This window comes from Eleutherodactylus coqui, chromosome 4 (genome assembly GCF_035609145.1).
Source record: "Eleutherodactylus coqui strain aEleCoq1 chromosome 4, aEleCoq1.hap1, whole genome shotgun sequence".
In the NCBI taxonomy this organism is placed as follows: domain Eukaryota; kingdom Metazoa; phylum Chordata; class Amphibia; order Anura; family Eleutherodactylidae; genus Eleutherodactylus; species Eleutherodactylus coqui.
In genome coordinates this window covers 216730307-216802395 of record NC_089840.1, presented here as the reverse complement: position 1 = coordinate 216802395, position 72089 = coordinate 216730307, and the positions used below count along the sequence as shown (strand labels likewise).

The window sequence follows — 72089 nt, the reverse complement described above, 5'->3', positions numbered from 1 at the left end:
ACAGGCCATCTGTATACTGAATGCTAATCAGCAGGGATAGCTGCATGGGTGTGTCTGGAAGAGCTAAAATCTCTAGACATATTCAGCCCATTCTATCTCCAGTAGTCTAATTTAAATTAATAGGGGGCAGCACATATACTAGACTGCCACTACAGTCATTTGTAGGTACATAGGATCACTGTTCTTATGATCGGTGGGGGTCCAAGTGATCGGACCCCCACCAATCAGATACTTATCCCCTAGCTTAGTGATTCCTCCATGCCTCTCATGTAACTGGTCCTCAGAAGGCTCTCATTCCTAGTCCAGCTAAAGCACAATATATACTATGACATTGCAGGGCACTAGGCCTGTCATCCAGCCAACTTGCTGTTCCACACAACATACAGGGGTATATCTACATGGCACAACCAATGACTGTCTGAGTAGTTCCTCAGTAAACTTGTAGTCCATTAAAAAAAGCAACTGTACAGGATTCATAGGCAGTCCAAAGGTTGCAAATGGAGGTCACATACTTGGTCTGCAATAATATTCATGTAAAGGGTAGCCAGTCAGGGCAATGTTTTTGCTTTTACATGTTATGTTTGTTCCTGTATCCTTAAGAGTCACGGAGACCCAAGCAATGGCTGTTCCGGCCTGCAACCATGGACCAGAATTTGGAAAGTGGGCAGAGTGAGCAAGGTTGTTGAGAGAGTGAGACGTATGCGGAGCGGCTCTGCAAGGAAGGTCCGATTGCCTTACGGGCATAGCAGAAGTTGTTGCTGTACTACTACTGCATAAAGATCAGAGTTGGTCAACTCCGTAGGTTCACCCCAGTTTCCCTTAATCGTTCAGGGGGGAAGATTGTCCATTGCAGGTAGGCCAAACCCTTCCATCAGAGACTCTGAAAAAGACCTGGTACCCAAGCTATAAGTTTATGGGAATGAGACCGTAAGACTGTTCTACAAGAAAAGCCGACTTAAAAAATCTATAAATCACAAATGGTAGGTACCGTGTAACACCATGTCTACCTTCATACATGTTTCAAAAGACATTTCTTTCTTGATCACAGCTAACGAACTGCCATGGTACTTTTCCCTTAGAACTCGTTCAGACGAGTGCTGTTTTCGCGCTATTAGTCTTCTAATAGGAACCAATATGTTCCTATAGAAAAGTTCACATGAAAGAATGTTAGGCACGCTGAATCATTTCCTAAGCTCTCTGGGCAAGTAGAGGGGTAGCCCTCTTCACATCCCCTATCGTTGGGGCTGAAACTACTGGGCATCACTGCCTGCATCATCACTGGGGGTGCCTCATTAAAACTCAGGCATAATGGTGCCACCCAGGGCACTCTAACAAGGCAACCTGCACCTGAACTGTGTCTCCTCTCCCTGGCCGTGGTTCTGGCCTGAGGTTTTAGGGAGCACGTGGGCAGATACGTGCCACCGAGCAGGCTGGGCTCAGTGTAGGAAGCCGGCAGTTGTGTGTCAGTAGCATTAAAGGGGTTGTCCCGCGGCAGCAAGTGGGTCTATACACTTCTGTATGGCCATATTAATGCACTTTGTAATGTACATTGTGCATTAATTATGAGCCATACAGAAGTTATAAGAAGTTTTTCACTTACCTGCTCCATTGCTAGCGTCCTCGTTTCCATGGAGCCGACTAATTTTCGGCGTCTAATGGCCAAATTAGACGCGCTTGCGCAGTCCGGGTCTTCTTCTTTTCTCAATGGGGCCGCTCGTGCAGGATGCCGGCTCCGTGTAGCTCCGCCCCGTCACGTGCCGATTCCAGCCAATCAGGAGGCTGGAATCGGCAATGGACCGCACAGAAGCCCTGCGGTCCACCAAGGGAGAAGATCCCGGCGGCCATCTTCAGCAGGTAAGTAAGAAGTCACCGGAGCGCGGGGATTCAGGTAAGCGCTGTGCGGTGTTCTTTTTTAACCCCTGCATCGGGGTTGTCTCGCGCCGAACGGGGGGGGGTGGGGGGGGTTGAAGAAAAAAAACCCCGTTTCGGCGCGGGACAACCCCTTTAAGTTACTGACACGTTGTAGTTGGTAAGTGGCTCCAAGCCGCATAATCCTGGCCGGCTTTTCCTGGAGTGGTCAAAGTGAAGGGTGGGATGGCCACTCCCATGTACCAGGTGAGGCTAGTACCAGGCCTTATAAAGCCTGGACCTGCCGGTCCTAGGAGAGGTGTGCTGAGACCTCTGCAGCTCTGAGAGCCAGGCTGGCTGTGGGCAGCAAGCGTTTGTTTTTGCAAGTGAGTAGTTAGGGTCGGTCTATGTCTAGTAAGTGCTCAGAGGAGCAGGAGTTACTTTATGTTGGCCTGGTGGTAAGGCCTGTTTTTCTTTGTTTTGTGCTGAAATAAACCCAGGCGAAGCCTGGACTACGAACTTTATCCAGAGTGTCACTGTCTCTGACTGTCAACGCCCAGATCGCTACCTATCCTAATTCTAAGCCCTCACATATGGTGTTTGGATGCGGACAAACGGTCTTAAAGAGACATACACCTATTAATGGACGTTATGCTGCAGCAGCTGGAGAACCGTTGCTAAGGGCAACTGCCCAAGGGATTTACTGGAGAGTGCTGTAACCCCCCATGTCCTGGGTGAAAGCTGCATGGTGCAGCAAGCAGATACGGCCAAGATGGAGGACCTAATGAAACAGTTGACGCTGATGACGGCGACCCAGCAAAAGGTCCATGAGGAGGCCATGAGAGCTCAGGCCGAAACTAATGCTCTCCTGGCCGAAGCCAATCATTTAGCCTTGCAGGAGCAACAGCGGGTTAACCAGCAGCTGTAAGAGCAAGTCCTGGCGGTGGCACAAAGTGTGCAGAGGTCGTCTGGTTCACTCTCCACCACCCGTACCGCGGTACAGGCGTCCTTACAAAAGATGACGCCCACCGATGACATTGAGGCCTGTCTTTGAAAGAGTGGCAGAAAGGGAGAAGTTACCGGCGCATCAGTGGGCTGAGGTAGTAGCGCCTTTCCTGACGGTGGAACCCCAAAAGGCCTATTTTGACCTCGGTGAGCAGGATGCCAAGGACTATACTAAGCTCAAGGGTGAGATCCTGGCACGCTTGGGCGTGGACACCAATGAGCGGGCCCGACGCGTACACGCCTGGACTTTCGCTGACAACCTGCCAGTTCGCTCCCAGATGTACAACCTGTTCCACCTGGTGAGAAAGTGGCTGCAACCGGAGGAGTCGACCCCGGCAGAGATCATGCAAAAAGTGGTTCTGGACAAATTTATCCGCTCGTTGCCCCCCGCCATTCAGCGCTGGGTGGGACAAGGGGGCCCCCAGGACGTGGAACAACTTGTGAGCCTCATCGGTGTCAGAGATTGATCGCCCCTTATGCCACTTAAAGGTGAACAACTCTACTGGACTTGGGGAGCTTGGTTACGCTGGTGCACTCCAGCTTGGTCGATCCCACAACCGTCACCGGCCATCGCATGGGCATTGTGTGTGTGCATTGGGACACCAAGGAGTATCCTATTGCCCCTGTAAGACTTGAGATTCCGTGTGGACTTGCCACTCATGAGGTGGGCGTCGTAAGGTCCTTAATGCACACCGTGATCCTCGGGAGAGACTTTCCCCTATTTTGGGACTTGTGGCAAAGCCAAGGGTCGTCTACAAGTAAGGTTCATGATGATGCAAATATGTATGATGTATGTCCCGAACCATTTGACCCTGAGGGTACGGTTCCGGCAGTCGCGGTAACCCAAGAGAATGGGGATAACTTTCCCTTAACGGTACTGGCAGGTGAGATGGAGGTGCAGGACGAAGTGGTTGCCATGCCTGACTTAGAGGTCTCACGTGCCAATTTCGGAACGGAGCAGCTCCGAGACCCCACCTTAGTAAAAGCCAGGGAAAGTGTTAAAGTGATCAATGGGGAGCCTCAATTCCCAGGGGCTGAGGCAGAGTTCCCACACGTTGCAGTCAATCAAGACTTGTTGTATCAGGTTGACAAGGTCCGTGGGAGATGGTAGAACAGCTGGTGGTACCTCAGTCTTATCGTAGGATGGTCTTAGACCTGGCGCACAAGCATGTGCTAGGAGGTCATCTCGGGAGCAAAAAAACTAGGGAACGCGTCCTTCAGCGGTTTTACTGGCCCGGGGTAGATGGGGATGTAAAATGAAACTGCGAGTCATGCCAGGAGTGTCAAATAACAGCTCCTATGCCCCATTACCAGAGTCCCTTAGTGCCCCTGCCCATTATAAAGGTGCCGTCTGAGCAGATCTCTATGGACCTAGTCGGTCCCTTGGTGAGGTCTGCCCGGGGTCACCAACATGTTAGTGGTTGTAGATTATGCCACCCGCTACCCCGAAGCAGTTCCTTTGCGCAATACTTCATCAAAGGGTATTGCAAAGGAACTACTTCATATGTTCTCCCGCACGGGTATACCAAAAGAGATCCTGACGGACCAAGGAACCCCCTTTATGTCAAAGGTCATGAAGGAACTGTGTAAGCTGCTGAATATTAAGCACTTACGGACATCTGTGTACCACCCACAGACAGATGGTCTTGTTGAGAGATTCAATAAGACCCTAAAAAGCATGCTAAAAAGGGTAGTCAATAGGGATGGGAAGGATTGGGACTGTCTGCTGCCATATTTAATGTTTTCAATCCGGGAAGTCCCACAATCCTCCACTGGGTTCTCTCCCTTTGAGTTAGTTTATGGTAGACATCCACGGGGGCTCCTTGATATAGCCAAGGAGACCTTGGAGCACGAATCCACTCCATACTGGAGTGTTATTAAACACATCTCACTCATGCAACATCGAATTGTGGCGATCATGCCCATTGTTACATTTACAGCAGGCTCAAGAAGCCCAAAGCGGGGTATATAACAGGTCCGCCAAGGTGAGAAGCTTCAACCCTGGGGATCGGGTACTAGTGTTGGTGCTCACCCTAGAAAGTAAATTCCTAGTGAAATGGCAAGGGCCCTATGAAATAATCGAGAAAGTCGGAGAGGTAAACTATAAGGTGTACCAGCCGGGCAGGTGGAAGCCAGAACAGTTGTACCATGCAAATCTAATTAAGCCATGGAAGGACAGAGAAACCCTGACTGCAGTGAGCGCCCCCCATGGCGGGGTCCCAGAGGTGTGTGTATCAGGGTCCCTGTCTAAATCTCAACAGCAAGAGCCTAGGGAATTGATCCAACATAATTCGGACGTGTTCTGCGATATACCAGGGCGTACTGGCGTCATAAAACTCAACATTGTAACTGAGCCAGAGGTAAAGGTGCATTTGAAACTGTACAGGATTCCAGAAGCCCACAGACGAGCCATTTCTGAGGAGGTCAAGAAAATGCTAGACCTCGGGGTAATTGAAGAGTCGAAAAGTGAATGGTCCAGCCCGATCATGCTGATACCAAAAACTGATGGCTCTCTGCACTTCTGTAATGACTTCCAGAAGTTAAATGACGTATCAAAATTTGATGCATACCCAATGCCAAGAGTGGACGAGTTAATTGAGAGACTGGGTCATGCCAGATACTTTTCCACTCTCAACCTTACTAAAGGTTACTGGCAGGTTCCCCTTACAGAAAGGGGCGAAAGAAAAGACAGCGTTTGCCACACCCGACGGGCTGTTTCAGTACATCTGCTTACCCTTTGGTTTGCATGGAGCTCCAGCAACCTTCCAAAGATTGATGGATGTCATACTCAAACCCCATCGTCAGTATGCATCAGCGTATTTAGATGATATCATGATCTTTAGCGAGGACTGGGACAGCCATCTACCTAAGGTACAGGCAGTACTCAACTCCCTTACAAAAGTGGGGCTCACAGCAAACCCAAAGAAGTGCGCCATAGGCCTCGAAAAAGCACGATACCTGGGGTATATAATAGGCAGGGGTATTATAAAACCCCAGGTTAATAAAATTGAAGCAGTTCAGGACTGGCCACAACCCACAACTAAAAGGCAGGTGAGAGCCTTTTTAGGCATTGTAGGGTACTATTGGCGGTTCGTGCAAAACTTTGCTAGCGTAGCAGCGCCCCTAACAGACTTGACCAAGAACAATAAGTCAGTCATGGTCAAGTGGAACCCTGACACAGAAAAGGTGTTTCAGGAGTTAAAACGGGCACTCTGTAGACGTCCTGTGTTGGTCACACCCAACTTTAAAAGGGAATTTATGGTTCAAACAGATGTGTCCGATGTGGGACTGGGAGCAGTTCTGTCCCAAGAAGTAGAGGGAGAAGAACATCCCATAATTTATCTGAGCAGGAAGCTCACGCCACCCGAAAAAAATTACAGTATTATTGAGCAGGAGTGCCTAGCCATCAAGTGGGCCCTTGAATTCCTAAAATACTACCTTCTAGGTCGGCACTTCAGGCTGATCACAGACCGCTTTCTTTTAACCTGGATGTCACAGGCAAAAGAGAGAAACGCCAGAGTCACTAGGTGGTTCCTGACGCTTCAAAACTTCAGTTTCTCTGTCGAACACAGGGCAGGAAAGCTACAGGGCAATGCAGATGCCTTGTCTAGGACGCCTTGTATGGCTGCTAAAGGTGTCCGACCCCACAGGCTCGAACAGAGGGGGAGGGTATGTGAGACAGTGACGAGCAAAGTACTGGAGGGCAGATATATTTCGCCTAGGATGCTCTCCTATGAGGTTTTAGCAAGCACGTGGGCAGATACGTGCCACCGAGCAGCCTGGGCTCAGTGGAGGAAGCCGGCAGTTGTGTGTCAGTAGCATTAAGTTACTGACACGTTGTAGTTGGTAAGTGGCTCCAAGCCGCATAATCCGGGCTGGCTTTTCCTGGAGTGGTCAAAGTGAAGGGTGGGATGGCCACTCCCATGTACCAGGTGAGGCTAGTACCAGGCCTTATAAAGCCTGGACCTGCCGGTCCTTTGAGAGGTGTGCTGAGACCTCTGCAGCTCTGAGAGCCAGGCTAGCTGTGCGCAGCAAGTGTTTGTTTTTGCAAGTGAGTAGTCAGGGTCGGTCTATGTCTAGTAAGTGCTCAGACGAGCAGGAGTTACTTCATGTTGGCCTGGTGGTAAGGCCTGTTTTTCTTTGTTCTGTGCTGAAATAAACCCAGGCGAAGCCTGGACTACGAACTTTATCCAGAGTGTCACTGTCTCTGACTGTTAACGCCCAGATTGCTACCTATCCTAACACTAAGCCCTCACAATATACAGCTGGTAAAAGTTATACATCTCCCTGTATATAATTATAGAGACCTTACTGGAAGGTATAACCTGGGTATCTCCTGTATATAATTATATAAATACAGTTGATATAAGTTATACATCTCCCTGTACATAGTGATATGGAGTATGCTGGTATAACCTGGGTATCTCTTGTATATAAATGCAAACAATTAAAAAACGTATCAAAAACATGTGGGTTTTTTTTGTCAGTAGTTTATGCAGTTTCTTATAAACAAATGTGGTTTTTGAATATCGTATGCAGTTTTTAATGTGTTTTTTAATCGTGGTTCAAAAATACAACAAAAAGCATGAACGTAGCCTAAGGGGCTACAAGCAAATTTTCATGTGGTCCAGGAAATGAGCCATGTTTGGAAAGCTTGTGCCAAGAGGTTAGATTATGTATGTAAATTCATTTTGCAGCTGTATGCAGCACAATTTAGGTATGAGCACCTGTACAGGAGTGGAGGGGGGGGGGGGGCGAGGTGTACTTTTGCACCCGGGCCCCTGAGCCTTTAGTTATGCCCTTGACTTAGACTATTTCTAAAGCACAGGTGTCAAACACAAGGCCCGCAGGCCTGCTGCCTCATTTTATGTGGCCCGTGGCGTGCCGACAACGCCCACCACTGTAGCGATTACCAGCTGGGCTGCTGCAGCTCCTCACTGGTAATCACGCTGGCAACGCTGATCCCGACACACACTTTGATGTCAGTGTGCAGCCAGGATCCTCCTCCCCTGAGGTCCCTGCTCCTCAGTGCCGCAGGAGAGGACTCAGGGAAGAAGCGTGCGGGGTGCACACTCTGACGTCAGAGTGCATCTGGGCTCAGCACGAGCAGAGGGGGAGCAGCGCTGACAGCAAGGAGGGGGTAAGTATATGGGTTGGAGGGGAACTATTATTACTGAGAGGGGGTTAATATTACTGAGTGGGGTTAATATTACTCAGGGGGGTTAATAATACTGTGGAGGTTAATATTACCGAGGGGGGTTACTATTGCTATGGGGTTATTATTACTGACAGAGGTAATATTATTACTGAGGGGGGTTAATATTACCGAGGGGGGTTAATATTGCTATGGGGTTAATATTACTGACGGGGATAATACTATTACTGAGGGGGGTTAATATTAATATGGGGTTATTACTACTGAGGGGGTTATTATTATTACTCTTGGGGTTGCTATTACTACGGGGGCCACTGTGGGGGTCGTTATTACTACTGGGGCCACTGTGGGGGTCACTATTACTAATTTGGCCACTGTGGGGGTCGCTATTGCTAATTGGGCCACTGTGGGGGTCGCTATTACTAATTGGCCCACTATGGGTGTCCATATTATTACTGAGGCAACTATGAGGGTCACTATTATTACTGGAGCCACTATGAGAGTCACTATTTTTACTGGGTCTACTATGAGAATCACTATTTTTTACTGGGGCCACTTTGAGAGTCACTATTACTACTGCGACCACTATAGGGGTCACTATTAGTACTGCAACCACTATAGAGGTCACTATTAGGGCTCGTTCACACAGGCGTAATCGTATTTCGGTCACACAAATACGCTGTGTAATTGAAAATCGCTTATGCCTGCATATTTTAGCACGCAAAAAAAGAACGCAGATGGGCTCACTGAAATAGTGCGCAAATATGCAGTGAATACATAGGTTTCCCGCACAATCACTGCATATTTGTGCGTCCCATTCACTTCAATAGCCCATTGGGGTGCTTAGTATGCAACAAAATAGGTCATGCTGTGTGAAAGATACATTCATGTGAATTAACTCATTGAAATCAATGGCTTCTATTTACTGCATATTATGTGCGCAAATACGCTTGTGTGAACAGGCCATTACTATACTGACTTACAATCAGCCCTTTAAGGGCTCAGTCACACGGGCGCATTAGGGCGCTGATGCGCCCGTCTTCCTGCAGGATAAGATGGCCACACCACAGGTTCGGAGAAAGAACACATGGCCGACTCCATTGCCGGTCATGTGTTCTTTCTTCCAGCACTGCGGTGAGTCGTCCGCACCTGCAGTGTGGCCGTCTTCTTCATGCAGGACGACAAACTCATCGGCGCCTGGATGCCCCGTGTGACTGAGTCCTGAAGGTCACCATAAGCCTGATGTGGCCCTCGGTGCAAATCAGTTTGACACCCCTGTTCTAAAGTAACGGTCTGGGGTTCCACACATCGAAGGCCAAATCCCGATTGGTGGGGTGAATGGATGAAAACCAGGAATCCCCAGCTGTGGCCTCTGAATCGAGCCGTAAGTCAAATAAGTTCTAAGGCACAAAGGATCCACTTCTGCTACATAACAATTATCTACTACAATTAAAGGGCCATTCTGGCTAAAGCATATTTTTCCATCTCTGCTCCCATCACCAGATTGCTTGTCACACTCTGGTCATTTTCTATGTATATTGTAATGACTTCCATGCAGGGGTGTAACTATAGAGGATGTAGGGGATGCGGTTGCACCCGGGCCCAGGAGCCTTGGGGGACCCATGAGGCCTTTCTTCTCCATATAGGGAGCCCAGTACAATGAATAAAGCATTATAGTTGGGGGTCCCGTTCCAGGTTTTGCATTGGGGCCCAGGAACTTCAAGTTACGCCTCTGCTTCCATGCAGTGCAGGCTCCATGTTAATGTTGCTTTCTCTTTCACAGCAATACCATGATGCATCAACATAGCATTACATAATCAGATACAGCCTATACAAGCTCTCCAACACTACCATTACATCTTTAGGCCTAATTCTCACGGGCGGATTTCTGCCGCGTATGACACGGCGGAAATCCGCGGCGTTACCCCGCAACTATTAGGTTCTATTGAACCTAATAGTGCAGAGCTCGCGGTGCGGAATTCCACCGTGGAATTCCGCCCCTTGAAAGTACACGTACATGCCGCGGGCGTACGCGCGGATGGCTTCCATTGCAGTCAATGGAAGCCGTCTGTCACGGTATCTTCCGCTGTAGCACAGCAGAAGATAGCGTGAAAACGCTTCTCCGCCCACCGACGCCCGCATCATATGATGCGTCCGGTGTGTCATGCGCTGTACTGCACGGGTTGCGGGACGTTGGGCAGCAGATCCGAAGGTGAGTATGGGGTCTCTGGGGAGGGGGGCGTAATTCCGCTTGCGGAGCCCGTCACGGCCCTGGGCACTAGGCCTTATTCTATATTCAGCTAAATAAGCTACAGTCCTGAATTATACAGTGAGGAGGATGGGTGTGATCTCCTTTGTTATAACTATGTGTCAGGCACCTCTAATCATCATCAGTAACTGTGATAGGAATGTTGCATCCCCATCTCGGCAGTTTCTACTGGGGCCACTATGGGGGCTACTATTATTTCTGAGGCCACTGTGGGTGTCATTATTGCTACTGAGGCTACTGTGGGGGGACACTATTGCTTTTCAGGCTACTGTGGGGATCACTGGTACTACTGGGGCTAATGTGGGGGTCACTATTACTATTAGGGGCAATATACAGAGACAATATTATGACTGGGGCTGATATAGGGGACACTATTGCTAGTGAGGCCACTGTGGGGGTCACTATTACTACAGAGACTAGTGTGGGTTCACTATTACTACTGAGGCCATTGTGGGTGACACTATTATTACTGGGGCCACTGTGGTGGTCACTATTACTACTGAGGCCAATATAGGGGACACTATTACTACAAGGGTTGATATAGGGGGTCAATATTGCTATTGATGCCACTGTGGGAGTCACTATTACTACTGAGACCACTGTGAGAGTCACTATTGCTCCTGGGGCCACTGTGGGAGTCACTATTACTTTTGAGGTCACAGTATTGCTACTAAGCCCAGAGTAAAAATCATACATCGTGATAAGCCCTTCCCCCTGACCACACCCGTTTGTACTGCTTTGACCTTTGGAAAATCTGGTCACCTTACACTAGCTCACTTATATATACTGGAAGGAGAGCTACATAATAAACTTAAAAAATCACTGCAATGGCCCTATAACCCCTTAACTCTACTGGACATAAGTTTATGTCCTAGTGGTGGTATACTTAATGGAGCAGGACATAAATTGCGTCCTGTGGATGGCACAGGTTCAGAAGCTGAACCCACGCCATCCCGCAGCAGAAGCCAGCTATGACTGATAGCTGGCCTCCCGCTGCAATAACAGGTAATAACGGTGATCCCTATTGCTAATCCCTACATGCCACGATCTATGTACATTGTGGCAGATAAAGGGTTCACAGAGGGAGCATCACTGGGCCAAGAGGAAGCAAGATACTTGTTTCCCAGCTTGCCATTGCCTATGATCGCTATTGTAAGCAATGAGGTATTGCAGTACAGAAGTACTGCAATGCATAATCATAGTGATCCCAGCTGTCATGGTTCAATTCACGTACAAGGACATGAAAAATATCAAACAAAATTTAAAAAACTACTTTTTTTGTGCATTTTCCCGTACTTGTAAAAAAATGAAAAATGTTAAAAAAAATTCAAATATTTGGTATCATCGTATTTGTAACGAGTCACGACCTGTACAATAAATTGAACTGCACAAAAAAACTGTGATAAAAACCCTTAAAAATTTTGGCAAAATGTTTACTTTGTTCATTTTACCTCCCAAAAAAACACAAAAAACATTGAAAAAGCCAACTCGCCATGAGTTGTACCAAAATGGTACAAATAAAAACAAAAGCCCATCATTCAAAAAACAAGCCCTCAAAGAGCTTTGTCCATTGAAAAGTAAAAAAGTTATGGGACCTCGAATGCAATGATATAGAAAAATTAATAATTGTCAAAAAATGTTTTTTATTATTGTGTAGAAAAACCTAAAAAACCTTTCTCTCCTTGCTTTCTAAAAAATAAATACAATTTTTGCACCCAAAACGGTACCAACGAAAACTACAGTTCACCACTCAAAAAACAAGCGCACATACGGCCATGTTGACGGAAAAATTAGAAAGCTATGGCTTTTGAAAAGTGGAGATGAAAATACCAGAAAATCGCTGTCGTCCTTTGGGCCAAAATAGGCCCTGTCCTCAAGGGGTTAAGCAGAACGCTACCATCTTACACTATTATATTGGTACTGGAACTGCGCTGCCCACTTAGCCACGTAATCTATATTTTGGCTCTTATGTAATAAACAATGGGACTTCTGAGGAATTGTTCTTCATTTAAAAAAAATATTAAAGGGAATCTGTGGGCACCTTTTAGCCCCGTAAACTAATCTTATGGCCTCACAGTAGTTCCCCTCTGAGTCCAGGAATGTAAGTTTTAAGCTCACTTTCTCCGCCGTTCGCCAATGCATTGAGTAGTAACATTAGATTGGGAGGACTACTTAGTGAGGTGCTCAATGTACTGCAGCGGCTTGTCTGAGCGCTGACACCGAGGGAACAACAGGGAAGTATAAGGCTAATTTCACACAAACATATTTGCGGAGGCTTTTCCGCACGTGAACAATTCGCCAGTATAACGCGACCAAGCAATGCCTTTGCTTTCAATGGCGTCATTCAGACTTACCTTTTCTTCCAAGGAAAATATTTGTGCGAGCAAAGATAGGACCTGCTCTATCTTTGTAGGATGCATCTTTTATACGGGCCGTGAAAAGGTACGTCTTGCCCTGTCTTTGTCCGGATTATGCAGACCTCTATGGCAGCTGAAAAAAAGGGAGGGGGAGGAATTTAACATGCCTACAACATAGGAAAAATAAGACAACTCGCCATGATTAGGCATTTAATTTCCATTCCAAGCCTTTCTTTCCGGTCGTTGCTTGCGATGGTTCAGCGTGTCTTTTTACATATGCGCTGCAGCGCACGGTTTGAGTGGCTTTAAATACGCCAATTAAGATCAAGAGATGAGCTTTGTAATTCATTCATGTGTTAATACATTCCGTACGAGCGAACGTATTTATGCATATGTTCGTGTGAATAAGCCCTAAGGCTGGCTTCACAGGGGCCTATTTGCGCGCACAATATGCAGAGAATAGAACCTATTGATTTCAATTGCATCATTCATATTTCTGTATTTTGCGCATACATTTTGGTTGCTCAAAAAAACATGGGGTGTCTGCAAATGCATGCGCAATACACAAGGAGATGCATGAAACACTGCGTAATTCCACTGGGAAAAAAAACGTACAGATAGTCTTCTACTTGCGAACGTTCGAGTTACGAACTTTGTAAGATAAGAACTATCTGTCCTGCACAGCATAATGTAATGCTATGGCATTACATCATACTGTGCAGACACCGGACAGGCTTCTATTAGAGATGAGCGAAGACACTCATCCGAGCTTGATACTCATTAGAGTATTAGGGTGCTCGAGATGCTCGTTACTCAAGACGAACACCACGGGGTATTCAAGTCAATTTCATCTCCCTTCCCCGCATGTTTAGTGCCATTTTCTAGCCAATAAACATGCGGGGACGGCATTACCACTTCCTGCTGTGATGTACCAGCCCTCTGCCCGCCAACAGCAATGAGTGGCTGGCGGGATCAGGTGACCGCTGAGTACTTAAACTGGTCCCGCCCGCAGCTCGCCTCAGACGCATGCTGGCAGAGGTTAGGGAAAGAGCTGATGCTAATATAGGGAAAGTGTTAGAGTAGGATCCTCTCTTCAAGAACCCCAACGGTGCTTCTTAGGGCTACTCCTCATTGTGTGCATTACTGTTGGGGCCGGCGGGGAGCAGTAGCGCACCGATTTTTTTTTTAAGCATCTAGGCCATTACAGCTATACTGTAGTGTGTGTGCTGTGCATTGGGCAGAGGTCTCATCGCTAAATAGTACGCAAACATTTCCTGGACCACTGCAGATCATTTCAGCTATACCGTTCCATGTGTGCAGTGCCTTAGGCAGAGGTCTCACTCTCATCGCTAAATAGTAAGCAAATATTTCCTGTGCCACTGCAGATCATTTTAGCTATACCGTTATATATGTGTGCAGTGCCTTAGGCAGAAGTCTCATCGCTAAATAGTACGCAAATATTTCCTGGGCCACTGCAGATCATTGCAGCTATACCATTCTATGTGTGCAATGCCCTAGGCAGAGGTCTCACTCTCATCGCTAAATAGTACGCAAATATTTCATGGGGCACTGTAGATCATTGCAGCCATACCATACTATGTGTGCAGTGCCTTAGGCAGAGGTCTCATTGTCATCGCTGAATAGTATGCAAATATTTCCTGGGCCACTGCAGAACAGCATTTCACAGATACTATTCTCTGTGTTGGGTGAAGTAGCCACGGTTATTCACACTTTCCGCTGGCTGTATAGCTTTCTGACCCTTTGCAGAGCGTGTCACAATAACTTTTTCTTGGGTGTGGTGAAGTAGCCCCAGTTAGCAGCACTATCCACTGGCTGTATAGCTTTCTGCCCCTGTGAAGAGCATCTCACAATACCCTTTCCTTGGGTGCGGTGAAGTAGCCGCAGTTATTCGCACTATCCACTGGCTTTAGAGTTTTCTGCCCCTGTGCAGAGCGTCTCGCAATATGTTTTTCTTGGATGCGGTGAAGTAGCCGCAGTTAGCAACACTATCCACTGGCTGTATAGCTTTCTGCCCCTGTGCAGAGCATCTCAAAATACCCTTTCCTTGGGTGCGGGGAAGTAGCCGCAGTTAGCAGCACTATCCACTGGCTCTATAGCTTTCTACCCCTGTGCAGAGCATCTCAAAATACCCTTTCCTTGGGTGTGGTGAAGTAGCCGCAGTTCGCAGCACTATCCACTGGCTGTAAAGCTTTCTGCCCCTGTGCAGAGCATCTCACAATACTCTTTCCTTGGGTGCGGTGAAGTAGCAGCAGTTATTCGCACTATCCACTGGCTTTAGAGTTTTCTGCCCCTGTGCAGAGCGTCTCGCAATACGCTTTTCTTGGGTTCGGTGAAGTAGCCGCAGTTAGCAGCACTATCCACTGGCTGTATAGCTTTCTGCCCCTGTGCAGAGCATCTCAAAATACCCTTTCCTTGGGTGCAGGGAAGTAGCCGCAGTTAGCAGCACTATCCACTGGCTGTATAGTTTTCTGCCCCTGTGCAGAGCATCTCCCAATACCCTTTCCTTGGGTGCGGGGAAGTAGCCGCAGTTATTCGCACTATCCACTGGCTTTAGAGTTTTCTGCCCCTGTGCAGAGCGTCTCGCAATACGTTTTTCTTGGGTGCGGTGAAGTAGCCGCAGTTAGCAGCACTATCCACTGGCTGTATAGCTTTCTGCCCCTGTGCAGAGCATCTCAAAATACCCTTTCCTTGGGTGCAGGGAAGTAGCCGCAGTTAGCAGCACTATCCACTGGCTGTATAGTTTTCTGCCCCTGTGCAGAGCATCTCCCAATACCCTTTCCTTGGGTGTGGTGAAGTAGCCGCAGTTAGCAGCACTATCCACTGGCTATATAGCTTTCTGCCCCTGTGCAGAGTGTCTCACAATACCCTTTCCTTGGGTGTGGTGAAGTAGCCGCAGTTAGCAGCACTATCCACTGGCTATATAGCTTTCTGCCCCTGTGCAGAGTGTCTCACAATACCCTTTCCTTGGGTGTGGTGAAGTAGCCGCAGTTATTCGCACTATCCACTGGCTTTATAGCTTTCTGCCCCTGTGAAGAGCATCTCACAAAACCCTTTTCTTGGGGGGGGGGGGGTTGAGGTAGCCTCAGTTACCAGCACTATCCACTGGCTTTCTAGTTTTCTCCCACTCCATAGAGCCTCTCTTCTCTACAAGTCTCTGTGAGTGGTCAATGATCCCTAGGTATCAGCGCAAGATAGCGGTCTAATTTTTCCCAGTCACAGCATAGAGCCTCCGGTATCTACAAGTCTCTGTGCGCGGTGAATTAGCCCCAGTTCTCAGCGCTGTACGGTGGGGTAATTTGTGCAGCAGCAGGACAGGTTGGAAGAGGCAGTGGGGTGGCCAGGGGGAGAAGCAGGCCCAGAGCCAAGAATCCGCCAACTGTTTCCCACAGCACCCTCTCGCGGCAAGCCTCCATGCAGAAGGCTAGGTGTTCAAATGTGTGGATGTTTTTAAGTAAGAGCGCGGACGACTAACGAACAGTGGTGTGCAACCTGTTCCGTACCAAAATCAGCCGGGGAGCCACCACTACCAGCCTGACCACCACCAGCATGCGCAGGCATATGATGGCCAAAAATCCCACAAGTTGGGACGAAGGCCATTCACCGCCTCTGGGTCACACCACTGCCTCTTCCCCTATGCCACAACCTGCCACACTGATCCAATTCACCTCCCAGGATGCAGGCACGAGCGCTTCCTGGCCTGCACCCACACCCTCACCTCCACAGTCCTTCACTCCATTCAGCAATGTCTCTCAGTGCAGCGTTCAGCTGTCGCTAACACAAGCGTTGGAGTGAAAGCGGAAATACGCCGCCACCCACCCGCATGCACAAGCTTTAAAGGAGATGTCTCGAGGAAGCAGTGAATTTTTTTTTTGCCCAGTCCCCCTAATTAAGCATACATTACTAAGCCCCCCTGTAAATGACTTTTCTAGCTAGTTTCCACTTACAGTTCCAGCGTTTCAGCAACTTATAAAAATTTTCCCAAGATGGCCGCCGGCTCTTTTCCCTTCGCTTGCTGTAGCCCGACGTGCGCGCTCCCGAGACGCTACCAGCTGTGTCTCCCTGACAACCAGACGCCATGCAGCCGCCGACCGGACCCCTGGATTCAACGCGGCCGACCACGGCACACAGTCACCCACCGCCAGGCAGCAGGTAACCGGCGCAGCCCCCCCTGGCTGAGCGGCAGCCCCCCCGGCCCAGCGACAGTTCCCCCGCCCCAGCGACAGTTCCCCCGGCCCAGCGACAGCCCCCCCCGGCCCAGCAACAGCCCCCCCCGGCCCAGCGGCAGCCCCCCCCGGCCCAGCGACAGTTCCCCCAGCACAGCGACAGCCCCCCCGGCCCAGCGACAGCCCCCCCGGCACAGCGACAGTTCCCCCCGGCACAGCGACAGCCCCCCCCCCCCCCCCGGCCCAGCGACAGTTCCTTTCCCCCGGCCCAGCGACAGTTCCCCCGGCCCATCACTTACCTGGGCGGCTTCTCGGCTGGGCTGCTGGGCTTCTCGGCTGGGTGGCTCTGCACCTTCCTCTAACAGAGGATGGTACAGAATGGCCGCTCCAGCGCGCTCCCGAGCAGTGACAGCTCATCTGCGCATGCGCAGAAGAGCTGTAGCGGGGGGCACACTGAAGCGGCTCGTGCTGAAAGGAGAAGACCGGACTGCGCAAGCGCGTCTAAAAAAGCAAGCCGCCAGCGAATTTAGACGGAACCATGGAGATGAGTACGCTAGCAACGGAGCAGGTAAGTGAATAACTTCTGTATGGCTCATAATTAATGCACGATGTATATTACAAACTGCATTAATATGGCCATACAGAAGTGTATAACCCCACTTGATTTTGCGAGACAACCCCTTTAAACGTGCAGATTGCCAAATTAATTAGCCTGGAGATGCTGCTGTGCAGGCTTGTGGAAACGGAGGCTTTCAAAAACATGATGGCGGCGGCAGTCCCGCTCTACTCGGTCCCCAGTCGCCACTATTTTTCCCCGCCCCACACCAGCACGTCTCCCGCAACATTAATCGTGCCCTCACCAACGCAGTTACTGTAAAGATCCACTTAACAATGGACACGTGGACAAGTACTGGCGGGCAGAGACACAATATCTCCCTGTCGGCACATTGGTTGAATTTGGTGGAGGCTGGGACAGAGTCAGAGCATGGGACCCCTCACGTGCTACTCACACCAAGAATAGCGGGTCCTACCTTGGTGCTGGTATCTGCGGCGTATTATCCCACCTCCTCCAAAACCCCCCCCCTCCTTCTCCTCCGCCACCTCTACCTCTCAATTAAGAAGTGTGAGCACGTTGCCAGCAGTCGGTAGCGCACGGCAGCACTGCTACAAATCACATGGTCTGGGGCTCATTCAGACGAATTTAATGGATGGCTGACTACTGCCTCTGATTGGCTGAGTTCTCTGACCAATCAGAGGCAGCGCTCAGCTGTCATTCAATGAATAGCTGATCGCTCACTCTGATTGGACACAGCGCTCAGCTAATCAGAGGCTGCGCTTTCAGGAGGCAAGGACTTTTCAATCCCCGACCCCCAGATACAGATGCAGACTGATAGGGATGGGGAGAAGAGCCGAATAGCGGTTCAGGAAGGGGGGGAACATTTTTTTTTCTTTTTTCACAGCTAGGGATGATTTTCAGGGTAGGGCTTATATGTCTAGCACCCCTTCTGAACATCATCACTGCAGGGGTTGCCTTCATCCCATTGCTTTCAACGGGGTGGCAGCAGCGCTGGCCCCATTGAAAGTAATCGGATAGCAGTGACAGGATTCTTTCGTCCCAGCTGCAGCCCCCTCATCACTGAACACTGTGACAGTCCTGTCAACAATCTCCTGCTTTGTTTACAGGTTGCCATAGAGACCATCGGCTTGTCAGAAGCAAGCCGATGGTCTCTGTGGCAGGGAGAGCTAGCGCTTGGCTGTGAGAGGACAGCTAGGTACTAGCTCTTACAGCAGAGATCATAGAAAACCTCCGATCTCTGCTGTGTTAACCCTTTACATGCTGCAGTCTATGTGACTGCAGCATGTAAAGGGCTGTCACTGCATCATGTAAAGGGCTATTACCATCGGCCCCCCAGAATGTGATCAGGGGTCCTGGGACAAAAAAAAAAAAATGTAAAAAAATAAAAATAAAAAAGGTTAAAAATTATTAAAAAAATTATAAAAGCACTTGTCTCCCTTTACTTTGTAAAAAATCAAAAATACAATCACACATGTGGTATCCATGCGTCATAATGACCCAGAGAAGGAAGTTAATACATTATTTAACCCCTTAATGACATGGCCCCTTTTTTTCTTTTTTTCCTCCCCCCTGTTTAAAAAATCACAACTTGTCCCGCAAAAAACAAGCCCTTATATGGCCATGTCAATGGAAAAATGAAAAAGTTATGGCTCTTGAGACGCAGCTGCAAAATTAGTTGAAATTCAATGATTAGAGCATTTTAAAAAACCTGCCCTGGTGGGCACGACAGGGTGGTAGGAAACCCGCCACTCAAGAGGTTAATGCCCTGTAGATTAAAAGGATCATACTATGCAGCATTACACATAAAAACGATATTCTGCTAACCTTTTTATTCCTTATCTTCTCCTTGTAAAGCTGACCTAAAGATGGCGCCACCAGGGTACTTCCCATGATGCGCTGCTCTCTCTCCTCTTGAGCGTGCGCGCTCCTGACGACGCCGGTCACATGACTGAAAGACTGGCGTCATTAAGAGAGGCGCGTGCTGTGATGGGAAAAGCAATATCAAGCTGTGAGTGACGGCCTGATATCGCTCTCTCCATCCATGTGAGTCTCCTGGATGCACGGCGTTTCATGTGAAAACAGCCACGTACCCCTGCGGGGAATCCCTTTACTGCTTTCAACGGGGCCGGCAGCCGCGCGGGACATCGCCTGTCTTTTCAATGCGGCCAGCGGCAGCCCCGGGTACGGCGGGGATGAAGGAATCCTCTGCCACAGCTGTGACAGCTGTGGCAGAAGTGCAGCATGCTATCCCATTGCTTTAAATGGGATCGGCGTTGCTGCCGATCCCATTAAAAGCAGTGGTTTTTGGAAAACCCTGCAGCATGATTTTCGGGGAAGGGCTTGAAATATAAGCCCTTCCCTGAAAATCATCAATAAGTGGTAAAAATTTTTTTTTAAAAAGTACTCACCTATCCGCTGCTCACACGCGTCCTCCAGCTGGCTCCCCGACACTGCTATTGGCTGAGCGCTCAGCCAATTACAGATAGTTCTTAGCTATTCATTCATGAATAGCTAGGATAGTGCTATTCATGAATGAATAGCTAAGCACTATTTGTAATTGGCTGAGCGCTCAGCCAATAGCTAAGCACTAGCTGCTATTGGCTAATCGCTCAGCCAAGCAGCACAGCCCTTTCAGGAGGCAGGGATTTTTAAATCCCCGCCTGCTGAAAGTGCTGGATAGCAGTGTTGGGGAGCCAGCCGGAGGACGCGTGTGAGCGGCGGATAGGTGAGTACTTTTTTTTTTTTTACATTTTTTTACCACTTATTGATGATTTTCAGGGAAGGAAGGGCTTATATTTCAAGCCCTTCCCCGAAAATCATGCTGCAGGGTTTGCCAAAAACCACTGCTTTCAATTGGACCGGCAGCAGCGCCGATCCCCTTGAAAGCAATGGGATAGCATGCTGCACTTCTGCCACAGCTGTGGCAGAAGTCCACGGTATTCTCCTTATCTTTTTAATGGGGCTAGCGTAGCTGCTGCTTGCCCCATTGAAAAAACTGGCGATATCCCAGTTTCATTGCGGCTTCTTTCTTGCGCTGTGAGGCAAGCGTTTTCACTTGCTCTCGCAGCGCAAGATAGAAAATGTCACCAGTGGGTGTCCGCCCTCAATGGGAGAGCATTGCGATCACTTACCACTGCTGGTGATAGCTCTGACAGGAGATTCCTTCAACTCCCCGGCATGTCCCCTCATCACTGAACACTGTGACATCATTGTCACATCATTATCACATCATTGTCACATCATTGTCACAGTGTCCAGTGATATGGAGACATGCTGGGGAGATGAAGGAATCTCCTGCTACAGTTGTCACCAGCAGGAGCAGGAGATCGCAATGCTCTCCCATTGAAACTATTTAAAAGTGAGAGTATTCCCACAGTGGCCCACACAAACACACAGTGGCCCCCACGATGCACCTACATAGTGCCCCCACAGTGCTCCTACAAGGTGTACCCACAGTGCCACCACATGGTGCACCTAGTTAGTGCCCCCCATGGTGCACTTAGATAGTGGCCCCACAAGGTGCACCTGCACAGTGCCCCCACATGGTGCACACACAGTGCCCCTACAAGGTGCACCTTTATAGTGCCCCCACACAGTGCCCCTATATGGTGCCCCCACATGGTGCACAACACGGTGCCCCCATGCTGTTCGCACAGTGCGCCCCCACATAACATAGTGCCCCCACAGTGCGCGCCTCCCTGCACAGGCAGGATTACACTGAGAGGAGACACCTATATATAGATAAAACAGGACCCAACATTCACAATAGTCACTGCTCACCTCCTCCCATCACTGCACAGACAGGATTACACTGAGAGGAGACACCCATATGTAAAAAACACAGGAGGCACCATTCACAATAGTCACAGCTCACCTCCTGCCATCCCTGCACAGACAGGATTACACTGAGAGGTGACATCTATATATAGATAACACAGGAGCCACCATTCACAATAATCACAGCTCACCTCCTCTCCTCCCTGCACAGACAGGATTACACTGAGAGCTGACATCTAGATATAGATAACACAAGACCCACTATTCACAATAATCACAGCTCCCCTCCCTGCACAGGCAGGATTACACTAAGCGTGAACACCTATATATAGATAACACAGGACCTACCATTTACAATATTCACAGCTCACCTCCTCCCCTCCCTGCACAGGTAGGATTACACTGAGGTGCTCCCAAATAGTACCCCCATAATGCACCCCCCACATAACATAGTACCCCTATACTGCTCCCGCATAGTGCGCCCCCACATAACATGGAGCCCCATAGCGCTCCCACATAGTGTTCCCACATGGTGCTACCACAGTGCCCCCACATAACATGGCGCTCCCACATAGTGCCCCCACACGGCGTACCCACAGGGCCCCCACATGGTGAACCTACATAGTGCCCCCACAGTGCCTCTACATGGTGCACCTATATAGTGCCCGTCCATACAGTGCCGCCACATGGTGCTCCCATAGAGCCTGCCCACATATCATAGTGCTGCCATATTGCTCCCACATAGTGCTCCCACAGTGTACCCCCACAGTGCACCCCCACATAACATAGTATCCCCACAGTGCTCACCTCCCTGCACAGGCAGGATTACACTGAGAGGAGACACCTATATATAGATAACACAGCACCCAACATTCACAATAGTCACTGCTCACCTCCTCCCATCCCTGCACAGGCAGGATTACACTGGATGGGAGGCTGGCTGGGTCAGTCATTGGCAGCGCCAGTAATACTACCCCTCACAACTCTTATTGTGCTCCCACATGTTGCTACCACAGTGACTTCACCTAGTGCCTCCACATAACATAGAGCCCCCATAGTGCTCCCACATAGTGCCCCCACATGGTGCTACCAGTGCCCCCCCCCCCCACAGTGCCCCAACATGGTGATCGTGCAGTGTGCCCCCAACTAACATAGTGCCCCCACATAGCATAGTGAAACACTCCATAATAGCCACAGCAGCATCAGCGCTCCTTCCATATTAGCCTCAGCAAGATCACTGCCCCGACAATAGCAGCCGCAGCAGCATCAGTGCTTCCCCAATAGTTGCTCCAGCAGTAATAGTAACCCTCAATAATTGCCCCAGCGGTAATAGTGACCCCCAATAGTTGCTCCAGCACTAATAGTGACCCCCAGCAATTACCTCAGCACTAATAGTGCCCCCCAATAATTGCCCCAGCGGTAACAGTGCCCCCCAATAATTGCAGAAGTGATAGTGACCCCCAGTAATTAGCACTGCTGGGACAATTATTGAGGGGTCACTCACTGCTGGGGCAATTATTGGGGGTCACTATCACTGCTAGGGGAGTCACTATTTTTGCTGGGGCAACTGCCCTAGCAATAATAGTGACCCCCAATAATTGCCCCAGAAGTGATAGTGACCCCCAATAATTGCCCCAGCAGTAATAATATGGGGCTTCACTATCACTGCTGGGGCAATCATTGGGGATCACTATCACTGCTGGGACAGTTACCCCTTAATAATTGCTCCAGCAGTAATTGTGACACACAGTAATTACCCAGCAGTGATAATGACACCAAGTGATCATCACTGCTGTAGCAATTATTGGGGATTACTATCACTGCTTGGGCAATTACAAACCTGTCCCAGTACCGCACCCGAACCGAACAGTGACAGCCCGACAGCGACCACCCCGCCCTCGGCACAACAAGTTATAGCAACAGCCCCCCCTACGGCCACCAACCCGCCCCTGTGCAACAAGTAATGGTAACAGCCCTCCCTACCCACACCCCGTGCGACAAGTTAGGGTAACAGGCCCCCCTCCCCCGTGCGACAAGTTTATGTGAAAGTCCCCCCACCCCCTGTGCGACAAGTAATAGTAACAGCCCTCCCTCCCCACACCCCGTGCGACAAGTTAGGGTAACAGGCCCCCCTCCCCCGTGTGACAAGTAATAGTGACAGCCCCCCTCCCCACACTCACCCACGCCCCATGCGACAAGAAATGGTGACATCCCCCCCATGTAACAAGTAATGGTGACAGACCCCTTTCCCCCACCCAACCCCCGTGCGACGGGTAATGGTGACACCCCCACCCCCGAAACGACAAGTAATGGTGACAGCCCACCTCCCCCTACACACCCCCTGTGCAACAAGTAATTGTGACAGCCCCCCATCCCACCACCCACTTTCCCCCGTGCGACAAGTTATGGTGACAGCCCACCCCCCTGTGTGACAAGTTATGGTGACAGACCCCACACCGACACAGCCCCCGCCCCTAGTAATAATACTTACCCTCCAGCTGAGACCGGCGGACCCTCACTGCGAACTGCCGCGCGTACCCGAGACAGCAAGCGCTACTGCGCATGCGCGAAGACACAGGCACGCACTCACAGCCCAAGGAGCGCTACTGCGCATGTGCAAACAAACGGGACGCGAGTCCACAGTTCGACTAGAGGAGAAGACAGAAGAAAGAAATTTGTCGGAACCAGGGACAACAGGACCGTCAACACAAGAAGGGGGCACTCCTGTAAGTATATATCTTCTGTATGGCTCATTAACAATGCACAATGTATATTACAAAGTGCTTTGTAATTGCCATACAGAAGTGCATACATACACTTGTCTTGGCCAGACAACCCCTTTAAGGTTTTTTTTTTATTTAAATAGATTTTATTTTTGAAATATTTTTTTAAAAAATTAATAATCTTAATTTTTTTGGTCCCCATTGGTGATTTGACCTTGCAACAGTTTGGTCACTTCTACAGTAGCATATAGTATTATTAACGATGCTTTATTGAGAGCTGACTGTGACAGAGCTTAATAGACTGCAATACATGGCAGACCCAGGAACCTTCCCTTGATTCTGGGCTGCCATGTGAACCCATCTGCACCTCACAATACCTTCATGTAGAAGCTCCTCTTTTCATTTTACCCATGAACTCATAACCTTTTTACTCATTTAAATAAAGAAAATATCAATCTCGTAATTGTTCTATCTTCCTTCATTAAATAACATGAGGTATTGGTTTATATCTTGGCCAAAATACGCAAACATGTCAAGTTCCACCATTGTGTTAACTTATCCAGGTCTTAGGGCTTCTTCACATGGCCGTGTTTGTGCACGTTTTTTCATCACTGAAAACTTATTCTTCATTGTGTGGATCCAAATGAACAATAAATAATATATTGAGGAGATGCCAGGGACTGCTCAGTGTGTTTATATATGCACTGGGTATGGTCTGCCAGTAAAACAAAGTCATGTACTGACAATGCAGTGGCATGAATATATGACCTGGCAGATACTCCAACACCCCAAGTGCACCAAACGTACTAACACCACGCTATGCCAATATAAAATCAAAGTGTATGGACAAAGTAGAATGCAATACAGAGGTGTTCGTTTCCACCGCTTTTGGCCAAGATATGTAAGCTCGCAACCCACGTCAAGGGTCCTCATTACCTTGCGAGTTCCCTATCCTAAAAAAAAACAACAAAAAAAAACCAGGCAAACACACGGAAAACAAGCTCCATGCACAGCAGATGTTGCCATAGCCAAATTTCTAGGGGTTGTTTAGTTGTAAACTTTTGGTGGCCTATCATCAGTTTAGGTCATCAATAGTAGAGTGATGTGGATCCATCACACAATACCCTCACCAATTAGCTGTTTACCAGGCCAGGGTGATTGTACACTGAGCTGATTTCTGTAGGAAGCATATAGCTCCTTTCGCATTGTAGCGGCCTTGCTTTGTGGTGCAGTCCAAATTCCCTTTGAAAACTGCCCTGGGAATAGAGCTGTCTTCTTTCTGCAGAAATCAGCTGAGTGCTTGACTACATTAACCTATGTCTGTGAATACACCCTGGCAGATATGCTAGCGATGGCCTATTCTAAAGATAGGCTATCAATCATTTGCAAATGGACAACCCCTTTTAATTATGGCCCTACAAGGCAGCAGTGATAATCTCTAAGACACCATGCTGCCCACAAATACATAATAACACAGGCTGAAGAGAGACAATGTCCATCTAGTTCAGCCTGTCCCCCCCCCCCCCCCCCCCCTGTTGATCCAGAGGAAGGCAAAAAACCCCCAATGAAGCAGAAGCCAATTTAGCCCATTGGAGGAAAAAATTCCTTCCCGACTCCATAATGACAGTCAGAATAATCCCTGGATCAACAGTTTGAAAGTTGGTACAGCAGATCGATGTTATGTATGCAGCAAGACAAGATGCCCAATATTTCTAGCAGTAGAGTAAGAGTTGAAGCATGGAGAATGTCAGCTGAACTGATAAGCCAATGGGGAATGTGGAATGAGTGGTTGTTGAGAAAAGGTAGTAAATTAGATTGATGTTTTCTCAACTTCTACACATTCTCCATCGACTTATCAATTAGGCCCACATTCTCCACGGTCAATATCTTTCCCTTCTGCTCCCAACATGGGGCATCTTCTCCTGCTGTATAGAAAACATCAATGTGCTGAACCACCTTTTGTCACTTTCCACACATTCTACATTCTCCCTCGGCTTGTCATTTAAGTCCATGTTCTATATGCTCAAAATCATTCTCTACTGCTCTAAATGTGGCACATGTTGTCCTGATGCATGAATACCATCATTCTGCTGTACCACCTTATCTTGTTAATCCAGAGGAAGGCAAAAAAACCCCAATGAGGCAGAAGCCAATTTAACCCATTGGGGGGAAAAATTCCTTCCTGACTCCATAATGGCAGTCAGAATAATCCCTGGATCAACATTTTGAAAGTTGGTATAGCAGATCGATGTTATCTATGCAGGAGGACAAGATGCCCAATATTTCTAGCAGTAGAGTAAGATGTGGAGCATGGAGAATGTCAGCTGAACTGATAAGCCGATGTAGAATGTGGAATTAGTGGAAGTGGAGAAAAGGTGGTAAAATAGATTGATGTTTTCCCAACTTCTACACATTCTCCCTTCGCTTATCATTTAAGTCCACAGTCCCCATGATTAAAATCTTTCTCTACTGCTCTAAATGAGGCACATGTCCTGATGCATGAATACCATCATTCTGCTGTACCACCGTATCTTGTTAATCCAGAGGAAGGCAAAAAACCCCCAATGAGGCAGAAGCCAATTTAGCCCATTGGGGGGAAAAATTCCTTCCCGACTCCATAATGGCAGTCAGAATAATCCCTGGATCAACATTTTGAAAGCTGGTATAGCAGATTGATGTTATCTATGCAGGAGGACAAGATGCCCAATATTTCAAGCAGTAGAGTAAGATGTGGAGCATGGATCATGGCGGCTGAACTGATAAGCCAATGGGGAATGTGGAATTAGTGGAAGTGGACAAAAGGTGGTAAAATAGATTGATGTTTTTTCCACTTCTACACAATTTCCCTCGGCTTGTCGTTTAAGTCCACAGTCCCCATGATTAAAATCTTTCTCTACTGCTCTAAATGTGGCACATGTTGTCCTGATGCATAAATACCATCATTCTGCTGTACCACCTTATCTTGTTAATCCAGAGGAAGGCAAAAAACCCCCAATGAGGCAGAAGCCAATTTAGCCCATTGGGGGAAAAAATTCCTTCCTGACTCCATAATGGCAGTCAGAATAATCCCTGGATCAACATTTTGAAAGTTGGTACGGCAGATCGATGTTATCTATGCAGCAAGACAAGATGCCCAATATTTCTAGCAGTAGAGTAAGATGTGGAGCATGGAGAATGTCGGCGGAACTGATAAGCCAATGGGGAATGTGGAATGAGTGGTTGTTGAGAAAAGGTGGTAAAATAGATTGATGTTTTCTCAACTTCTCCATTCCCCTCCCTTCCAATCGCAGGCTTACTTCTTGTTCCTCCCCGCTGATACTGTGCAATGGAAGGGGCGGAGCTAAGCATAGGAGCCCATGCAGCGGCCGATGTTCTTGGACTATCTTTTGGGCCCAATGTAAAAACGCCCGGAGCTATATTGGCTTGGAAATACGCCCGTGTGATCTGATGCATTGGAACACAGGTTGTGTTAAATTGCTGTCTGTCAAGGCTCTGGACGATATTATGGTCATTTCCATATGCGGGGAGCAGCCCATGAATACATTGCGGCAGAAGGAAAGGCTTCTTCACCTCCGTCCAGAAGGGATTTCCAATTCTGAAATCACGTGGGAAACGGCACATTCATCTCCAATATTGTCTTTAACCCAAAGTCTGCCGGCCAATCCAAGGAGCAGACTTGTTGTTCCAGGTACTGAGCCAAAAACTGAAGAGGAAGATACATGGGAGTGCTGGCATAGATCTTGCCCAGTGAGACCAACTTCAGGTTCAGCAGTTGCATCCTGTCGGCAGCATCCATCTCTACGCTGTCCTTCAACTCTGTTTGTATGATTTCCTTCCATATCTGCTGCACCAAGAAAGCATTAGAAAAAGAAGCACATCTAAGGATTGCAAGCTTGCACTCTGAAAGCTGGAATGGGTCTGCAAATTTCTCATACAGAACTGTAAGGTCCATTACCTGTGAATCAAGCTGCGCCGCAGAAGTCTGTGCTGGAGGATGTTGGGAGTATTTCCTGAGTAGCACTTTCTGGATTTCAAGCTGTACTTTAGCGACATCCATTAAGTCTTCCAGCTCATGTATGAGTTCTGAATCTTCAGCACGTCCATACTGGCCATTGGTGGTTCTGGCACACAAGATGGCTCTAGATAAGTATTCAATCCTTCCTTTCAGAGAGATGTTGGGGCTCTCGTAGTCCGCTAGTTTGGCCATCACCCTGGCAGCTTTGATGGGACTTCCCTTCTTCTGGTAGTAACAGAACAATAAATTCATGTAGCGCACTTCGTTGTCCTCATGGTTGGACATGCGCACCAAATGAGACTCCAGAAAAGGTGACTTCAGCTCCAGCAGGACGTCTGTGAGATCAACCTTGATGAGCCAGTTGAATAACACAATATGGAAGAATTCATCTGCAGAGCGCGGAAGCAATTCCAGTATCTGGTGAAAAAGAAGTCCAGAGGGGTCGTGCTTTGTGGTTACTCTTCGGGGAGCAGATTTCCTTTGGTTGACCAGCTCTTGCAGTAAATCAATGATGATTTTGTAGCTGTGCATCTTGGTTTCAAATGCTTGTAAGCCCAACTCATCGCCTTCGGGCTCACCGTTCTTCAGATAGCGCAAACCAAGGCCTTGCGGATCCTTGTTTCCAGCATATGTAAGGCACAGCTGTACTACACCCTCATAAAAACACTGCTGTCTGTACTTGCCACAAACACTAGCCAAGTCAAGAAGGTGACATACTTTCTGGTACTCCTGCAGTGACGCGCGCAGCAATTGTTCTTTATCATACTTGTTGTTGACTTGAAGGGATCGTTGTATAAGTACATAAGCCTTGGACAATATGGCATCTTCACTGCTGTAAAATATCGGGCACATGTGCTGCAGGTAAGAGATCACCTCATCCGTATTTACATTGTGACGGATATGGCAGTCGATCAATGATGCGATGAGAGTCTTGGTCAGCTTCTTCCCCCGGATGACTAGATCTTTAAAGGTCATGTTTTTCAGCTGCTTCTGCAACTCCTTGCGAAGCCCAGACACTACCTGGTGAAAGTGGGGCTCACAGAACTGGTTCCACACCGCTAAGGTTTGGCAGGTCTTCTTCACCAACTGGTGAATTCCTTGAAGGGAGGTCTTCTCCGTTAGCGGGGCCTCAGTGTGACACTCGTCATGTACCTCTTGGTGATGGCAGGTGTTGGTATCACGCTTTAGGAAACTGAAGGCTTTTCCAGAACTGTTCTTCAGCTTCTGCCTTGTGCCGGTGGTCGCTCTGTTGCCACGAGGGATCGTGCTCTCATATTTAGACTTTAGATCTCTGAGGGTGCCCGTTCCAAAATTAAAATTTCTCTCCAGAAATCCTTGTAAGTCTCTGAGGTCTCGTAGAGCTGATTGCAGAAGTTCTCCGGAGATGCCACTATCCATTTTTATGAAGTCACCGTTGTCATTCTTGCATGTTCTTTCGACTATGAGGTCTTTATCCCAGATGAGGTGAATAATGCTGGTAAAATAGATGTAAATCCCATTGTGTCCTCCAGAAAAATGTTGTTGAGTTGAACCCTGGAAGCGTTTATTTGGTATCTGGCTACATGTGGGTAAGGGTGACCCAACAGATATGGTGTTATTTGCCCTGGTGTTATTGGGTGCGGGAAGTGAAGAGTTATTCTTCACCTGCGCTATTCCTCCATATCTGAAAAATACCTCAGTAGCCCAGGTAGACAGCTTCTGATCGGAGGCAGCAGTAGAACACGCAAGGTGTAAACTAGCTGCACAGGCCTGGTCCGGGTGATACACCTTAAAAAGTTGTTCAGTCTTCTGCTCATCTTCATCTTCATAAGCGTCGATGAGAGGATCCTGAAGCTGCTCCACCGGTCTGACCAGAGAGAAGATATGGCTTCCATGTGCGGAGAGCACAACAAACGTCTTGGCTGGAACCATATGTTGTTGGATGGAAGAGTCCTTGACAGACGCAATTACACAGGAATGACCCCGCAGATGTTTTACGGCATGTGTTTCCATTAATTGGTTCTGAAATGGGACGCAGTTATGGTTGATGCACCATAGTTGGTCATAGACGGCGTTTTCAGCAGCTGCCATAAGGAAAACGCCATCGCTATAAAGCACTTGATGGACGTTTGATGGCTTGTCCACGGTGGCAGAGTCTATAAATCCGGGCGGTAGGCGAATATGGACTAAATCCAATCGCCAGGGCTGAGCTGCGGGCCGCTTTGACGGGGCGGATGTAAAGTAAAGGCGGACGCCGGCGCCAGTAATAGCCACCAAGTCACAATTCACAGATTCTGAATCTTCAATGACAGCAATCTGAATGATGGGCCTGAAGAGTGACGGGTCGGCTGTCTTGGCGATCCCTACAGCAGCGGATACGATGGCGTCCTGGAATACTGACGCCTTTTTGGTTATTCCGCTGCCATCTGGACCCAAGTCATAGACCTGTAGTACGCCGCTCTCAGAGCGGGTATACAAGATGTTTCGGCTGTCATCCACAGCGATCTGAACGACGGGGTCATGGCTGCTTAGAAGCCAGGAGGCGAGCAGCACGCCGGCCGCGCTCCGCGTACAGTTAATAATCTGCCACTTGGGGCTAAGCCAGCCGGCTTCAGCCCGGTAGACCACTTCATACAAGCAGCCGGATGTACCAGACAGAAAGATGCGCCCATTGTGTGTGCCGGCGACAGATACGTAGGTATCTTCTGCAGCGGCTGAATACAAGGGCTCTTCTAGCAGCTGGATCTGCCCAGAAGGTTTGTCATGGGGATCTTCAGGCTGCAGACAGCTCACTCCTAATACAACAAGTGTGACCGGAGTGGCAATGATCAGCAGATGGGATGTCTGTGGCTGGACGACACCTTCTTGAGGTCTGACCAGTCCAGCACACACTATTGTGTCCCTGAGGCCACCAAAGCGAGTGACATTCCGGCCGGTGCGGAAGTCCCACAGGAAGAGGTCACTGCTAATGGCCAGCCAAGCCTGGCTGATCTCAGGGAACACTCCCATCATGCAATGAGTGTTCTTCATAGGGTTAAAATAATCTAACATCTCCGGGGGAAGCGGCACTGTGTGCACAGCGCTGACCACCGGGAGTGTGGGGGCGACACCGAGCAGATGAGGGGCCTGCAGAGGGTAATCAGCAGGGGAGTTACCTGACAGAGCAGGGCTGTCCCGAAGGTCCAGGGCGGATGACAAGTCCCTGTAGGCTGAGGCCTCGTGCAGCAGGCGCTGGATCCTCTTCTTGGCTGCGTCCATCGCGTCGTCCATACGGGTTGAGCGCGACTCTCAACTGTCAGTTGAGCCGTGTGCAGTCTGTTGTGACATCAGGTGCGCGCGGGAGGACACGTGACCCGCGGAGCTCGAGCGGGGTTTGACAGCTCACGTGACTCCTGTCTCTTCTTCCTGCAGAACTGCAACACAGAGTAGCCGGGAGGCATATTTGGGATTTCAGCCGCAGTTCAGTAGCAGTGAGCGATTCCAGCGACCTGATTGGTTGTTGGAGACACACCCCCTTTGGAGATGTGCACGTGTGGCCGGGTAGTTAAACAAGCAGCAGCACGGCCGTAGGAGGGTCGGCAACTAAGCCCAAGCCTAAACCCTAACCCTAAGGTTGCTTGAATTGCTGAGTTTAGGCAGAACTGGGGAAGAAAAAGTTATTATGCCCTCCGCAGGATTACATCATGGTGAGCGGCTCTGCGGAGCCTCGGAGCTCCTACTGCCGAAGGAGAGAAGCTTCACTCTGCTGCACGTCTGGTGTATGTAGTCTGCTCATATGTGTGTATATTTGCTGTATACTATGTATGTGTTAATATGCTGTATACTATGTATAGTATGTATAGTGTGTGTGTATATATGCTGTATACTATGTATGTGTGTGTATATGGCTGTATACTACTGGTATGTATAGTGTGTATATATGCTGTATACTATGTATGTGTGTGTGTATATGGCTGTATACTACTGGTATGTATAGTGTGTATATATGGCTGTATAGTCTGTATGTGTGTATATGGCTGTATACTATGTATGTGTGTGTGTATATGGCTATATACTACCGGTATGTATAGTGTGTATATATGGCTGTATACTACAGTGTGCAGTGTGTGTATATATGGTAGTATAATACACTGTGGGCATAGTGTGTATATTCTATATGTAGTACACTGTATATAGATATGCCTGTATACTATGTATAGTGCGTGTATATATGCTGTATACTATGTATAGTGTGTATATATGGCTGTATACTATGTATGTATGTATATATGGCTGTATGCTATGTGTAGTGTGTGTATATATGCTGTATGCTATGTATGTGTGTGTATATGGCTGTATGCTATGTATAGTGTGTCTATATGGCTGTATACTACCGGTATGTATAGTGTGTATATATGGCTGTATACTACAGTGTGCAGTGTGTGTATATGGTAGTATAATACACTGTGGGCATAGTGTGTATATTCTATATGTAGTACACTGTATATAGATATGCCTGTATACTACACTGTATAGTTGGTATACATTGTATATGACTATGGTCCCCTGCACACGGGCGGAAATTCCACGGCGGGATTTCTCGCAGAATTTCCGCCCGTGCCCGCCTGCATAGGATTGCTTTGCAAAACGCAATCCTATGCAGACGGCCGTGATTTGTCCGTGTGAAATCACACGCGGTAAACAAATCATGACATGTTCTATTTCTGTGCGGGTCTCACAGAGGCCCACACAGAGATGTCACCCCTGGCACGCCGCCTCCGCTCTGCGCATGTGCCCGCTGGGTGGCAGCCTGCACATCACAGAGAGGAGAAGACGCGGAAGAAGGTGAGCCGCACTGCTCACTGCCGGGGCGCGGGTCGGATCCTGCTGCGAGAATTCTCCGACCCAGCCGTCTGCAGGCGGCCTAAATAATACACCGTGTGCATGCTGTGAATGCACATTATACCTTGTGTGCATACTGTCTGTATATGATGCTCTGGATGTTGTATAACGTTTGTATATGTGTGTTCTATATAAATATTCCCAGCGCTGCAGTGAACGGACTCCAACAGACATATAAATGTGCCGGACCTACTTCACGGGGTGCCTCACACCGAGTGCACCCCTCATCTAAAGAAGCGTTGTATAATCCCCTGGGCCCGCCCCTTCCGCATGGTCCGGACCGCTCGCTGGGGATTTTTATTTAGTTTCTGCTATTGTCTATCTCTCTCCGGTTTATACTTATATATTCTAATTTCCCTCCGATGCTCTCCATGATGTGATGTCGTAAGGACCGGCGACCAGCATATCTATCACCTCAACCACCCGATTATCTGGTTCTTCCTGCCGGCCTGGATCTTTGACCCACCGGCGCTCCCCAGGGAAACCCGGTTACCGCAGGGTGAGATAAAAATATTATATTTATTAAATTGGTAAATATAAATCCCCCCCCCCCCCCCCACTCTGGGGCGCTGCCTTCTGATCTCTGTTCTGTATATATATATATGATAGAGTATATGTGTCCGACCCCATATTCCTGTGTAGAAGGCGTGTATGGCCGGTGGATGATGGTGCTGTATGTATGGTGTGAGCGCTATGCGCATACGGGTGTTGTGTGTGTGTGTATATATATATATATATATATATATATATACTGGCTGATATACTCGGCTTCGCCCCAGTTAGTTTGGTACAGAGAACAGGAACCGAGGATTATAGTATGTTCCCCACTTTGCCTGGTTCTTCACGTTACCCAGGAAACACCGCGTGGAGGTGACCGCGTGCTTCCTTGGCTAGAATTGTATAATCCAGTTGTGACCCCGTTACGTTTCCTACTTAGGATCTAAGGAACATTTGCGCCAAATGTCATGTTTGTCCTCCATGGGGAGTAAGGCCGCTCTCACACAGCCCGCTATTTACTGCGATGCTTAATCGCGGCACAGCGCCTCCATTGATTTCAGTGATGTTCTGCCGACTAGCGCTCGGACGCAGCATGTCTAACGCTGTGATTTTCAAGCGCTGTCTGCTCTATTTTCGTGCATTTTAGCACTTTTTAACGCACCTCATCACCCATAGTGGGGCGCTTCAAAAAACGCTGACAAATAGTGGAATGCCTTAGAAAAGGCCGCGCGAAATCGCAGTAAAACGCCATGATGTGCTAATGCGTGCGTGAGAGCGGCCTTAGGGAATTAGTGATGAGTCAGGCCGGCTTCACACGGGCAAGATTCTCCCACGAGTCTTGTGCCTTGCGGGATGTGAATATGATCCCCATTCTTTTGAACGGGGTCATACGCATGAGCGATTGTTTACCCACATTGCACCACAAAGCGATACAGGAAAAGAATCGCGACACGTACCGTCTTTGGGCGCGCCTTCACATCGCAGCGGCCATTGTTGTCAGTGGGGCCGGCGGCAGCATCGCTCCATGTGCTAGATGCACGCGATGCAATGAGGCGTCTCACCAATGAGAACAATGGGAGAAACTCCGTGATCAGCCGCGGCGGAGGATCGCTACTTCTCCGAAGTGATGCCAGATGTTTTTAATACAAAAGACGCCTCGCATCCGCGGTGAAATCGCACGTTGACGAGCGCAGTGTGAAGTCAGCCTCAGAGTCGGTCAGTGAGGCCTCACATTATATATAAAATGTGTGATAACTGTCGTTATCTGTATATACAGGGGGCATATGGGATGTACAGAAGTGTATATATGATGCAAGTGATGGTTATATATTTTTTGCTCGGTATATATGTGTTTTAACCCCTTAATGACACGGCCCTTGTTTTTCCATTTTCGCTTTTTCCTCTCCCCTTTTAAAAAAATCATAACTCCTTCATTTATTCATCGACGTCGCTCTATGAGGGCTTGTATTTTGCGGGCCGAGTTGTGTTTTTCAGTGGTACTATATAATGTACTATATAATGTAAGGAAAAACTTCTCAGTGGAGTGAAATGGGAAAAAAACTAAATTCCACCATCTTGGGTGTGTCTTGTTTTTACGGCGTACAGACTGCAACAAGAATGACCTGATCACTTTATTCTATGGGTCAGTACGAATACTTATAATACCAAAGTTATATAGGTTTTTTTTGGGCTGTACTCCTTTTTTTTGTTTTTCGAAGATATGTAATTTTTAAAAATTATTTCCTGCTTCCATCGTCTGACGACTATAACTTTTTCATTTTTTCGACATAGTTGTACGACATCTCATTTTGTGCGGGACGCCCCATTGTTTCCATTGCTACCATTCTGGCGTACATACGGCTTTTTGATCATTTTTTATTACATTTTTTCTTGGATATAGGGGTGACCAAAAAAGCACAATTCTGGTGTTCTTTATTTTTATGTTCTGAGATGAGCGAACCTACTCGTTTCGAGTAATTACTCAATCGAGCACCGCGATTTTCGAGTACTTCTGTACTCGGGTGAAAAGATTCGGGGGGGGGCGGCGTGGCGGAGCGGGGGTAGCAGCGGGGAACAGGGGGGAGCCCTCTCTCTCTCCCTCTCCCCCCCACTCCCCGCTGCAACCCCCCACTCACCCACGGCGCCCCCCGTATCTTTTCGCCCGAGTACGGAAGTACTCGAAAATCGCGGTACTCAGGCAAAAAAGGGGCTTGGCCGAGTAGGCTCGCTCATCTCTAGTTCTGATGATGTTCGCCATGCAGGGTAAATAATGCATTACTTTGATAGATCAGACTTTTACGGACGCTGCGATACTAAATATGTTTTTTTGTATTACTATTTAGATCCCTTTATTATAAATATGGCAAAAGGGTTTTGTTTTACTTTTATTAGCTTTTTTAATTTAATAATCAGTAAAAATGCAATTTTACCTTTTTTGTTAGTCCCCAGAGGGGACAACAACTTGTGATGCGTTGATCGCTCCTACAGTATGATCTAATGTATAGCATTACATCATACCGCGATCTGTGGTCCTGTGATGTTAAGCGGTTAACTCCTTATGGACATGGCCTATTTTGGGCTTAAGAACGCGACGATTTCTGAGGAATTTTCATTTACAGTTTTCAAGAGCCACAACTTTTAATTTTCCAGTCGACAGTCGTATAAGGTCTTATGTTTTGCGTGGTCAACTATAGTTTTTATTAATTAACTCTGCCATTGTTTTTAATTTTTTTTTTTTTTACAGCGACAATCTAAGGCCTCATGTCCACGGGGAAAATCAGGCCCGCCGCGGATTCTTCATGTAGAATCCCGCAGCGGGTCCCTCCTGCCTCGCGGACATGATGCCTAAAAATCAGAATAAACTCACCTGCTCCGGAGGATGCGGATCTTCCTTCCTTCGCGGACGGATCTTCATTCTCCGACCCGGCGGATGTGCTCGACACGCCGGCGGCGTGCCGGGCACATCTGCCGGGCCAAAGAAAGAAGATCCGGCCGCGAAGAAGGGAAGAACCGCATCGTCCGGAGCAGGTGAGTTTAATTCTGGTACGGGTCTCCTGCGGATCCGGACAGCTTCGATAGGCCTCAATAGAAGCCTGCGGGAGCCGTCCCTGCGGGAGACCCGCACGAAAATGGAGCATGTCCATTTTGTTTCCCGCACGCGGATCCGCGCCTGACGCGGGAAATGACATCCAAAGGTATTTAACTACCTGCGGGTGTGCAATGCATCCCTATGAGGCGCGGATCCGCGTGCAGGAGAAACGCTGCGGATTCTAAGCGCGTGGACATGAGGCCTAACCGTATAAATGACGCAATTCATTTTTTCTGCGGTTCGATACGTTTACAACAATGCCAAAAACATAATTTTTTTTAGGTTTTTCCACTTCATCACATTCAAAGTCACATAACGTTTTTGATTTTTTCATGGACAGAGCTTTGTCAGGGCTTGTTTTTTGCGTCACGAACTGTAGTTTTTATTTGTACCATTTCGGGGTACATATGGCTCTTTGGATTGCCTTTATTGCTCTTTTTAGGAGATATTTGCTGCGCAGGATAATTCGTGCGCTCATTACGGACACAATGATACCACATATGTGAGGTTTTTCTGAAATTAGTAATTTTTTTTCTTGCAAATAGCGGTAAGCAAGTAAAAAACCAAGGTATTTTATTTTATTTCTTTACATTATTTCTTTAGTTTATTTACACTGTTTATTTCCCTGAGGGCTTATTCAGACGTCCGTATATTGTCCTGGTTTTTACACCCGCCCAATATACGGTGTCCCTTTCTGCAGGGGGAGGAGGCGGGCCGGGGGCAGTGCACTGAGCTCCTGCCCCCTCTACGCCCTTCACCACTGTTTACAATGGGAGGGGCAGGAGGGTGGGGATGGCAGAGATAAGTTCCGCCTCATCCTGCCCCCTCCGCTTGCATATAGTGGCGAGGGGCAGAGATGGGGCGGGAGCTCAGTGCACTGCTCCTGGACCAGCCCACCTCCTCCACCTGCAGAAAGGGACACCGTATATCGGACAGGCGTGAATAAGCCCTGAAGCGGACCTGCTCCATAGCAGCAGTGATTGCTATGGTAAGGCATTGCATGACTTCTGTACAGCAATACCTTATCGCTGGTTATAGCGCTCATAATCAATGGGTGAAGCACAACAGCGCCGCTAGACTTAACATAAGATCTTTGACCCGGCCTGAGAGTCACTCAATGCATCAAACTCTAATTTCATGATTTTACGGCGGTGGTGACGATGTCACAAATCTAATGACACCAAAATCATCCACCCAAGGTCACACAAAGGGGTCAAAGTGCGGTGCAAGAAAAGCCTGCAGGCGGTTTTATATAAGATTCGTTTCTCTTCCCCACATTCAGAAAATCCGAACCGTTTTATTTTTCCGATAACGCAGCTGTCTGAGGGCTTGTTGCTTCTTGTGGGGCGAATTGTAGTTTTTTATGGTTCTCTTTAATGCACCATATAATGTATTGTGAAGCTAAATAAATCCGCTGTGGGATGTCACTATGAACACTGAGGTCGCTGTGCGCAGTCACTATTACCGCTGGGGCGATAAATAAGTGGGTTTTGGGTTTCAGTTTGGGCACTCGGTCTCTAAAAGGTTCGTCATCACTGCTATAGGGTGTCTGGGGGACGCCAGGTCTGATTCTGCTGCGATATTTCACAGGTGGAAATGGACCCGGCCATGGGCATGAGGCCATACTGTGTAATGCAGTACCATAGTATTGCATTATGCTGTATGCTGACAGTCAGTCTCTTCATGGTAGCCTTGGGAATCTTCAGGAGGCCCAGGGTGTCATGACAACCAAACCGCACCTTGCAATCTCATCGCGAGGGGGCTGTTTTGGACCACTAAATGCCGATTGGGGCATTTAAATGCCGCTGTCAGATCGATTTAAAGGATTAACAGCTGCGATCAATGTGAACGCTGATGGCGGCTGTTACAGGCGGGTGTCAGCTGTCAGAGACAGCCGCCCTGCCATGGATGGAGCGGATGAGGGGTAAAGTGGTTAGTCTTCTCCACTGCTCCAGGCTTCTTCGCTGGCTTTTGTTGACATGCTGCTGGGGTGACATTTTCATATACACACGACTGCCGTGGCCAACCCCTGACCCCAGCCGTGTGCGGCGGCAGCGCTATCCCAGCACATGAGCCAAGGGGGGGCTATAGCATATTTCCATCTGCGTGGAATTTGTGTTTTTTATGAAATAGTGAAAGGAATGTAGCCGCGATCTGCTGTCAGCGCAGTTCTGTACGTTTCTGGTCTTGTCATCTTTTGCTAGGATATAAAGGTTTTGTGGCCTGTATACATGTGAGCGCGGCGCATAGGTGCCCATGAGAAAATGTACACCACCTACCATAAGGTCTCACGTCCACGGGCGGGTCGGATTCCGTGGCAGTAGCCCGCAGTGGATTCCCACTCTGTCCGTGGCCGAGGACACTGCTTACCCGTCCGGGTCTTCTATTTTCTTCACTACGTATGTGTGCGGCAGTGCCGGCTGGCGTGCCGCCGTACATGCGCAGTGGAGGATTTTTTTCAAGTCTCCTGCTTTCCCGCGGGATCCGCTGCCCGGCGGCACAGTTAGATACGCGTGGGCCGCGGGTCAGACTGCTTCCATTGACTGCAATGGAAGTCGTCCATGAGGGATCCGCACTGAAATGGAGCATGCTGCAACTTGTTTCTAGACCGAAAGGTCCGCAAATCAAATCCACATGCTTTATTTCATTGCGGACGGCCATGTTTCCCTTTGTGTATCTTTCGGTTGGGGACATTGGGCCTCAGTGTTTGCCCTTGAGCCTTATTGATGGTCATTACAAATGCTCTGGTCATCAGATGCGCTCGAGCTGACTTGTCTATATGCACTCCTCACTCAGTAAGTAACGGCCATGTTCTGTGATTGACTTGTCCTTGTGAGGCGAATTACAGGAAGAGCAAAAAATGGATGGGAAATACAATTGTCAAAATCATTTCTTACACAGCTAGGGTAAAATAAAAGCTGTGCTGTGATTGGTTGGTATGTATTATACTACTGACGTAAAGTAAAAGCTGTGCTGTGATTGGTTGGTATGTATTATACTACTGACGTAAAGTAAAAGCTGTGCTGTGATTGGTTGGTATGTATTATACTACTGACGTAAAGTAAAAGCTGTGCTGTGATTGGTTGGTATGTATTATACTACTGACGTAAAGTAAAAGCTGTGCTGTGATTGGTTGGTATGTATTATACTACTGACGTAAAGTAAAAGCTGTGCTGTGATTGGTTGGTATATATTATACTACTGAGGTAAAATAAAAGCTGCGCTGTGATTGGTTGGTATTTCTTATACTACTGAGGTAAAATAAAAGCTGCGCTGTGATTGGTTGCTATGGGAAACCCAGATTTTCTTTAAAATCTCAATCCATGTTAATGTGGCATTCATTCAAGTTTTAGGCTGGGTTCACACAGGGCGGATTTGCCGCAGCAGATCCGCCCGCGGCCGCTAATCTCGGGATTAGCCAGCCATGTGGATGAGACTTCTCAGAAACCTCGTCCACACGGGACGGCTAATCCGCTGCAGTAAATCCGGTTGAAACCGCGGCCGCGCTCTCCCTTTATGGGAGCACCAGCCGCAACGGAAAAGCATGCCGCCGAGCTGCTTCAAAGCCGCCACAGCTTAAACCGCGGCGGTTCTCCCGGCGGAAATCTCGCGGTTTTTGCTGTGGCCAAACCGCGAGATTTCCGACGGGAATCCGCCCTGTGTGAACCCACCCTTAATCCGGGGCAACGCTGGTACCCCTGCTAGCCTAATAATCACATACGTGCGGCAACGACGTCTGCCCTCAGGTGTCTGCCCGTTTGTGGAGGCACTCCGCTCCACCGCACTTTATGGCGTTGTCTGGCCCTGACAAATGTATGTATGCACTTCTGTATGGCCATTACAAAGCACTTTGTAATATACTTTGTGCTTTGTAAATCAGCCATACAGAAGATATATACTTACCTACAGGAGTGCTCCCTATCTTCAGTCTTCTCCTCTTGTCGGGCCGTAAACACACGTCCTCGGGCCAGGGGTGCGCGCCTGTTTTTTTGCGCATGCGCAGCAGCGCCTGCCGGCTCAGGAACACGCGTCAGATTATTCGCGCATGCGCAGTCCGTACTAGAGACGGACAGGAGTGTCCACCGGTCATCAGCTGAAGGGTAAGTATTACTACTGGGAGCGGGGGCTGTCATAACTTCTCTCATGGGAGTGGGGGAGGGGGCTGCCATAACTTATTGCAGGGAGGGAGGGGAGTGGGTTGTATAACTGCCCCTGCCACCGACCTGCCCAGCGAGCCACCAACCCACCCACTATAATCCTGCCTGTGCAGGGAGGAGAGGAGGTGAGCTGTGACTATTGTGAATGGTGGTCCTGTGTTATCTATATGTAGGTGCCACCTCTCAGTGTAATCCTGTCTGTGCAGGGAGAGGAGAGGTGAGCTGTGACTATTGTGAATGGTGGTCCTGTGTTATCTATATATAGGTGTCACCTCTCAGTATAATCCTGTCTGTGCAGGGAGGAGAGGAGGTGAGCTGTGACTATTGTGAATGGTGGTCCTGTGTTATCTATATATAGGTGCCACCTCTCAGTGTAATCCTGTCTGTGCAGGGAGGAGAGGAGAGGTGAGCTGTGACTATTGTTAATGGTGGGTCCTGTGTTCTCTACAAATAGGTGTCACCTCTCACTGTAATCCTGTATGTGCAGGGAGGAGAGGAGGTGAGCTGTGAGTATTGTGAATAGTGGTCCTGTGTTATCTATACAGATGTGTCTCATCTCAGTGTAATCCTGTTTGTGCAGGGAGGAGAGCCATGACTATTTTGAATGGTTGAGGTGCGGACAACTAGTTGCTGTGTGGGTTAGGGTGCTGACAACTTGTCGACGCGGGGGTTGGGGTGCTGACAACTAGTTGCCGCAAGAGTTGGGGTGCTGACAACTTGTCGCCGCGGGGGTTCAGGTGCTGACAACTTTTCGACACAGGAGTTGGGGTGGTGACAAATAGTGGACGCAGGAGTTGGGGGGTGACAACTAGTCCCCGCGCGGGTTAAAAGCTGACAACTAGTCGCCGCAGGAGTTAGGGTGCTGACAACTAGTCGCCGCGGGGGTTGGGGTGCTGACAACTAGTTGCCTCAGGGGTTTGGGTGCTGACAACTAGTCGCCGCAGGGGTTGGGGTGCTGACAACTTGTCGCCATGGGGTTTGGGTGCTGACATCTTGTCGCCGCCGGAGTTGGGGGGCTGACAACTTGTCGACGCGGGGGTTGGGGTGCTGACAACTAGTTGCCGCGGGGGTTGGGATGCTGACAACTAGTTGCCTCGGGGGTTGGGGTGCTGACAACTAGTCGCCGTGGGGGTTTGGGTGCTGACATCTTGTTGCCGCGGGGGTTGGGGTGCTGACAACTAGTCGCCGCGGGAGTTGGGGGGCTGACAACTTGTCGACACAGGGGTTGGGGTGCTGACAACTAGTTGCCGCGGGGGTTGGGATGCTGACAACTAGTCGGTTTGGGGTGCTGACAACTTATCGCCATGGGGGTTTGGGTGCTGACATCTTGTTGCCGCGGGGGTTGGGGTGTTGACAACTAGTCGCCGCGGGAGTTGGGAGGCTGACAACTTGTCGACGCGGGGGTTGGGGTGCTGACAACTAGTTGCCGCGGGGGTTGGGATGCTGACAACTAGTCGCTGTGGGGTTTGGGGTGCTGAAAACTTATCGCCATGGGGGTTTGGGTGCTGACATCTTGTTGCCGCGGGGGTTGGGGTGCTGACAACTAGTCGCCGCGGGAGTTGGAGGGCTGACAACTAGTCGCCGCGGGGGTTGGGGTGCTGATAACTTGTCGCCGCGGGGGTTGGGATGCTGACAACTAGTTGCCTCGAGGGTTGGGGTGCTGACAACTAGTTGCCGCAGGGGTTGGGGTGCTGACAACTTGTCGCCATGGGGTTTGGGTGCTGACATCTTGTCGCCGCGGGGTTTGGGTGCTGACATCTTGTCGCCGCGGGGGTTCGGGTGCTGACAACTAGTCGCCGCGGGAGTTGGGGTGCTGACAACTTGTCGCCGCGGGGAAGAGGGGGGGCTGTCAGTGTTACTTGTCATGTGGGGGGAAAGGGGGCTGTCAGTGTACTTGTCGCGCGGGAGGACTGTCCCCGTAACTTGTCGCACGGGAGGGGGCTGTCACCATAACTTGTCGCACTGGGAGAGGCGGAGGGGTGTTCTCACCATAACTTGTCGCAGGGGGGAAGGGGCTATTGCTATAACTTGTTGCACGGTGGGAGGGGGCTGTCACCATAACTTGTCACAGTCGGGGGGGAGGTGCCTGTCAAGCGGGTATTCTCTCCCCGCCCCTCTCCATTCACTTTGCACAGCGGACGTTCAGTACTGAACGGCTGCTGTTTACACTGAACTCTCGTCGTTCAAGATTTTATCCTGTGAGTATAGACAGTCTCTCCTGACCCCGCCCCCTCTAAGTACACTGTACAGCAGGAGAACATGCTGTCCTGTGGAGGGACTTAGAGGGGGCGGGGCCTGGGCAGGAAGAGACTTAGATGAGTTCACTAGAGGTGGGCGTGGCCAGGACGGGAGCTGAGCGAGGCCAGTCATTGGGAGCTCGCACACAGAGGGGGGAGAGCGCAGGGCATTGTGGGAAGTCAGCACAACGGCGCCATCTTTGAAAGCTGCTTTGAACATCAGATATCAAAGTAAGAAACTGACCTTCTGGCTGATCTGCCTGCCTGAGCCCTGTATGCGGTGTGTGGGAAAAATCACATCTGCATGCTTATCATTGCTTTGCGGACATCCATGCATCCCTATGGACGGCTTGATTTGCGGTTCTCCAGCGCTGGTTCCACAAATCGAATCCGCCTGTGGACATTGGGCCTTACTTTAGCATGTATACTATTAGTATGGATATCCGGCAGCGGACGTGGTACTTGTGTGACAGAATATATGATGTGCTGCAGGGATATGGTGTATTATTGGGAAGCCCGTCCCGACGGCGACTGCAATCTATATACATATCTCCATGCTCAGGAGAATTACTCAGCGGCCTTAGGGCTCATGTCCACAGGTGCCCTCGCAGCGTTTTACCAGTGTTTGTGATACCGCGTACGGGCAGCGAGTGTACTGCGCATATCTGCGTATCTCACGGCCGCGGTCATGCGCAGTGTGGCTGTCTTTTTTTTAATCCCCCGCTGTGTCGTATCTGCGTTGCGTATGAATCGCCGCCCGTACATAATGTATTGTGTATGGACAGGTTTGCATACGCTGCTTATACAAACATATACGGCTCACTCTGCGTGGTACGCCGGAGAATAGAGCATGCTGCGATCTAGTTCTCGCTGGTATCTACATGCAGTGTCTATACGCTCATGTGCAAGGACTAATGAAGGTCCATTTACTCTCATTAGCTCCATTCAGCACGCTTTACGTGGCCGTGCAACGCATGTGTAATAGGCGGTGAAAGACCACCCGAGGACACGAGCCCTTAGGAATAATAGTTATAATGTAAAGGCGTCCTCTGTTCCTAATCCACAAAGTACTCGGGGTGAACCAACATGGAGGTCCCTCTGCATGCCCCCTCCGCCATATTTCTGTAGCCACGGGCGGAACTGTTCAGCAGCTTCCAGACTTTTGTTATATTCTTGGCGCATCTAATTACAATATTTCCCAGTAAGCAATATTCTAATGAAGCTTCTTGTACAGGATGGGCCACGGAATATTAGCCCGTCACCACACTCTCATCAAAGCTGTCTAAAAGAAAATCTTTGTTGCCATAGCAACCAATCACAGCGCAGCTTTCATTTACCTCAGCAGTATAAGAAATGAAAGCTGCGCTGTGATTGGTTGCTATGGACAACATTGATAGACTTTCTTATAGACAGTGTGGGCTGCCGTCCTTCTTTTCCGTGGACCACCCTGCAGATGCTATGGTGATGATGAGTGAGTGTGAGGCATAGCGTGTAGTTACATCATACGTACACAGGGGGCGCACCGCTTCAGCCTAAGATTGAGCCAGAATTTTGCCTTATTCAGTTTAGTAAATCTCGCACTTATATTCGGAGAGATCGCTCAGCTGTTTGAGAACAACGGTCATATTGCTTTATTGTTACTGCATTGTAGATGGTAAATATAAGGTATATGTCTATGTTTAAGGACTCTCCGGTTACCGGACAACCCCTTTTCAGTAGGACGCCCTGTGTGAAAATAATATACAGAGATACACGCGTACCCCAGGACTCAGCACTGCAGCCTGCTGCAGACTCAGGGGGAGGGGCATAGGAAGTCACATGACCTCTGTAGCCAATGATAAATGCAGCATCATGTTCTTGAACTCCTGGCATCGCGGCTATCAGGGTCTGAGCGCCGATGCCAGGAGAATGGATGGTGACACTGCAGCTTCTCATTGGCTGCAGCGGTCACCTGATTTCCTGTGACATCATCTGTCAGTGGGATTATGGGCATCTGTAACAATTTACACTTTCAACTTTAACCTCTTAGTGACAGCCCCATTGCCTTTTTACGTCCTAGCTAAGCGGGCTTTAATCCTGGAGGACATAAAAACATGCATCCTCTTAGAATTAAAGCCCTATTGCCCCCCCCCCCCGGCAATGTGATCCGGTGTATAGCGCCGATCGCAATTAAATGAATAAATAGTTAAAAAAAGATTAAGATTCAGCTGCCCTGATGGATCCGATCCATCAGGGCAGCTGAGATTACTCACCCGCCTTGTCCGTGGTCTCCCACGGGGAATTGGTTCTCTGGGACCCGTCACCGCTCTTCTGCATATGTGTGCCAGATGTATGACGTCATGCGCATGCGCAGAAGGCCAGGAGCCCCGGCAAATTTAAAGTCTCCTGGATGCCGACTCCTGAAGGTAGCCGGGAACCAGGAGATGTCACTGGAGACCGAGGTGACCGGTCCCCTGTGCACGTGATTGCCACTATTCAATGGAAAGCGGCGATCACGAAAAAGTTTTAAAAGGTTGGAAAGAAGTTTGTTCCATCTCCTCTCATGGATCGGATCCATAAGGAGAGGTGAAAATACTCACTCGGGTCCTCCGCGATGTCCCAATCTTCTGGGACCTGAAGTATCCTTCTGCGCAGAGGGGCTCGTGCCCCGGGAAATTTTAAATCCCTCTGCTCCTGGGTAACATGTGCAGAGAGATGTCACCGGGGACGTGATCACTGTTATCCAATAGATAACAGTGATGATTTAGAGTAAAAAAAAATGGCACCGATAAAAACTATAGTTCGCCATGCAAAAAATAAGCCCTTATATGGCCGTGGCGACAAAAAGTGGCTTTTGAAAAATGGATATAAAACCCTGCCAAAAATAGCTGCATCCTTAAGCCCAAAATAGGCCGTGTCCTTAAGGGGTTAATATAAGACAGGGTCTTCTTTTTAAGGAAGCACGGTATCTTAGCGTCTGTTACGCACTGTAGAAGCCTATTGAAATCAATGTGCATGCGCAAATGCACACAAAATACACAGGAAACCTGCGTAATCGCTACGTATTTACCCACAAAATCAAGAAGATTTCGCACGTTTCTATTACATGCGGAAATACGCTGCATATTTATGTGAAGTAAAAGAATACCAATACGCCGCAAAGCGCAAGGCAACAGCGTATTTACAGACCGAAATACGCAAGCGCCCATGTGAATGCGGAGAAATGGTTACTTGTGCTGGTCTTCATTTTCTTGTTACCTCTATAGCTCCAACATATTCTGCAGCAATGTACAGAGATTGTCGTCCCTAATATCTGTCATGGTCGCCGGTAACGCTCACAATGTAATGTTTCTATCGCAAACACACACTACACGCGCCTGCAGATGCGGGACAGTTTCATCAACGGCCATTTAACCTAGACATGTGTTTGGCGCTAGTAGTCCATAAGCGTGCACGGGGGGCCATAACATGCACATGTCAGTAAAAGTAGGTGGAAATGATTGGAATCCTGGCCAGTGTCAGTAGATGTTCTACAACTTGTAGGCAGGACATACAATAGTGCAGTCTGGTCAAGAACGTTGCTCATGCGTTTTTCTATCCTTCTGTTTGCAGATGGCGCAGAGGGATTTTTCATTTGTGAATCCGTGTTCAGTTATCAAGTCGCATCAGCGCTGAAGCAGGTGAAACATGGTAAGTAACGAGTGCAAATCATGACCATAATCCAGTCTACACCAGCAAACAGAAACTCATCCTACAGATTTCTCTTCTATCAAACTGTATTAAGTAATGCATGCCTGTTTTATGGCTGAGGGAAGTGAATTAAAGAGTTTGTAAACTATTGGTGACCTATCCTGAAGATAGATCATCAATAGTAGCTTGGTGGAAGTCCGTTACCAGGAACCCCACCGATCAGCTGTTTGTAGGGCCAATGCACTAAGTTTAAATCTGCAGGAAGCAGACAGCTTCCTTCTCAGTGCGGTGGCCAGCCCTGGCATAGTAACATAGTAACATAGTATGTAAGGCCGAATGAAGACATTGTCCATCTAGTCCAGCCTGTCTATCCTACTGTGTTGATCCAGGGGAAGGCAAAAAACCCCAAGGCCAGAAGTCAATTAGCCCTTTTGGGGAAAAAATTCCTTCCCGACTCCCTAATGGCAATCAGACTGTTCCCTGGATCAACCCCTAATGGTTCCTACCTGCCTATATACCAGGATTGACACTTAACCTAAAATTTATATCCTGTAATATCCTTCTTCAGAAAGACATCAAGTCCCCTTTTAAACTCCTCTATCGATTTTGCCATCACCACTTCCTCCGGTAGAGAGTTCCACAGTCTAACTGCTCTTACAGTAAAGAACCCCTTTCTATGTTGGTGATGAAACCTACTTTCCTCTAATCGTAGCGGATGTCCTCTTGTTACCGTCGCAGTCCTGGGTGTAAACAGATCACGGGAGAGATCCTTGTGTTGTCCCCTCATGTACTTATACATGGTTATTTGGTGGCCTCTTAACCTTCTTTTTTCTAGAGTAAATAGTCCCAATTTGGATAGCCTCTCTGGGTATTCCAGTCCCGTCATTCCATGTATTAGTTTAGTCGCTCTTCTTTGAACCCCCTCAAGCACTGTGACATCTTTCCTGAGCACCGGTGTCCAGAATTGTACGCAGTATTCCATGTGAGGTCTGACAAGTGCCTTATATAATGGAAGGATAATGTTCTCGTCCTTCGCCCCTATACCTCTTTTGATGCACCCCAAGACTTTATTTGCCTTTGCAGCGGCTGACTGGCATTGGTTACTCCAGCTCAGTCTATTATCCACTAATACCCCCAGATCCTTTTCCATATCACTTTTCCCTAGTGGTACCCCATTAAGTGAATATTTGTGACATCTGTTTCTCTTGCCCATGTGCATAGTCTTACATTTTTCAACATTGAACTTCATTTGCCATTTTTCTGCCCAAGCCCCCAGCTTATCCAGGTCCGTTTGTAGCCGCACATTGTCCTCCGTTGCATTAATTATATTGTATAATTTTGTGTCATCTGCAAATATTGATATTTTGCTGTGCAGCCCCTCTATCAGGTCATTGATAAATATGTTGAACAGAGTGGGGCCTAATACTGAACCCTGTGGCACCCCGCTAGCGACTGTGGTCCAATCAGAGTACGAACCATTTATTACCACCCTCTGCTTTCTATCGTTGAGCCAATTTTTTACCCACTTACACACGTTTTCGCCCAGTCCGAGCTGCCTCATTTTGTATATTAGCCTATTATGTGGCACGGTGTCAAAGGCTTTAGAGAAGTCCAGATATACAAGATCAATAGATTCTCCCTGGTCCAGCTTAGAGCTTACTTCATCGTAGAAACTGATCAGATTTGTCTGACATGAGCGACCCTTCATGAATCCATGCTGGTGAGGAGTTATTCCCTTAATCTCCTTGAGGTACTCATCGATGGCGTCTCTCAGAATCCCCTCGAAAATTTTTCCCGTTACTGAAGTGAGACTTACTGGCCTGTAGTTACCAGGCTCACTTTTGCTCCCTTTTTTGTAAATTGGAACCACGTTGGCAATGCGCCAGTCCAATGGTACTACTCCGGTCTTGATAGTGTCTAGAAATATTAGGTATAGCGGCCTAGCTATCTCGTCACTTAGTTCCTTTAGTATCCTTGGGTGTAATCCATCTGGGCCCGGTGATTTATCAATCTTAGTTTTCTTTAGACGCTTCCGCACCTCCTCCTGCGTTAGGTATGAGATATTTTGTGAGGAGTTCGTTTTATTCCCCTGCATCTCGTGTGGCATTTCCTTTTCTTTGGTGAACACACTTGAGAAGAAACTGTTTATTAGATTTGCTTTCCCTTCGTCATCATCAATGATTTCTCCTGCATTGTTTTTTAAAGGGCCAGCGCTCTCCCTGCAAATCCTTTTGCTGTTTATGTAGTTGAAAAATAGCTTCGGGTTGTTTCTGCTCTCTTTTGCGATCCGTCTTTCTGCTTCCTCCTTGGCAGTTTTAATCGTGTCTTTGCATATTTTGTTTTTTTCCCTGTATGATTTTAGCGCTTCTTCGCTGCCTTGTTGCTTTAGTAGTTTGAACGCTTTCTTCTTTTCGTTTATTGCCCCTCGTACCGTCTTGTCGAACCACATTGGTTTCCTTTTAGCTGAGTTTCTTTTATTTTTAAAGGGAATGGACTGCTCACATGAGGCGATTAGGATCCTTTTGAACTTTTCCCATTTTTCCTCTGTACTGATATTTTTGAGGATGTTGTCCCAATTAATGTTACCGATAGTAGTTCTAAGCTCATCAAATTTTGCTTTACTAAAGTTTAGTTTCTTTGTCACTCCCTGATAAGGCTTCCTATTGATTGACAGCTGGAAGTTGATTATATTGTGGTCGCTGTTCCCCAAGTGCCCCTCAACCTGCACCCCCTTTATACGTTCCGGTTTGTTAGTTAGCACTAGGTCCAGAATGGCTCTCCCTCTTGTTGGTTCCTGCACAAGTTGGTTCAGGTAATTGTCTTTAATTACTCTCAAGAACTTATCACCCCTGTGAGATTTGCAGGTTTCGTTCTCCCATGTTATATCTGGGTAATTAAAGTCCCCCATGATAATTACTTCGTTGCGCTTTGACACCTCTTCTATCTGCCTTAGTAGTAAGTCTTCAGTTTCTTCTGTTGCTTTTGGTGGTCGATAGAAGACCCCTATCAGGATTTTGTTATTTTTTCCTCCCTGTATTTCTACCCACAGAGATTCCACCTGTTCGTCTCCTACCCCTATATCCTCCCGTAGCCTCGGCTTCAAGTTCGATTTGACGTACAGACATACCCCTCCCCCTTTCTGGTTCCTTCGGTCTCTTCTGAAGAGATTGTACCCCTGCAAATTCACCGCCCAATCGCACTTATCATCAAGCCATGTTTCAGTAATTCCGACCATATCATAACTTTCATCAGTCATTCTTGCTTCAAGCTCGCCCACTTTACCGATCAGACTTCGTGCATTCGTGATCATACAATTTATTTCATTTTTTTTGTTTTTTAAATTTGTTTTGTTGCTATTCGTACTTATGGCTGATCTATCAGTTCTAACTGTACTAACCCCACCCCCTGCATTGCAGTCATTGAAATGAATGGAAAATTTGATGCAATACCGAGCCCTGCCACTGCAGTGATTATGGAGCTGTCTGCTTCCTGCAGAAATCAGCTCAGTGCACCAGCCCAGAAACAGGTGAGATGGGACGGGGAGCTGGTGAACTGAGATCCCGTCCCCTCTCTGACCCTCGCCATTGCTTGCAATGGAGGGGGCATAACAGGATGGAACATAGCTCCGCCCCTGACCCAACCCTCCATTGCAAACAGTAGCAAGAGGCAGAGAGGGGGCGGGAGTTCAATGCACTAGCTCCTCCCCTTGCAGAAAGGGGCAGCGTATATCAGCCGGGCGTGAAAACCTGACCGATATATGCCCGTCTAAATAAGCCCTAAAGGGAGAATGGTGGGGTTTTGGCATTTTTATTGTTGTTTTTTTTATAATTTTTTAACTTTTTCATTTTTTTTACATTTTTGTCTTTTTTAGGGAACTTGCATAATCCTTTTTTTTATTCTTCTAATACTCTGGAATGCTGAGGCATAGTAGGGTATTAGACAGGCTATGAAGCTCAGAGTCTTAGCGCCATAGCCTAATTTAGCTGGCAAACCCGGAGGCTATATTCAAGCCTCCGGATGCAACTGAGACCCTTCAGAACCGCCTGATCACATTGCGAGGGTTCTGATGGTGACACGGCTTTCATTTGACAGCCGATCACCAGCTCTCCCTGCCATGGAGACCATTGGCCGGCTTCTGACGAGCCGATGGTCCACGTGGCAGGGAGAGCTGTCCAATGGTGACAGAGGGAGCCCTCTGCTTCTGTCAGCCCTTTACATGCTGCAGTCGCACAGACCACAACATGTTAAAGGGTTAAACAGCGGAGATCAGAGGTTTTCTCCGTTCTCAGCTGTCAGCACTTTACATGCTGCGGTCACAGAGATTGCGGTATGTAAAGGGTTAAACAGCGGAGATTGGAGGTTTTCTTTGTTCTCTGCTGTAAGAGCTGGTGCCCGGCTATCATCTGACAGTTGGTCACCAGCTCTCCCTGCACGCGGACCATCAGCCGGCGTCTGAAAAGCCGATGGTTTCCGTGGCCAGATGTAAACAGTGCAGGGAAGAATCGGAAAGTTGCCGGTAGATCGGTTATATCTTCCCGCTTCTTTTTTTAAAGTCCTGCACTGGTTCTTTGTGGGACTATGCAGGCAGAGCACAATGCCACAGCTTATGGCATTGTGTTCTGCATGGTCCTATAGTGAAACATAGCCAGGAAATCTTCTGGGCTATGTCACTATGGGCAGCGCAGCTAGTCCTGGAAAATTTCCGGGCGTGCCACTGAAGAGGTTAATGCTATAACTTACAGATCTTGATATATACAACTATAACAAGAGGTATGAGTTACTACAAATGACTGGTTACTTTTGTACTCCTATGACTTATGATTTAAGAAAACTATAAGACTAGACTGTGCTAATGTCATGAGGTGGTAAGGACTTCTGCAAAGGTTGGGCTACATTTGGAGCCTTCATCACTAATTCTGACTAGAAAAACAGCGTTGTATGCAGAGCTATTTTTCCAATCAAAACGAGAGACACTTCAGAAGGCACAAAATTTGGCAACAGAAATATCAACTTAGCTTTTTAAAGGCTTACATTATCAGCACATTTGCAGTATGATATTTCCTTCCCCTTCCCCCTCCACCCCATGCCATGTTCATTTTCTGCACCAACATTTTGAAATATGCACCATATCTTGGGATATGCATCAGTCAGAGACGGTCCTCCAATCAGCATTGCCAAGACAGCTGGCGCAGCCCATCAAAGCGTTGACTGGTCTAGAACAGTGTTTCTCAACTCTAGTCCTCAGGGACCCCCCTATATGACCTGTCGGGGGTCTCTGAGGACTGGAGTTGAGAAAAGCTGGTCTAGAAGTCTTGATTTTCACAGCCAATTATACTGTAGAAAATCTCCAAGATTTTGTTGGCTTTCAAGGAAATGCACCATTTGAGTTGTACTTTGCTATCGTTCACTGCCTCTGCTTATGCTACACCGTAATTTACTGACCATAAGTCAAGTAAGGCACCCACTATTTGTATTTTTGATAAAGGCATTTTATGCAAAATTAAAAATGGGGTATTTTACACTTGGATGGACCTCTTTTCTCAATCAAACTATCCACTTCCTCTGAATATCCAGCCATATTTGATCCTGATAGTATAATAAACCCTCCATCCACAGCCAAAAACTAGGCTGGATTCACATTTGCACTATTATTTCCATTGTTTGGCTCCATCATAGGAGCTAAACATTGGAAGTGCTGGACCCCATGCTTAACTGACATGAATGATGTCCATAGGACCCAGTTGACTAGCATGGTGTCCTCCGGGCTTCCGCCAGGCTGCTCGGGAATCTATGTCAGCTGTGTGCCGAAGACGCTTGCACAGATATGAACAGTCTAACCTGTGCCTACACTAATTGGGTAAAGAAGCATCCCTAAAGAACCTTCTAAGTCTTCTAACTGCTCAGACAGTCTGTCACCAGCTTGAGAGCACCTTGTAAGTGTCAATGTACACTGTGATAAGACTATGTTCCTGTCAAAAGCAGTGATTTCTTATGATCCTTCTCAGTGATTACCCGACATCATGGAGCAACCTGGAGAGACTGGAGAGAATCCTGTTCTAATTGCAGTAACATTTGTTTAGGTCTAATCTTTTCAGATCAACAAGTATCCCGGATGGAGAAGTTGGCCGGATTAGTGGAAGAGTTGGAAGCAGATGACCCCTAGCCCACTTCCACCCCTGAGCCGGACCATACTAAACGATTAAACTGTTATGTGCAAGCATGAGAAGGTACTACCAGGGCTCAACATCCTCTACCATGTCTTCAGTTGTTCTTCTAAAACCAGCATCTTATACTGCAGTCGTTGCCGCTCCATAGAATGAGTCTACAAATCGCTCCACGTTGAAGTCTTCTACCATTTGTGACTATCCCGACCCATAAAGCCGTTTACCATTGTACCTTCACTGGGAATGAACAGGGACGATTGTTTTCAGATTTGTATACAGTGAAAACTTGTGTATAATGTTACATTTTTGCTAAATGTTTTTATTTTCTAAAATAAAGATGAGTTTTGTAGTTACATTTTTATTAGTGTTTTAATTGTGAGGAAAGATGTAATGTTGTGCCAGCAAGAAAAAACTAAAGTGTAATTTAGAAATCCACTGTCCAGGGTGTAGAGGTATCTAATGACCTCTTACAGTGCGATGATCCCTATACTTCTTTAATTTGCTCATTTACATTTAACAAAAGTCTCTCTCAACATGCATACATGAGCCTATGGTGCCCATGACCCTGTCACCAGTTGTCCTTCTTCGAACCGCTTTTGGTAGGTACTAACCATTGCATCTTGGGAACCGCCCTCCCTGGTATTCTGGAGGGCTCTGTTCCAGTCGTCTAGTCATTACTATTTCGCCAAAGTTACTCAGTTTCCTACACTTGCCCATTTTACCTGCTTCCAACACACCAAGAGCTGACTCTTCACTTGATGCTTAAAGGGTTGTACCAAGATATAAAGTTATTCCCCTGCCTACAGGATAGGGAATAACATTATGATCCGACCACCGATTACAATAATGGGTGTTCCGATGGACCCCTCATGGCTGGATGTGAGGATGAGTGTGATGCGTGCTGCAGCTCCATTAACTTCAGTGACAGCGCTCAGCAATCTCTGGCGCTCATACTCGACAATTTCAGGCACTGTCATTGAAATAAACGTAGCTGTGGCATGCTCGTGTGTCCTTTGCTCCATTCACGTGGAGACCATTGGGACCCCCATTTTTGCGATTGGTCAGGGTCCAACCACTAGGACCCTAACCAATCATATATTGTGGATAGGGGAATAACTTTATATCCTGGTACAACACCTTTAACCCCTTCCCGCCATAGGACATAGAGTTATGTCATGGCAGGGTGGTACTTAAGGCAACATTACATAACCTTACGTCATGTGGATCTCGCGGGATCTAAAACAATCCTGCGCCATCTGGCAGCAGGAGCTGGCTTATACTGATAGCCTGCAACAGCGGGGGTGCATTGGGACAGTGATCCCCGCTGTTAACCCTTTACATGCTGCAATCTATGTAGATCGCTGCGTTTAAAGGGTTCACAGAGGGAGTGCGCTGCCTCTGGACATTACTGGACCCACGCAATGTAATTGCGAGGACCGTCGGGTTGTCGTGGCAACAGGACGCCAGATACAGGCATCCTGCTTTGCCATTGCCTATGTTCGCTAAAACCAGCGAAAAGCCATAGCAGTCCTGCAATGCCCTATCATAGCTGTTATGAATGAGGTCCCCTTCAGGGACATAAACAGTGTAAAAAACAAAAGACATGGTGTAAAAAAATACAGAAAGAAAGAAAACCCTTTCTTGCTCATTTTTCCCTATTTCTATAGAAAAAAAAGCGCAAATGTGGTATCCTCGTGTCTTTAATGACCTGTTTGAGCACCAATTTGAGCACACTAATTATCCTGCACAGCAAAAAATGGTAAAAAAAATGGAGGCAAAATGCTTATTTTATTTATTTTGGTCGCCTGCAGACGGCTGGATCAGATCCGGCAGCGAGAATTCTCGCCGCGGGACCCGACCCGAGCGCCTGCAGAGAGCAGCGCATACTCACCCATGCCCCGCAGCTCCGGATCTTTCATGTACCGGCAGCTGGCGCATGCGCAGACCGGAGCCAGCAGCGGGTGAGTGACGTTTCTGTGCGGGGCTCGCAGAAATAGAACATGCCGCGGTTTGTTTGCCTCGCGAGATTTCACAAAGCCTAACTGCGGCCGTCTGCATAGGATTGCGTTTGTTAACGCAATCCTATGCAGGCTTCCAGCGGCAGAAATCCCGCCGCAGAATTTCCGCCTGTCTGCAGGCGGCCTTTACCTCCAAAAAAGCCATATGTACCCCAAAATGGTATATAAAGCACTACAGCTTGTGACGCAAAAAACAAGCCCTCACAGAGCTCCGTCCATGGAAAAATAAAAAAGTTATGCGACTTTGAATGCAATTATGCAAAAATAATCATCAATTCCAAAAAAGGGTTTTATTATGCAAAAGTGGAAAACATTAAAAAATTATGTTTTCGGTATTGTTGTAATCGTACTGTTTCGCAAAAAATATATATTGTGTCATTTATGCTGTTTGATGAGAATTAAAAAAGAATGGCAGAATTGATGTTTTCTCTCCCTGCTCTCAAAAAACATTATAAAAGTTTTACAATATATTATATGCACCCAAAAAGATACCAATAAAAACTACAGTTCGCCATGCAAAAAACAAGCCCTTATTTGGCCGTGTCGATGGAAAAATAAAAAAAAGTTATGTCTCTTGAAAAGCAGAAACGAAAATCCCCAGAAAATCGTTGCGTCTCTAAACCCCAAATAGGTCATGTCCTTAAGGGGCTAATATATCCCACCCCTTGACAGGTGAGATTATAACAAGAAAATGTTTTTCACGTCACACTTCACGTGTGACAGGTTTTAATTTTAACCCCTTAACGACCAGCCCATAGTGTTTTTACGTCCTGCCCAAGTGGGCTTTATTCTCTGAGGACGTAAAAACATGTGTCCTGCAGAGAATAAAGCCCCTCGGGCTCTGGACGTGACAGCTCCATGCTGTCGGTGTCCGCAGGTAGCCGACAGCATGGAGCTGTCATCCCGGGCTGCAGGGACCCCCCTCCCCCCCGGCAATGCGATCGGCATTAAAGTTAAAAAAAAGTTTTTAAAAAGTTAAAGATTCAGCTGCCCTGATGGATCGGATCTATTAGGGCAGCTGAAATTACTCACCTGAGTCCGCCGCACTGCTCCCCGCTCTCCTGGTCCTCCGGGCCCTGAAGCCGGCCTTCTGCGCATGCGCGCCAGGCGGCTTTACGTCAGCCGCATGCCCCGGCGGCCCGGGAAATTTAAAATCTCCTGGCTCCCGGCTCTTGTAGGTCGTCGGGAGGCAGGAGATGTCAGCGGGGACCGCGGTGAGCGGTCCCCGGTACCGCGATCGCCATTATCCAATGGATAACGGCGATCGCGGAAAAGTGAAGTAAGATGTAAAAAAAAGAAAAGCTTCACCTCCCCTCATGGATCGGATCCATGAGGGAAGGTGAAAATACTCACCCTGCTTTCTCCATGTCCTCCGGTCAGTCTCGGGACCCTCCGCTGGCTTCTGCGCACGCGCAGAAGGCCGGTGAGCCCGTCAAATTCAAAATCTCCCTGCACCCGGCTGTCACAGATAGCCGAGTGCAGGGAGATATGACTGGGGACCGCTGTATGCGGTTTCTAGTCATATGATCACCGTTATCAATCGTATAACGGTGATCATATAACGTTAAAAAGTTTTTAAAAAAAAGTTAAAAGTTTATAAAGTTAAAGTTTCATCTCCGCTTACGGATCATATCTGTAAGGGGGGATGAAATTACGTACCCAAGATCCCCGGATTTGTTCCCTGGTGGGATGTTGATCCGCGGACCTTACCCCAGCTTCGGCGCATGCGCCCGTCAGCATGATGGCGGATGCATGCGCAAAAGTGAAAGATTGCCCCAGAAATTTAAAATCTCCCTGCTCCTGGCTACCAAACGTAGCCAAGAGCCTGGAGATGTCACGGGGAGCTGCGGTATGCGGTTACTGATCACGTGATCGCCGTTATCCAATGCATAATGGCGATCACGTAAAAGTTCTTAAAGTGGAAGTTTCATCTTCCCTCACCAATGCGATCGGTGAGAGGAGATGAAACATCTTCTCGGAGGCTTCCGCATTTGAATCCAGATGCGATTATCCTCCATGGATCCTGCCGGCTACTGGGTATGCACCCGCCGGCAAAATGCCGGACACATTCACAGGAGCCGGGGAGCCCAGGAAATTTTAAATCTCCTTGCGTTGGTCGCTGAGTGCTTGTAGCAGTGATCGGAGGCCTCATTGAGCGGTCCCCGGTCACGTGATAAATTAGCGATATAACAGGCCGGTCACGCATGACTGGAGAGGAATCACATGCATTGGACTACACAATTCCCCCCAATTAGCGGGTCGGAATTACGTAATCCACTCGCAGAAACAGAACACTGCATGCTATATTTTACCGTGGATATCCGTGACCTAGAGCCCATTGTGCTCTATGACCGCGGATATACTCGCAGCCCATGTGCAAATACATTGTGTACGGGCTGCGGGTACCCGGGTCATCTCTAAGCAACAGCACGGGAAATATAAACAAAAAACGGTGTACTGCGCATGACCGCCTGTGTGAGTAGGCAGTTATGTGCAGTACATTACGCAGCCATACGCAGGGTCACGTCCGGGCGCACAGCTGGGATCCGCTGCGGGCCTCCGCAAGCGGATTCTGCATATGGCCGTGAGAGCCCGGCGTTATTCAGATCGCTACCTGTAATCCGTAATTTACAAGAAGCCCCGGGAACGCTCGCCTACCTGCAGTTCCAGGAGCAGCTTATTGAGCACCTTCTGTGTGAGACCGCCGCACCGCAGCAAGCTTACGAAGCTTCACAGAGCGCCACTTTTTACACCCCTATCCCTGCCGCTGGGGTCACGAAATACCCCCGAGAGAGAAGGGGGGATACCCGGTTTTCTTGCCCCATGTGCCCATCCCAACCAGCCACCGTAATTACCCCTGTCTTTGGACATAAAACGCAGTTTATATTATTACTTTTATCTAATATTTAGGGAATGCCAAAAAAATGGCGATGGCGGGGGGGATTATTTTTAGGAAGTCAATTTTTTTTCCGTATAAGTGGGCAATGGAGCCTTGAATTTATTCAGTTGTACCCTGAAATCCAGCGGGCATTCCCTCCATTATGGGCCTAGCCATGTGTCCTGTAAGTAGATTAGGGCCACAATGGGTATGTTTCTGAACACGGGACAAATGGGGGTATCCATTTTGGGGTGACCGTCTTCATTCCTATGTACACTGTACAAAAAAAAACCATTTTTAAATTGACAAAATTGCCAAAAAAATGAAAATCGTAATTTTTTCCTTCTGCTTTGCTTAAATTCATTCAAATACCGTGGGGTCAAAATACGCAGTACACCCCTAGATAAATTCGTTAAGGGGTCTAGTTTTCAAAATGGGGTCATTTGTGGGGGTTCTCTAATGTTTTGGCCGCTCAATGTCTCTACAAGTGGGCAATGGGGCCTGGAATTTATTCAGTTGTACCCTGAAATCCAACAGGTGCTCCTTCCATTATAGGCCTAGCTATGTTTCCTTTAAGTAGATTAGGGCCACAATGGGTATATTTCTGAACACGGGACAAACAGGGGTACCCATTTTGGGGTGAACGTCTTCATTCCTATGTACACTGTACAAAAAAAAACTGTTTTTAAATTGACACAATTGCCAAAAAAATGAAAATCATAATTTTTTCCTTCTGCTTGGCTTAGATTCATTCAAAAACTGTGAAGTCAAAAAAATCATCGTACCCCTAGATAAATTCGTTAAGGGGTCTACTTTTCAAAATGGGGTCACTTGTGCGGGTTCTCCAACGTTTTGGTCACTCAAGGGCTCTACAAGTGTGCAATGGGGACTAAATCTCCTTCAAGCAAAATTTCTGTTCCGAAAGCCACCGGTTGCTCCTTTCATTTTGGGCCCCATTGTGCATACAGACGTAATACTAGGGCCACAATGGGTATGTTTCTGAGCACGGGACAAACAGGGGTATCCATTCTGGGGTGCAAATCCTCATTTTCATGTGTACTATAGAAAAACGTCCTGTCTAAGGATGAGCGAGTATACTCGCTAAGGCACTACTCGTCCGAGTAATGTGCCTTAGACGAGTATCTCCCTGCTCGTCCTTAAAGATTCGGGGGCCGCCGCGGAGCGGGGAGCTGCGGGGGAGAGCGGGGAGGAACGAAGGGGAGATCTCTCTCTCCCGCCCGCTCTCCCCTGCTCCCCGCCGCGACTCACCTGTCAGCCGCAGTGGTCCCCGAATCTTTATGGACAAGCAGGGAGATACTCGTCTAAGGCACATTACTCGGACGAGTAGTGCCTTAGCCAGTATACTCGCTCATCCTTAGTCCTGTCTTTAAAATAACATATTTGCAAAAATATAAAAAATTTTAGTTTTTCTCTTCTAAATTGCATTGACTCGTGAGAAAAAACTGTGGGGTTAAAATACTCATGACACCCCTCAGTGAATACGTTAAGGGGTGTTGTTCTTAAAATGGGGTCACTTGTGGGGGTATCTATCATTTTGACTCCTATGAGCCTTTCCAATCTTGGCTTTGTGTTCCTCAAAATGCTGAAAAGTAATGTTAAATTTATACGTCTCCTAAATGGTTAAAAAAACAAAAGTTTTTCCAATGTGCACTCAAAATAAAGTAAACGGGTGGAAATATATATCTCAGCAAAAATTTCTGGATAATGTTTGCAGATTATTTGAGATATTGCAGTTGGAAATCTGAAAAAATGATGATTTTTTCAAAATTTTCCCAATTTTAGCGCTTTTAATAAATAAACACAAATTCTATCGGTCTTTTTTTTCCGCCTAAATGAAGTACAACATGTGGCGAAAAAGCAATGTCAGAATCGCTTGGATATGCAAAACCTTTCTGGTGTTTTTCCATGTTAAAGTGACACATGTCAGATTTGCAAAATTTGGCCTGGTCATTAAGACGCAAACAGGCTTGGTCACTAAGGGGTTAAGTAAAGAGAAAAAGAGGATGACTCCTGCGCTCAGGGTGACCCGTATAGTGCCAAATGTGACTGCCTAGGGATGGACATGTGTAGGTGTGTGGACTGGTGAGGTCCGTAGGATGTACTAGGAAGTAACAGAGCCCTCTGTGGTGAAATAGATAGATTTATTAAACAGAGCTCCAGTGGACTTTTCATTTTAATTAATTTTATAGCTAATCAGTGAGGCTACCTATACACAGGGGCGAACGCGATATCCACGGCAAAAATGCCTCAAATCACTTCAGTAAAGAAGCGATCCTCCGGCGCAGCTTTCAGCCGTGTCGGAGGATCGACAAGTGCACTGTGGTTTACTGTCCAACTGGAAACAATGGCAATGCGTTCCAAGGAACGTGAAAAGATAGAACATGCAGCGCGTTTTACATTGCTTATGCGTATGACTCCAAAGAATAGGGATCATATTCATGCGGGATTTGTGTGCAACGCACAAATCTCATGTGAGTTTCTTGGTCGCGTGAAACTGACCTAAATGTATTGGGGTTTCTTTCTTTAATTTTTTTCTAGGTGTTTTATAACTATACAAAAGAGTAATAAAATCTATTAACAAGGAATATTAGCAGTTTTGTTTCATAATGGAGGAAATGTTAGAATATGCATTGCACACCGCTCTCCTTGTACGCTTAAAGGTGCGTTAAGACGCAACGATTATCCTTCAAACAATTATTAAGCCTAATGAAAGTGAACAAATCGCTCAGTTTAAATGCGAGCCAACGACTAACCTATCGTTCATTGTTCAGTTTCAGCCAGCACAATAATCATCGTTGGCTCGCTCACTTCTCGGTGGATTTAAACACTCCCCACTCAGTGTTTTATATAGGAATGGCGGTCAGGGTGCCTTCACACTTGCGATCGCGATATAGCTGCGCTTTCTTAACGTGCATATCAACGGGACTTTCTAATGTTAAGGCATTGCACAAAAATCACAAAGCATAAACTTGGGATTTTTGTGCGATGCGTTTTTAACATTACAAAGTCCCATTGACATTCGCATTAAAAAAATGCAGCAATATCGCGTTTGCAAGTGGGAAGGCACCCTCAGAAAGTGTATCGTTTCTCCTTAAGGTTATAAGTTATAACCTAGAAGGCCAGTGAGGAGACCAGCATTCCTGCAAGGCATTGTCTGACTCTTTATGTAAGTCTTTATAACAATGACTTGCATGAATGTTGTCTTCCAATAGGTGGTGCTGCAGAGGTATTGTTCCATGTTCCCTTTTTGCATATTTCCAAAAGAGTATCGATCGTCTTATAAGTCTTCACACACACCTAGGTCAGTGGGTAGGTCACGCGTGCTAGAGGTGGCATGCAGAGCCCTTCATAGTTGTGCCGCTGGCAGCACTGATCATGGCGCATGTTCTGATGTAAACGTGTGCATCCGGGATCCTCCTCCCCTAAGTCCTCTCCTTCATTCCGCAGGAGAGGACAAGGGAAAAAATGTTCCGGGCACTTGCACTGCTGTCAGTGTGTACCCGGGATCAGCGCCAAGAAGAGGAGGAGCTGCGCTGACTGCAAGGAGGAGGTAAGTATATGCGTTGGGGGGACTATAACTACTGGGACCGATATAGGGGTTCGCTATTACTACTGAGGCTACTGTAGAGGTAACTATTACTACTTAGGCAACTGTGCGCGATACTATTACTACTTGGGCCACTGTGGGGGTTAATATTGCTTCTGAGGTCACTGTGGTGGACTCTATTACACATGGGTCTACTCTGGGAATCACTATTGCTACTCAGGTCACTGTGGGGGACACTATTACTAGTGGGGCCACTGTGGGAGTCACTATTGCTTTTGAGGCCACTGTGGGGGGGTCATTATTACTACTGGGTGTACTGTGGGGATCACTATTGCTATAAGGGCCACTGTGGGAGACATTATTACTATTAGGGCCAATATCAGAGACATTACTACCGGGGCCGATATAGGGGACACTATTACTACTGATGATACTAAGGTGGACACTATTTCTACTAAGGCCACTGTGAGACTCACTATTTTTACTAAGGCCACTGTGGAGGTCACTATTACTACTATGGTCAATATAGGGGGCACTATTACTACTATGGTCAATATAGGGGGTCACTATTACTACTGAGGCTACTGTGGGTGTCACTGTTTCTACTGAGGCAACTGTGGGGGACACTATTACCACTGGGGCCACTGTGGGGGTCCCTAATACTACTGGGGCGACCGTGGGAGCCACTATTGCTACTGAGGCCACTGTGGGGGTCATTATTACTACTGGGATCGGTATAGGGGGTCATTATTACTACTGAGGCTACCGTGGAGGTAACTATTACTACTGAGGCAAGTGTGGGGGATGCTATTACCACTGGGGCCACTGTGGGGGTCCCTAATACTACTGGGGCCACCGTGGGAGCCACTATTGCTACTGAGGCCACTGTGAGGCTCACTATTACTACTGGGATCGGTATAGGGGGTCACTATTACTACTGAGGCAAGTGTGGGGGTCACTTTTACCACTGGTTCTACTGTGGGGGTCACTATTACTACTTGGGCCACTGTGGGGGTCACTTGCTACTAGGGCCACTGTGGGGGACACTACTACTACTATGGCCACTGTGGGAGTCACTACTGCTTTGGAGGCCACTGTGGGGCACATTATTACTACTTAGGCAACTGTGGGGATACTATTACTATTGGCACCACTATGGGTGTCACTGTTACTACTGAGGCTACTGTGGGGACACTATTGCATTTGAGGCCACTGTGGGGGATACTATTACTATTGGGACCACTATGGGTGTCACTATTGCTACTGAGGATACTGTGGGGGTCACGATTACTACTATGACAACTGTGGGGATAATATTACTACTGGGGCAACTGTGGGGGTCACTATTACTACTGAGGCCACTGTGGGGGACACTATTACTGCTACGGCTACTGTGTGGGTCGCTATTACTACTGGGGCCGATATAGGGGACCCCATTACTACTGGGGCCATTGTGGGAGTCGCTATTACTACTGGGTCTACTGTGGGGTCACTATTATTACTGGGGCCAGTGGGGGACACTTTATCCACTGGGGCCACTGTGGGAGTTACTATTGATTTTGGCGTCACTATTACTACTGGGTCTGCTGTGGGGGTCACTATTACTACTGGGGCCAGTGGGGGACACTTTATCTACTGGGGCCACTTTGGGAGTCACTATTGATTTTGAGGCCACTGTGGGGGTCGCTATTACTACTGGGGCTACTGTGGGGGCCCTGTACGTTTTGTAACAATTGTGATGAGAATCATACATCGGATAAGCCCCACCCCCTGACCACACCCCTTTGTCCTGGTTTGACCCTTGGAAAAATCTGATCAACTTACACTAGCTCACTTTTATATACTGGAGGGACAGCTATATAATGAATGGGGAAAAAAATCACTGGAATGGCCCTTTAACCTCTTAACTCTAGAGTACGTAAGTTTATGTCCTAGCTGTCATATACTTAACGGAACAGGACATAAATTAAGTCCTGTGCATGGCGTGGTTCAGAAGCTGAGCCAACACTATCCCACAGTGGGAGCCGGCTGTTACTTCTCGAAGAGAAGAAGCGGCGCTGACTGTAAGGAGGAGGTAAGTATATGGGTTAGGTGAGTACTATTAATACTGGGGCTACAGTGGGAAATAATATTACTACTGAGGGAGTTAATTACTGGGGCTACTGGAAGGGGTAATATTATTACTTGGGTTGCTGAGGGGGTTACTATTACTCAATGTATGTTACGGTACTAGTGGGGTGCTTAGGTACGCAAGGCGCGGGGCTCCCTGACCTACACCCACGCCACTGTCCCTTCCTGGAGATAGTCCTTATGGTGAACTCGTCCAGGCCGCCAACTCTAACCCTACGCTTACTAGGGGGGACAGACAGGGACCGCAGTACCTATGCAAGAGACTACTACCCACTAGCACCGACAGGAAAGGCAGATGGTAAGGTGTGGCTGATAACAGCGAGGCTTAGCAGACAAACTGACAGAAGCAAGATACAAACAGAGGTGGACTGGAAAACAGTGGCTGATAACAGTGAGGTCTAGCGGACAAGGTGACGGAAGCAGGATACCAAAACGAGGCAGACTAGCAAGCAGACTGAGGGAAGGACACAAAGTACCAGGGCCAGATTACCAGCAGGTCAGAGTAGCTGAACTACACAGCAGACACTGAAAACTGAAAATAAAAGCAAGGTCTAGCAGACAGGCCTGGCAGATAACAGAAAGTAAAGCAGACAATAGCAAGGTCCAACAGACAAGAAAATTAGAACAACAGAACAATAATTGGCAACTTCCAGGCAGCATGAGCTGGATCTTATAGGAAGGCGGGAGAAGCCGATAGGTAAATAGACCTGTCAATCACCAGCACACTCCTCAGACACATAGCAGGATAATTAACCTGACTGGGAGGCACGGGAGATGTTAACCCTGGCTTGTCTGGACAGAACGAGGTGTGCTGGCAAAATAAACTATGAGCTGACAGGCGTAACAATGTACTGTGGTGTTACTACTATTACTGGGGCCAGGGGTGTAACTATAGGGGGTGCAGGGGATGCGGTTGCACCCGGGCCCAGGAGCCTTAGGGGGCCCAAAGGGCCTCTCTTCTCTATATAGGGAGCCCAGTACTATTATTAAACCATTATAGTTGGGGCCCTGTTACAGGTTTTGCATTGGGGCCCGGGAGCTTCAAGTTACGCCTCTGACTGGGGCTACTGCGAGGGGTTCATATTACTACTGATGCTAACGTGGAGTTAATACTACTTAGGGGGTTATTTTTATAACTGTGGCTACTTTCGGGTTAATATTGCTACTGAGGAGGTTATTACTAGGGCTAATGTGTGGATCACTATTACTACTAAGCCACTGTAAGAGACACTATTACTACTGGGATCACTGTAGGAGTCACTATTGCTGAGGCCACTGTGGGGGTCACTATTATTACTGAGGTTGATATAGGGGACACTATTACTACTGGGGCTGATATAGGAGGTCACTATTACTACCGTGGCTACTGTGGGGGTCACTATTACTACTGAGGCCACTGTGGGGGACACTATTGCTACTGACGCCACTGTGGGGGTCACGATTACTTCTGGGATCGATATAGTGGACACTATTACTACTGAGGCCAATATATGGGGTCACTATTAAGGCTGAGGCAACTGTGGGCATATTATTATTACTGGGGCCAATGTGGGGATCACTATTGCTGCTGAGGCCACTGTAGTGGACTCTACTACACCTTGGTCTACTGTGGGCATCACTATTGCTTCTAGGGTCACTTCGGGGGACACTATTACTACTGGGTCCACTGTAAGAGTCACTATTGCTTTTGAGGCCACTGTGGGGGTCACTATTACTACTGCGTCTACTGTGGGGGTCACCATTAGTACTGGGGACACTTGCTACTGAGTGTACTGTGGGGGGGGGTCACTATTGCTACTAGGGCCATTGTGGGGAACATTATTACTACTGGGGTCAATATTAGGGACACTATTACTACTGGGGCTGATATAGGGGGTCACTATTACTACTGAGGCTACTGTGGAGGTAAGTATTATTATTGAGGCAACTGTGGGGGATACTATTACTACTGGGGCCACTGTGGTGGACCCTATTACACCTGCGTCTGCTACGGGGTACACGATTGCTACTAGAGTCACTCTGGGGGACACTATTACTACTGGGGCAACTGTGAGAGTTGCTTTTGCTTTTGAGGCCACTGCGGGGGTCACTATTACTACTGGGGCCAATGTAGAGGACACTATTACTACTGGGTCTACTGTAGGGGTCACTATTGCTACTAGGGCCACTGTGGGGACACTACTGCTTTTGAGGCTATCATGAGGGTCATTATTACTACTGCAACAACTGTGGGGGATAATATTACTACTGTGGCAACTGTGAGGGTCACAATTGCTAATGAGACCACTGTGGCAGATATTATTACTGAAACGCTACTGTGTGGGTTGCTATTACTACTGGGGCCACTGTGGGGGCACTATGACTACTGGGTCTACTGTGAGGCTCACTATTGCTACTGGGGCCACTGTGTGAGTCCCTTTTGCATCTGAGGCCAGTGTGGGGGGTCACTATTACCACTGAGGCAACTGTTGGGGTCACTATTACTACTGAGGCCACTGTAGGGGACACTATTATTACTAGGTCCACTGCGGGGGTCACTATTGCTACTGGGGCTACTGCAGGACACTATTACTACTGGAGCCACTGTTGGAGTCACTATTAAAGCCACCGTGAGACTCACTATTTTTACTAAGGCCACTGTGGAGGTCACTATTACTACTATGGTCAATATAGGGGGCACTATTACTACTATGGTCAATATAGGGGGTCACTATTACTACTGAGGCTACTGTGGGTGTCACTATTTCTACTGAGGCCACTGTGGGGGTCCCTAATACTACTGGGGCCACTGTGGGAGCCACTATTGCTACTGTAGCCACTGTGAGGCTCACTATTACTACTGGGATCGGTATAGGGGGTCATTATTACTACTGAGGGTACTGTGGAGGTAACTATTACTACTGAGGCCACTGTGGAGGTCACTATTACTACTGAGGGCCACTGTGGGAGTCACTATTGCTGAGGCTACTATGGGGGGGTCACGATTACTACTGATGCAACTGTGGGGGACACTATTGCTACTATGGCCACTTTGGGGGTCACTGTTACTACTGGGGTCGATATATGGAGTCACTAATATTACTGAGGCCACTGTGGGAGTCACTATTGCTGAGGCAACTGTGGGGAGTCACTATTACTACTGCAGTCGATATAAGGGACACTATTATTACTAGAGCCATTATAGGAGGTCACTACTACTATTTAGGCTACTGTGGGGGTCACTATTACTACTGAGGCCACTGTGGGGGACACTATTGCTAATGAGGCCACTGTAGGGGCACTATTACTTCTGGGGTTGATATAGGGGATACTATTACTACTGGGGCTGATATGTGGTGTCACTATTACTACTGAGGCTATTGTGGGGGTCACTATTACTATTGAGGCAACTCTGGGGGATACTATTACTACTGGGTCTACTGTGTGGGTCACAATTGCTACTGGGGCCACTGTGGGGGACACTTGCTACTGTGTCTACTTTGGGGTCACTATTGTTACTGAGGCCACTGTGGGAGTTACTATTGCTTTTGAGGCCACTGTGGGGGTCACTATTACTACTAAGGGAACTGTTGGGGATACTATTACTACTAGGGCCACTGTGGGTGTCATTATTGCTACTGAGGCTACTGTGGGGGACACGATTGCTACTGGGGCCACTGTGGGCGACACTCGCTACTGTGTCTACTTTCGGGTCACTATTGCTACTGGGGCCACTGTGGGAGTTACTATTGCTTTTGAGGCCACTGTGGGGGTCACTATTACTACTAAGGGAACTGTTGGGGATACTATTACTACTGGGGCCACTGTGGGTGTCATTATTGCTACTGAGGCTACTGTGGGGGACACTTTTGCTTTTGAGGCCACTGTGCGGGTCATTCTTACAAGTGATGCAACTGTGGGGGATACTATTACTACTGGGGCCACTGTGGGTGTCATTATTGCTACTGAGGCTACTGTGGGGGACACTTTTGCTTTTGAGGCCAATGTGCGGGTCATTCTTACAACTGATGCAACTGTAGGGGATACTATTACTACTGGGGCCACTGTGGGTGTCACTATTGCAACTGATACTACTGTGAAGGAACACTATTACTATTGAGTCTAATGAGGGGGTCATTGTTAGTACTGCGACAACTGTGGGGGATAATATTACTACTGGGGAAACTGTGGGGGTCACTATTACTACTGAGTTACTGTGTTGGATGCTATTACACCTGGGTAGAGATGAGTGAGCACCAAAATGCTCGGGTGCTTGTTACTCGAGACAAGCTTTTTGTAATGCTCGAGAGCTCGTTTCGAGTAACGAACCCCATTGAAGTCAATGAGAGAGTCAAGCACTTTTCAGGGTGACTGATGATCCGGGCGGAGCGTGCATTGTTTTCAATGGAGCCGCGGCTGCTGCCAGTGGCTCCATTGAAAACAATGCTCTGCTGGCACCCCTAAATTGTTTTTCACGGAAGAGATTTTCATATAAGCCCTTCCCTGAAAAGCAATAGTTTTAGTGTAAAAAGAGAAAAAAAATGTAAAAAACTAACCCGCCGCCGCGTCCCCCGCTGGGATGAAGAACACATCTATCGCATGCATCAGATGTTTCCTTCATCCCTGCTAGTAAGAACAATTCCCTGCTGCTATATCTGCCACATCTGTGACAGATGCAGCAGATGAATTCTTCAATTCCCTACCACAGCTGTCACACATGACAGCTGCGGTAGAGGATTCTGCTGCCTGCATCCGTTATTGGATTTCAGGGAAGGGCTTTAAATGATACTCACCTCCCTTCAGCTGCTGGGGCTCAGCCACATCTTCTCCACCCTGTCCCCAGCTCTGTAGTCCTGATCTATCAGCAGGCGGGGATTTTGAATCCCCACCTGCTGAAAGATCAACGGCGCTACAGAGCCGGGGTCAACGCGGCTAAGACGTGGCTGAGCCCCGGCAGTTGATGGTTTTTCAGTGAAGGGTTTTAAATATAAGCCCTTCCCTGAAAAACCATGAAGAACAGTTTAAAAAATAAAAAAATGATACTCACCTGCCTTCAACAGCCAGGGCTCAGCCTCATGCCACATGCTCGCTTGATAGCCACACTACCCTCATGTCTATTTATAAGTGCGTCTTGGATGAGGAGAAACCGGAGACACACACTGCAGAGGGTTGGCAGTGCCTGGCAGCGACCCTCTTTGAAATTGTGGGCGATAGCCCACAATGCTGATGAGAACTGATAATAAATTAACGTACAATCATAATTTCAATCCCGTGCCACCTCCATCACAAAATTGTCAGGAGCCGCAAACGTGGGCATAAAGGGGACTCAGATGCCAGTACTTCTACACATCACACTGCAGCAGCGCATACTAAGACCAAAGATTGGTTTGAAGCAGGAGGTGTCACAAAAATAGCCACCACAGGTATACTGTGACCCTGTGAAAGTCTCATTACCCCTTTCCAATCCAATGTCTGATGTCTGAAGACATTCTGATTGAAGGCTGTACAGCTCCGATGTCAAAAGACATCCGGCAGTGTATTCTTACTGTATATTACTGGCCACTCTGTTGTCGGGGGCCTCTCCAGCATGTCCCATACCGCAGTACTGGCTTTAGCCAGCAGATGGTGCCATTGTATAATGGCAAAAAGAGAAAGCCCCCTAGGAAACCCTGAATCCAAAATTGGATTGCAAAGGGTTAAATCAGTTACGCTTCCTGTGAACGCTCCAATCCAGTATCTCAGATAACTGTGGTAAGTTGTAACACGAGAGATAATACATGCCGACCAATGCTGACTCCTAGGGATGCGTGCGTTTATCACACCTAAACCAATCCGGCAGTTTACAACTCATGGCATTATACGTCAGCGGACACCCAAAAACAGGCTTGTCAGGGACAGGCAATGTACAATGAGTTGACCTGTTAAACAGCCGGAATGCTTGCAAAAGCCTAGTGCGCACTACTAGACACAACAAGCGTGGGCATGAAGCAAACTCGGATGATAGTACTGCTGTGAACATCTCATTAATTCAGATACGCTTCTTTTGATTGGTCCAAACCAGTGTCTCGGATAACTGTGGTAAAACGAGGGCAAATACATGTCGACCAGCGCTAATCCCCAGACCCCAAGCTGGAGGAGGAGGTTGCATAATAAGCCCGAGAAACTGTGACCGAGGTAGGACCCGCAATCCTCTGTGTGAGAAGCATGTGAGCAGGCCCAGGGTCAGACTTGGGCCCAGCCTCCACCTGGTTGACCCAATGTGCCGTCAGTTACGGTTCCTTTCATCGCTCCAAAGACTGGATAAACCACCAAGAAATTCCACTGGCCAAACCTGGCACAGTTGCACCCCCACCGCCCCAGGACCTCGGCCTCTGCCCACATACTCAACAATCGTGGGCATAAAGCGGACTCGGATGCTAGTACTGCTGTGAATGTCTCATTAAATCAGTTACGGTTCCTTTCATTGCTCCAAAGACTGGATCAACCACAAAGAAATTCCACTGGCCACACCTGGCACAGTTGTACCTCACCCAGGACCTCGGCCTCTGCCCACATCTCCAACAATCGTGGGCATAAAGCTGACTCGAATGCTAGTACTTCCAAGCATCAGCAAAATTCAGCAATCCTTTCGAAAATGGAAGATTTCTTTTAGGCAGGAGGTATTCCAAAGTTGTCACCACAGCGCTAGGAAACCCTTGTGTACCCACACAATTCATTCTGTGTATGTGTCAGATAGCTGAACACCACTATGGAAAACCCTTGTGTACGCACACAATTCATTCTGTGTATGTGTCAGATAGCTGAACACCACTATGGAAAACCCGTGTGTACCCACACAATTCATTCTGTGTATGTGTCCGATAGCTGAACACCTCAATGGGAAACCCTTCTGTACCCACACAATTAATTCTGTGTATGTGTCAGATAGCTGAACACCGCGCTGGGAAACCCTTGTGTACCCACACAATTCGCTCTGTGTGTGCGTCAGATAGCTGAACACTGCAGTGGAAAACCCTTGTGCACCCACACAATTCATTCTGTGTATGTGTCAGATAGCTGAACACAGCAATGGGAAACCCTTGTGTACCCACACAATTTATTCTGTGTATGTGTCAGATAGTTGAACACTGCTATGGGAAACCCTTGTGTACCCACAGTATAGACGAACCCCTGAAACCTTTCTGTAGCAAGAGTATAGGCGAACCCCTGAAACCTTTCTGTAGCAAGAGTATAGGTGAACCCCTGAAACCTTTCTGTAGCAAGAGTATAGGCAAACCCCTAAAACATTTCTGTAGCAAGAGTATAGACGAACTCCTGAAACCTTTCTGTAGCAAGAGTATAGGCGAACCCCTGAACCTTTCTGAAGCAAGAGTATAGGCAAACCCCTGAAATATTTCTGTAGCAAGAGTATAGGCGAACCCCTGAAACCTTTCTGTAGCAAGAGTATAGGCAAACCCCTGAAACCTTTCTGTAGCAAGAGCATAGGCGAACCCCTGAAACCTTTCTGTAGCAAGAGTATAGGCAAACCCCTGAAACTTTTCTGTAGCAAGAGTATTGGCAAACCCCTGAAACCCTTCTGAAGCAAGAGTATAGGCGAACCCCTGAAACATTTCTGTAGAAAGAGTGTAGGCGTACCACTGCAACCTTTCTGTTGCAAGAGGATAGGCGAACCCTTGAAACATTTCCATAGCAAGAGTATAGGTGACCCTCTGAAACATTTCTGTACCAAGAGTATAGGTGAACCCCTGAAACCTTTCAGTAGCAAGATTAAAGGCAAACCTCTGAAACCTTTCTGTACCAAGAGTATAGGCGAGCCCCTGAAACATTTCTGTACAAAGAGTATAGCTGACTCCCGGAAAAATTGGTGTAGCAAGAGTATAGGTGAACCCCTCTAAAATTGATGTACCAAGAGTATAGGCAAACGCCTCAAACATTTATTTACTAAGGGTATAGGCGAAGGCCTAAAAAATTGGTTTGCTGTGAGTATAGGCGAAGCCCAGAACAATTAGTTTGCTATGAGTTTGGACGAAGCCCGGAAAAATTCCTGTACCAAGAGTATAGGTGAACCCCTGAAGAATTGTTGTACCAAGAGTATAGGCAAACACCTCCAACATTTATTTACTAACATTATAGGCGAAGCCCGGAAAAGTTGGTTTGCTATGAGTATAGGCGAAGGCCTGAAAAATTAGTTTGCTATGAGTTTGGACAAAGCCCAGAAAAAATTGTTTTGCTCTGAGTATAGACGAAGCACGTAAAAATGTGTGTACCAAGAGTACAGGTGTACCCCTGAAAAATTGGTTTACCCACGGTGCAGGTGAAACCCAGAAACATATTTTAAAGATACAACTCATAGTTGCTTAATCTGCTAACAATACCTGGAGGCAGCCCTCGGAAAAAAAATTGTTTTAACGGAGCCTTTTGGCCCTCAGAAAAATTGGCTGTTCAGCGTGATGACATGCTGGTTTAAGAAAGGAGGAGGAAGATCAGAGAGGGATAGACCAAGCAACTTCTCCCCTTTTTTGGGTGATATAGGATGAATGGTTCTCTTGTTCCAGCTGAAAGAACCTTTATGTTCCGCTGCATTCCACCGGTGGAGAAGAGAAGTCTGGGGAAATCCAGCCTTTGTTCATCTTAATAAGTGTAAGCCTGTCGGCGCTGACAGTTGACAGGCGGGTACGCTTATCCGTGATGATCCCCCCAGCAGCACTAAACACCCTCTCTGATAAGACGCTAGTGACAGGGCAGGCTAGCACCTCCAAGGCATACAGCGCAAGTTCGTGCCACGTGTCCAGCTTTGACACCCAATAATTGTACGGAGCAGAGTGATTACGGAGGACGTTGGTACGGTAGGCTATATACTCCCAAACCATCTTTTTACACTGTTCCCTCCGACTCAGCCTAGACTGGGGAGTGATGACACAGTCTGGCTGGGG

At 47.9% G+C, this 72089-nt stretch overlaps 1 long non-coding RNA gene and 1 pseudogene across 1 annotated transcript; one reads left to right on the top strand and one right to left on the bottom strand.

The window, feature by feature from the left end:
- Positions 1–27003: 27003 nt before the first annotated feature.
- Positions 27004–31368, bottom strand: LOC136626610 (nuclear pore complex protein Nup155 pseudogene; annotated as a pseudogene).
- Positions 31369–32212: 844 nt separating this feature from the next.
- Positions 32213–52747, top strand: LOC136626041 (uncharacterized). The gene is made up of 3 exons (XR_010792612.1): positions 32213–33269; positions 46342–46419; positions 52515–52747. It is a non-coding gene; the product is annotated as an uncharacterized lncRNA (long non-coding RNA).
- The last annotated feature ends 19342 nt before the right edge of the window (positions 52748–72089 follow it).